The sequence below is a fragment of the Medicago sativa genome, chromosome 4 (genome assembly GCF_051527215.1).
Source record: "Medicago sativa cultivar Bolivia chromosome 4, Bolivia_mono, whole genome shotgun sequence".
In the NCBI taxonomy this organism is placed as follows: domain Eukaryota; kingdom Viridiplantae; phylum Streptophyta; class Magnoliopsida; order Fabales; family Fabaceae; genus Medicago; species Medicago sativa.
In genome coordinates this window covers 65,400,051-65,472,139 of record NC_140752.1, presented here as the reverse complement: position 1 = coordinate 65,472,139, position 72,089 = coordinate 65,400,051, and the positions used below count along the sequence as shown (strand labels likewise).

At 34.3% G+C, this 72,089-nt stretch overlaps 3 protein-coding genes and 6 long non-coding RNA genes across 9 annotated transcripts; 6 read left to right on the top strand and 3 right to left on the bottom strand.

The window, feature by feature from the left end:
- The first annotated feature begins 12,729 nt into the window (after window positions 1-12,729).
- LOC146930808 (uncharacterized) lies at window positions 12,730-17,619 on the top strand. The gene is made up of 4 exons (XM_085702261.1): window positions 12,730-13,261; window positions 15,832-16,115; window positions 16,250-16,477; window positions 16,672-17,619. The coding sequence occupies exons 1-4, from the start codon at window positions 12,829-12,831 to the stop codon at window positions 17,194-17,196; spliced, it is 1,470 nt and encodes a 489-aa protein (XP_085558387.1). The 5' UTR covers window positions 12,730-12,828; the 3' UTR covers window positions 17,197-17,619.
- A 4,965-nt stretch (window positions 17,620-22,584) lies between these two features.
- Window positions 22,585-24,594, top strand: LOC146930807 (uncharacterized). The gene is made up of 3 exons (XR_015006486.1): window positions 22,585-22,968; window positions 23,055-23,156; window positions 24,313-24,594. It is a non-coding gene; the product is annotated as an uncharacterized LOC146930807 (long non-coding RNA).
- Window positions 24,595-31,323: 6,729 nt separating this feature from the next.
- On the bottom strand, window positions 31,324-33,299 carry LOC146930806 (uncharacterized). The gene is made up of 3 exons (XR_015006485.1): window positions 32,924-33,299; window positions 32,736-32,837; window positions 31,324-31,608 (listed from the first exon to the last, which is right to left on the bottom strand). It is a non-coding gene; the product is annotated as an uncharacterized LOC146930806 (long non-coding RNA).
- A 3,253-nt stretch (window positions 33,300-36,552) lies between these two features.
- LOC146930805 (uncharacterized) lies at window positions 36,553-37,949 on the bottom strand. Its single transcript, XR_015006484.1, has 2 exons — window positions 37,316-37,949; window positions 36,553-36,787 (listed from the first exon to the last, which is right to left on the bottom strand). It is a non-coding gene; the product is annotated as an uncharacterized LOC146930805 (long non-coding RNA).
- Window positions 37,950-38,497: 548 nt separating this feature from the next.
- LOC146930804 (uncharacterized) lies at window positions 38,498-41,075 on the top strand. The gene is made up of 2 exons (XR_015006483.1): window positions 38,498-39,016; window positions 40,734-41,075. It is a non-coding gene; the product is annotated as an uncharacterized LOC146930804 (long non-coding RNA).
- Window positions 41,076-41,241: 166 nt separating this feature from the next.
- LOC146930803 (uncharacterized) lies at window positions 41,242-49,614 on the top strand. The gene is made up of 2 exons (XM_085702260.1): window positions 41,242-43,355; window positions 48,032-49,614. The coding sequence occupies exon 2, from the start codon at window positions 48,034-48,036 to the stop codon at window positions 49,462-49,464; it is 1,431 nt and encodes a 476-aa protein (XP_085558386.1). The 5' UTR covers window positions 41,242-43,355; window positions 48,032-48,033; the 3' UTR covers window positions 49,465-49,614.
- A 64-nt stretch (window positions 49,615-49,678) lies between these two features.
- On the top strand, window positions 49,679-53,157 carry LOC146930802 (uncharacterized). Its single transcript, XM_085702259.1, has 2 exons — window positions 49,679-52,597; window positions 52,673-53,157. The coding sequence occupies exons 1-2, from the start codon at window positions 49,804-49,806 to the stop codon at window positions 53,020-53,022; spliced, it is 3,144 nt and encodes a 1,047-aa protein (XP_085558385.1). The 5' UTR covers window positions 49,679-49,803; the 3' UTR covers window positions 53,023-53,157.
- Window positions 53,158-61,283: 8,126 nt separating this feature from the next.
- LOC146930801 (uncharacterized) lies at window positions 61,284-65,047 on the top strand. The gene is made up of 2 exons (XR_015006482.1): window positions 61,284-63,659; window positions 64,764-65,047. It is a non-coding gene; the product is annotated as an uncharacterized LOC146930801 (long non-coding RNA).
- A 1,161-nt stretch (window positions 65,048-66,208) lies between these two features.
- Window positions 66,209-67,678, bottom strand: LOC146930800 (uncharacterized). Its single transcript, XR_015008354.1, has 2 exons — window positions 67,646-67,678; window positions 66,209-66,519 (listed from the first exon to the last, which is right to left on the bottom strand). It is a non-coding gene; the product is annotated as an uncharacterized LOC146930800 (long non-coding RNA).
- Between the last annotated feature and the right edge of the window lie 4,411 nt (window positions 67,679-72,089).

The window sequence follows — 72,089 nt, the reverse complement described above, 5'->3', positions numbered from 1 at the left end:
CCTAACAGTGGTTGAGGCGTCAAGCTTAATGACGTAAAAGAAAGCGCTTGGTGGGAGGCAACCCATCCTCTTTTTTTTTTTTTAATGTTTTTTATTTTGCAGGTATTTTATCCAGTAAAAAAAACAAAAAAAAAAATGAAGGAAAAAAAAAGTGAAAAGATGGACAAAATAAAAAATCATAGTCCACATCAGTTCTTATTTTTTTTCAATAACTTGTCTTTGTCAGATGTCAGTTGTGTCAGTTCTCAGTTTGATTCTCTTTTATTGTAACTTTAATTGTTTTCTTGTTTATTATTAATGAATTTTCTTGTTTCTTGAAATTTTCCAGTTTGATAACAGTTTGTTTCACCAATGATAACATCAAAGTTCATATGGAGGTAGTGACTTGAATTTCAAAGGCGAAGTGTACGGCATATGTGATAGGAAGTCACAACTCCCAGAAATCTAACACTGTAAGGTTTATTGCCAAATTTTATTTTTCAATTTACTTATATAGAGTGTTCCATGCAACTACATTTCTAGAACTTGCATTGTTTCTTTACTGTTGATTGATTTTTGTCATATACACACTGAGGCGAAAGTGTTTGGTCCTGTGAGCCTTTGAAGCCTACCCTGATTTTTTTTATTGAATTTGTCCTTTTTGAAAGCCAATTTGAGCCGGTAGGTTTAGATCTTTTTGTTCGGTGACAAACTACATATTAAGCCTAGAGACTTTTAGGACGTGACCCAAAAATGTTATATTTGAGTTAGGCTATGTAAAGTGTTGCTAAACAATAAGTTTGGGGTTGCTATTGGAATTTGCAACCAACTAAGTTTGGGGTAGGGGTACTAGAGAACAAAGAACATTATCATGAAAAATACAACAAAAAAAAATACACTCAAAAATGGTGTATAAAAAAATAAATAGAATGAAAAAAGGGACAAACAATGAAAAATCTGAGTAACTTTAAACTCGATTGTCCCAACAAGTTACAAATTTTCTCTAGTACCTTTACAAATTGTTGTTTCAAAGGTTGAATGAGGGATTGAATCCATGCTTTAAATTTCGTAGGAGTGCCTAACTCAAATTTTGTGTAACCGACTTATCCAAATATTATCCCACCTTTACCTAAGCCCCGTTATAACCCTGAAAGACCTCAAAGTGTGTAATGACATTGATTTTGATTGACGTTTAGAAACTTTTCAAGCGTATGATAATATGTAGACTTGCATGTTGATTGAGTGTGAACCCTTATCATATTGTTGCGTGGAGTTGTGAATGATGGATGCAAGCAAGTCAAACTGGCTCATCATATGGCTAGTAGGGAGATGAACTTTGAGGTTATCATTGGTTGGTAAGTTGATATCTTACTATCATTTTTCATTTAACAAGTTTGTTCCTTGAGGACAAGTAACAGTTTAAGTTTGGGGTTGTGATGACAGTCAGTCATACGCTATTTCTAGAGTACTTTTGGTTAAGTTTTTAGTCTATTTTCATTAGTTTAATATTTAATTTATAGTCGTTTTAAATAAATTTTTGTTTTTAATTTATTGAGTCAACTAGTGTTATATTGGTCAATTAGTGTGACATATTTTTAAAGCTAAAGAAACTTAGAAGAAATTAAATGCGTGTGCCACTTGTTTAGCCAAGGAAGAAAAGCTAGCAAAATGTGAGATAGGAGAAGAAAAAGAATTGGGCTTTTGACCAAGATTTTGTGTTGACCCGAGATGAAAAAAAACAAGAAGCAAAGGCACTTGGAAACAAAAAGAAACGGCACAGGATGATATAAAAAGAGGAGGATTACACTTTGGCACATGGGATTCACGGTTTGGAAATAGGGGTGGAAATGGGCTAGGCCGGGCCGGGCTTTGTAAGGCCTAAGCCTGGCCTACTTCAAAAATGCTAGGCCTGAGCCTGACCTATTACCCGTCATAGGCTCATTTTTGAGGTTTGGCCTGGCCTTTTTAAAGGCCTGATGAAGCCTGAAAGCCTATTTAAAAGCCTATTTTATGCTAAGGTCTGGCAACACATGTAAGCCTACTCCTAAGTAGGCCAAAACTTATTAAGGCTTAAAGTGTAACACTCCGTTTTCCCAACATAAAAATTTCATTTAAAATCAGAGTATTTAATTCATAACGGAATGCTACACACTACTTTAACATCTCAAAACAGATAATAATAATTATCCTTCAAATTCAACATCATGAAAAATCTTAAACTGTTGCAGCGGAAAATAGTTCAACATTTTAAAGTCTTGGCACGCAGGCCTTATTGGAAAATCTCATAAATTAGTTCATAAAAGAGACACGTAAGGAATAGCAGTAAAAGCAAGCCCCCATCCCGTTACGTATCAGAGCACCTAGACACCAAGTGAGGAGTCCACTCACGAACGCCTCTAATATTTATTACCTGCACATTACCCACGGTCGAGGCAACATATACGCAGAAGGGGTGAGATTTCATAATCAATACATTAAGCATATAATCTAATAAAATGCATTTAACAACTTAAACATTAATAACGTATCAACAATTAACAATTAGCATATTTTTCATTTCATAACAAATACAATCATCAAATACCATTACAAATTTTCATCGCAAACCATAATCAACTTAACACTCAATTTGACGACACAACTCATCTTTGACCATGCAACTCTATCAACTCAACAACAACTTGACAACACAACTCATCTTTGACCATGCAACTTTATCAACTCAACAACAACTTGACAACTTAAACAACATGAAACTTCTTGATATGCAAATGCATGTGGTACCATTCAACAACAAAATGAGCATAATAGGCTCTTCAACGTGTGAGCACAAAGGCTGCCGGGCCTAAAGCCCCCAACTTTAATGAGCACAAGGCTGCCGGGCCTAAAGCCCCCAACTTTAATGAGTATGCAATGAACTCAACTTCCAACAACTTAGACAACAACATAAACAACTCATACGACTCATAATCATGGACCACTCCTTGAATTCTACAACATAGACCGACTCATGCAACTTCAAGACACTAACAGTCAAAAGCAGGGAACAGCAGCAAGATACAACATTTAATAACATTTGAATGCGTTAACATCATCTAAGGTATGAATTACATCAACATAATTACCATAAAGCATCATTATAACATTCATGCAACCACACTTCTAATCTCAGTCACCTGAACAGACTGCAGGGTCTATAAAAACATCCTAAACAGCTATCTTACTTAATTCTAAGGTCAACTCAAGACTACACGTGCGAAGGGATCGCATCGGTACAATTTTGGGCAACTAACAGCCTAACTCGCAGTGGCGAGTAACTTTACTCGCAATGGCGAGCAAAGCGTGCATTCTGGGTTCCTAAGTCTCTACTCGCAGTGGCGAGTTATTCTGCTCGCAGTTGCGAGCTTACAGGTCACTCGCAGTTGCGAGTTGCATTGCTCGCAGATGCGAGCTCTGGGTTCTAGCTCGCCGTTGCGAGTGTTCTTGCTCGCAGATGCGAGCGATGAATGTCAGTACGGCCAGAAACCTAAAAATCACAACTTTTCACCTATATTCATGATTCCTTCATCCAAATAGCATCTAATTATCATCTTAAGTCATATCTAAGGTCTGTACACTAATTTTGCATCAATCTAACATCTGTTCTTGATTCATTCATCAAAATTGATCCTAAACCTAATTCTCAATTCTCACCAAAACTTAACCGAATCATGCTAAATTCATCCTATAGAATTATACCCTTAATAATATTGAAAATTAGTCTCACCCTTACCTGATAATAGCAGAATCGCAGCCCTCCTTTGGTTCTTCTCTCTTTCTGACTTTTCTCCCTTTTTCTCCAAAAACGTACGTACTACTTTTCCTAACTTATGTCTGTCTATTTATCTCTCCTTTTTACTCTTCTCACTACTAATTGCTCATCTCACCACGCAGCCCAATCTTTAATATTTTTATTTTATTTCTCATATCTTATTTTATTTAATAATAAAATAAGTCACACCAACATAACAACTTCACAACATCAATATACTTCACGTCATTCTAGAAAATCACATAATTTATCTATAAATCATGCAAACTATTTAAATTCTTAAATCATATAAATATATATATAAATAAATATATAAATCCTCATTAAATTAAGTAAATAATTAAGACGGGCGTTACATAAAGCACACAAATATGTTTGCTAGTAAATAATGAATTCTTACGAAGGTCTAATCACACCAATATATCAGCTACTAAATAACCAATCATATGAAGGCTTGTGTTTATGGAAAAAAAAAATTCAAAAATATCAATAATGGAAGATATATTATACTCCCTCCATTCCTTTTCTTTTGATGTTTTAGAACTTCAACTATATTCCAAAACTTTTGATGTTTTAGTGAATTTATTATTGTTTTCTCTAGTTTACCCTTGTTGAAAAACACAATAAACTATTAAAGTAGCTGTGACCTTTGGTTTATCGCATGTGAATTTAATGATAAATAAGGACATTTAAGTAAAACAAACACAAATGTTTATATACTTTAATTACTCCTTAAAACTTGTGTCAAGAGCTAAAACATCAAAAGAAAAGGAATGGAGGGAGTATATGAAAAGCTTAATAGGCCGGCCCTATGGGCTTAATAGGCTTTTTTGCAAGCCTTAGCCTGACCTATTTAATTAAATAGGCCTTATAAAAAGCTTGAGCATGGCCTTGTTAATAAACGAGCTGGGCCGAGCTAGGCTTTAAATAGGCTAGGCCGTAGGCCCCTGTCGGACGGCCTGGCCTATTCCCACCCCTATTTGGAAAGAAAGAGCAGCACGTGGTACGAGACGGTTTTGGGGGGAGATAGCACGGAATGGAAAGAATGAAAGCCAGAAGCAAAACGCACGCACAGAGAGATAGAAGGCAGTAGGCACCAGGGATTAAAGAAATTCTTATGAGTAAAACATCTCTCTTTGTAATTTCTTTTAACCCTATTGCTTAAATTATTTTACTATGAGTGGCTAATTTCCATTGATTAGGTCATAGATGATTCTGTTCTAGCTCATGACTATGTAATCTGTAACCCTGAATTATCATGAATGTTATTCCAGTTTATTCAATATAATTCGTTCTTAATGCTTTTATGATTCTGACCCAATATAATCGATTCTAGAGCTTAGATGACTGCTGACACCAGCGTTTAACTCTGACATATTTATACTGTTCAATCTAACGGACAATCTAGGGATGGAGCGTTGTTAGGTTGTGATAATTGAATTAACGGACTTAAAACCTTTGATGATTATAGGTTCACCTAAGGGATTAGGGAATTATAATCAGAAAAGAGGGCTTAGGATCAAGGGATTGACCTAAGCTATTTTGTTAATTTGTCGTAAACTGTATAACATTCGTAGACTTAAGAAACAGGCTGCTAATGAGTGATGAACAGATGTATCAATTGACCTAGTCATCTCTCCATATTATTTCTCGAACCAATTTTACGTTAACCATTTTATTTACATTTGCAATTCAAACCAATTGCCTCAGTGCACCCCCATTTTACAAACATCCTTAATAATAACGTTAATACCGAGTATAAATTGAAACAGTCCCTGTGGATACGAATCTTATAAATTTTATTACTTCGATATAAGTTAGTACACTTGCTAATTTTGTATCAATGACATCTAATATATTGAAAATGAGAATTTGGTGTTAGGATATTTATCTAATATTCACTAACTTTGTGTGAAAAATGGGGTAAAAGCAAAGTCTAATGATGGCTATATTCGTATTGCAGTCATTGACAATACTTGGTTTAAGCACGAACAAAAAAAAATTGTCAATGTAAGGCATCAACCACACCAACAACCAACTATGCTTCAACCTTAATAGGCTCCACCACAACAATGTGTCCAACCTTTCACGACGGTGGATGAAAACACCTTAGAACATTTGTTTTGGATGCTACGATTGTGTGATATGCATATATGTCATGAATCATCAGGAGAACTCTCCAATTGGATTCATAACAATCATGAATTAATAGGAGATTTATATATGTCATGGATCATCGGAAGAACTCTCCAATTGGATCCATAACAATCAAGAATTAATAGGAGATTTATAGAATTTTGATAATAGACACATAAAAAGACTTTTAAAAAAGCAATATTTTTGGAGAAATTGTTGAATTCCTCCACCGAAGAAGCTACCATCGTTGCCTTATCTTCCTCCTCCTCACCCACAACCACCACAACGAGAACATAATTATCAATCTCCTGTGTTTAAACATGCTTCTATGAATGGAAAGTGTTTATGTTATAAGATGTTTTAAACATGGACTGAAGCTTTAAAACATCTACTAAATTTAAATCATATCTTATAGAACGCTCATATTTATTTTGTTGATTGTACCTCAAACATAATCAAATGCTAGAAAAAAAAACCTTATGAGTATGTTTGGATGATGTAATATAAAATTTCAGAGTAATAAAAAATTTAGGCAAATAAATTAAGGAAAAAAATATTACACATAAGATTAAAAGTTGAATAATCTTTTACAATAATGGTAAAATTTTAAAAAAATATTATGGGGTTTTAAATAAAAACTCATCTAAAAGACAAGAACGAAAAACATCTTTAGCCATTCAATTAAAGATGTTCATTAACATACATAATTAATATCATAAATAATAATTAAAATAACTTTGTTAATCATAATTTATTTACTAACAACAACATCATTTTACTTTCATTTCACATTTAATTGATTAACCATATCACTTAATCCATTTAAATTCTCTTAATCGATCAATTCATCTAATAATAGAAAAGCAATATGTTATAATATGTTTTAAACATGAATTGATGTTTTAAAACATCTAGTAAGCATAATAAATATCATGTAAGTTAATCAGTTAAGCTTTACGATTAATCAATTGTATTCGTCCCTTTAATATGTTAAGCTTAACAATTAATCAAAGAATTCTTATAATAGTTTAAAAAAGATATCAACATTACAAAAAATAGGATATCTAACACATACATCAAATATTACAAGCATAATAATGTTATTTAGCACATTAAGGAAAATATTAATTCCCGAACCATCACACATGATTCTACTATTACCATTTGAAAATAATCATCATCCCTCATATCTTAAATAATGAATTAACAACAATAAATGATGGATCGTGGTACCCATTGAGTCTTAGAGAATGATTGTTGTAAAAGGCTACATATTAATTAGAGACTATTCATTTCAAAAATATAAAATAATTGTGAAGAACGAACCCATACAATAAAAATAATTTAATTGATACTGTTAATAATATATTTAACAAAAATTGTACAATTGACTTATTGAAAATAAATTAACTAATAATTATTCATAGCATATAATTAAATAAAGTTAATGATAAATTTGCTAAATTTAGTTCACATCATAAGAAACTATGAATTCATTTAAGAATGTCTATTGAAATAATTAATTACATCACTAGTCACCACATGGTAGAACGACATGCATGATCATAACTTCTACTTTCACATTCATCAATGTTATTTTCATTTCCTCCAAAGACATAATCAAACAGTCCAAATTTTTGAGTTTGACATTAATGATTAATACACTCGTAATCTGTAAAATGGTATGTTTGAGTTTGACATTAATGGTTAATACACTCGTAACTTGTAAAAATGATATTTGTAATATGATGAAAAATCGCATTGTCTACCTTCAAATGGTGCAACAAAATTAAAATCGCAAAATTATTGGATCAGAGAGGAATCAAAGGCTTGAGGAATTTGTGGTCATCAATCATCAGATAACCGTTTACCTTTGTACCAATATATGAAGTTTTTATATTTAAGCTTTATTTTTTCCATCGCTGAAATTTTTTAGTTACTAACGAAACAAATTGTTATTATATCCAAGCTAAAAACAAAGTTATCTACAACTAAACCCTAACATTATAATCATCATAGATTGGCATGACTGCAAAGTACTAGATTTATGACTCTTATAGAATATCTCATTTGGTTGTTACATGACATTTTTATGATTTTTAATTGATAATGAACATGCAAAGAATTTCATGTACATGGTAGTATATGCATCTATCACAAGCAGAGAAAAATCATCAAGAACCACATGAAAGATTGATTCAGAATGTCTAATTCTAAGGAGTACAAGAATCTAATCAAGTAGTAGCTTTTCAGCTAGGACAAACATAGAATAGAGATAGAGAAGTTTGGTGCATGAGGGAGAGAAAGAAAACTCAGAGATTGATGCACAAACGAACAAAAACCACAATTGATGCTCATGATACAATCAAAACAGTGAGAACGGCGAAGCACCGCCAAATCCACCTTGACGAATGCGAAACTAACGCAACATAACTAGAAAGCAGAGAACCTCGTGACGAACACGTTCAAAGACGTGAATGGGTTGAGGTAGATTCGAACTCGAACACAACCCAAATCAGGGATGCAAAGTTGTTTATGTCTGCAAGCAGCTATGAAGACAAGAAGGAGAAGAACGAAGATAAAATGATTTCTAGAATTGGATTGGGGAAATTAGAGATTATGCAATGAATTGGGAAGATTAAATGATTTTCGAAATTGAATAAAGAAACATTTTTGATTTATTAACCTATTTTCTATTTATTTAAATCATATTAAATGCCATTTGTACAACTTATGTACAATCAACAAATGCCACCTAAGCAAAAAGGTGCCAAATATGCAAGAAAGTGGGGGGCAAAGATTTTTTCAAAAGACAAAAAGTTTGAAGGACATTTTTCAATTTTTTTTTTCGGGACAAAAACCAAAATTCGCCATATTTACAGGGATCAAAAGCACATTTTAGCATAATGTTTATGATCTCATATCATGTATGACTCCCCAACAATCATATATAATAGATGAAAAACTAGGGAGAATAGATTCAATAGTTATGCATGTAGTTGGTAGGTGGCGTTCTTGGTGATTGTTATGTATGTAGTTGGTTTTTGGTGTTATTTGATTACTGATAAGCATGATTCTAAGAGACATATTTGATAAATGAGAAGGAAGGGAGATAAATTGTGTATGATTTATATCTAACAATCAAACTTTGAATTTAATGATACATTATTTATGTTTCCATAGATTCTATAATTAAAATTTGTAACACTTACATTTATAAATTAAAAGAAAATTCTAAATTTTAGATTAAGCTTAAAATTAATTTCTCAATAAATTATCCTAGTTTGATATCCAATAGAAAGGTATTTGATATGTTTTACATTTTTTTTTTTTGTTTGTGGTGGCCAGGATTCGAACCTCGGACCTTACATATTTCTATGCATTGTCCATACCAATTGAGCTAAGCTCACGATGACATGTTTTACCTATCTCTGATTAAATTTCAGATTTTCAGAGTCTCTTTTCAAATTTTAAAACATCAGTACCATAATATGCAAAATAAAAATAAAAATATTGTTTAGGAAAATTATTAAAAAAATATAATATCAAAAAATAAAAAATTTCAAACAAAATAACAAAATTTAAATCGATCATATGAAATAGTATTAACAAAATTTCAACTTTCTAGTTTGTTGATCTTTTTATTTTATTTTATTATCTAGTTAAATAGTCTATTGACTAGAAATTCACCTCTTAAAGGTAAATAAGTGGGTGTTGGGAGTTCAAACCTTAATCCTACATAATTATGCAATTTCTCTCTCTATCAACTAAACTAAATTCATAGAGACAAATCTATTGATCTCTTTAACATTTCTTTTTGATTTTTACTCTCTCTAAGTTGTTTATGTTCGTCTTGTTGGATCATCAATCTAAAAAAGTGTCATTATTCGAGCATTTTCCAATTAAATCAATTTTTTCCATTCACCCGTAATCGCATTTTGTTTTATTTTTTTTGTTGAGGAAAATCAATTTATATTAAATATTGAGTATGTTGAGGAGTTTTTGACAAGGTTTACAAAAGATTGATAGATTATGTAACGTTTAACCCTGTATTTTTTATAAAGTATGATAGACTATTTCATGGGTTCAAATCATAGACCATTTTATTCAAAGATTGTTGCGGTAAATATGAACGCTTTTACATGTAGGAATCAAACTCATAATTTGTCAAATTACTGTGATTAACCCCTTGTGCGAGACCGGCAACCCATTGGTCATGGATTCACACTGCTTTCTTCAGCTAATTTCATTGACTTTTTGACCTGTTATGTTAAATAGTGAACACTAGCACATATTTAAATATTTTATTTGTATATTTTCTGCAATTTCTTATCGACAGCCCACAGACATATCCACCAGGCCTACCACAAATTTCTAATTCTAATAACTTTTTAAAGTTCATCATTAACATCATCATTAACAAAAAACAAAATGCTCATTCAACGCTTGTACTACCTCCGTCCCGGTATAATTGACCTACTTTGGTTTTTCACACAGATTAAGAAAAGTGTATAAATAAAGGGGAAAGTGGAATATATTGTATTGGGAATGATAAAAGTAGTATTATTTAGTGTTATATTGTATTGGAAATGATGAAAGTTGTATTGGAAATTGAAATGGGTCAGTTATTTTGGGATACTTTTTTTTAAAAAATGGGTCAGTTATTCCGGGATGGAGGGAGTACAATTTTCCAATATCTTTCTCTATATTAAAACACAAATAATCATGTAGGAGTACAAGAAAAGCACAAATACACATTAAAACATTCACTACTACTACCTCCGTCCCAATTTAATTGACACAATTTTGTTTTTCACACATATTAAGAAAAATGTATAAATAAAGGGGAAAGTGGAATATATTGTATTGGGAATGATAAAAGTAGTATTATTTAGTGTTATATTGTATTGGGAATGATGAAAGTTGTATTGAAAATTGAAATGAGTCAGTTATTTTGGGGCACTTTTTTTAAGAAAATGGGTCAGTTATTCCGGGACGGAGGGAGTATAATTTATGAATGTGTCAGAACTCCAAATACATCATGAGCGTTTATTATCGTATATTTGAACAACCATATTGTACAACCTATTTGACAACTTTTCTTTTCTCTTTATTCATCGGTCAAAAACAATGGAGAGAGAGAAAAAGGAAGAGAGAGAGAGTAAGAATATAATGTGAGTATAAAAGAGAAAGTTGTCTAAAAGTTATCACAAAATGGATGTACAAATATCATTTCTCTAATTTTATATGCACCAGATTGGTCAATAGAATACACATTTAAAATTAAATTATCTAACTTAAAATACATATGATGACCAAAATTACTAACTAAAGGCACATTTACCTGTATTTTTAAACTCTTGTGTGGATATGTATTTGGATACATCATTTAGATACACACTTAAAAAAAAAATAGACAAAATAATAATTACATAATATACATTTTTAAAATAAGTGAAGATTCTCTCTAAAAAAAGAAGAATAAAGCTATCCATTTTGATTTCTCACTATTTTCGTGCAATTCAATTTAGTCTTTGATAAAAGATAACACCAAATCAATCCCTCAAATTTTTATACAAAAGATGAATCATTTTTCGACTGATTATAACATAAAGACCAATTTATCTTCGATATAAAAATATTTTGAGACGAGTTTATGTATTATCTTTGTTGGTGATTAAATTGATTCGTAAAGAAATTGTGAAGGATTAAAATGAATTTTACTTTTTGAAATAACTAAAAATGAATATTTTTTTTTGGTCAAAATATGCATCCACACAAGAATTAATATTTGGGTCATGCTAACAAGGACACTTGTTAAAGATTCTATAAATAAAATATTGTTAATAATTTTTAACTTTTAAAAAAATAATTAAATTTACACAATTTCTAAAACAGAGTTTTAATATTAAATTCCCCTTAGGTACTCAGTTCGTGGTGTTTATGATATGCTCACTACTCAGGAGCATCCGCCTTTGTGTTCAAACTCATATTTAATTTGACACAAACAGGTTCCGTTGAAGGTCTCCATTTTTGCGTGGCGGTTGCTTCATGGCCGATTGCCAACTAAGGCGAATTTGGCGAGGTGTAGTATTATTACTCGATAAGATCAGTTTTGTGTGGCTGGGTGGGGTCATGAGGAGGAAGTTCAACATTTGTTCCTCTCGTGTAGCACGTTTGGTACTATGTGGTAGCTAGTGCAGTCATGGATCAGTTTTGATGGTGCGGATTCTCAAGTAATTACAGACCACTTTCAGCAGTTTATTTTTTACACAGGTCGTCTGAAATCGCGGTGGTCTTTTCTTCAACTGATTTGGTTACCGTGTGTCTGGATTGTGTGGAATAAGCGTAACAACAAGTTATTTAAGCAGAAAGAAAATACTATGCTTCAATTATTGGAAAATGTTAAGTCTTATTCTTTATGGTGGCTTCAAGCCAAGAAAGTCTGTTTTGTTTTTGATACTTATATGTGGTGGTCGTCGTCGAGCCCTCTTTTGTGCTTGAGCATCAGCTAATTTGTATCTGTATTCAAGGGTTGACATTGTAAATTTTTAGTGGTCTTTTTGGCACATCTTGTACTAAAGAGATTGTTTGTCGGGGTTAATAATACATCATTTTTGCTTGTTAAAAAAAATAAAATAAAATTCACCTTCTTTAAAAAAAATAAACATTAAATCCTTAACGTACTGTATATCCTAAAGTGACAGCATTTTCCTCTATATTTACCCCTTAAAATATCTTGAACAACCTCATAATCATACCATAATTAACATTAAATATACAACACCAACTAGGACCACACCATAAACAAAAAAACCACCCTCTCACTCTCACTTTCTCTTTCTCTTTCTCCCACATACAAAGTAAACTCACCTCAAACAAAATCCAAACCTTCCCAAACCATGACCATGGACCGATCATCATCACAAAGCAGCTCAAAATCCTCAGACTCACCCTCTCGTGACTTCAAAGTCCTATCCATAGAATGCTACAAAGGCAGCTCAAAATCCGACGAATGGACCGGAGACATGCTTCAAACCGGTGACATAGTTGAAGAGTTTCGAGTTGGCGGTTCAGCTAACTCATTGATAAGGTTCAAAGCACCTTTCAAAAATGGTAAGAGTGGTGTAAATAAGATTCTTCAAGAAGCATATAAGAAGAAAGATACTTCTATACTTGTAAGAGTACGTAGAGGAGTTGATGAGTTTGCTGAGTTGCAAGGTTGTATTGTTCCTAATGAGAATAAGAAGAGTTATGTTCTAAGAGATATTGTTGATCCTAATTATCTTGTTGGGTTTTTGGATCGAACTGAAGCTGAGTGCTTTCAACTCCAAGGTACTGTTACTTCTTAATTTTGCTTTTCTAAACATGTTTTATTTTTTTAGTAGTTTTTTAAACATGGTTAAAATTGAATAGTTGAGTTAGAATTCGTGTATATTTGGATTCACAGTGAATTTAATAAAATTATGGTTACATCGTGATTTTGGTGAAGCTTCAAATGATAGATTACGCTAAATTCACCATTAATCTAAGTTGAACCTAATTGTTATCTCCAAGTTGATTTGTTCTCCTAATTTTTTACTCCCTCCGTCCCTTAATTTAGTCGCCTATTGCCTTTTTCACATTTCTTAAGAAAAGTGGTCAGTGTAATTAATGTGTCTGTTTTGTGTGTTAATATTACGAAATTGTCCTTTGTATGTGTATTAAATTTAACTTTTCATAGTTCAAGACAAGATAGTAGTATTAATTAGGGGTATGTTTAGGAAAAAAATAATAAATGAATATAGTAATTTGAAAAGGGGTTTACATTTAAGGACAAAAATAAAATCAAATGTGTGCTTAGATATATGGACGGAGGGAGTACTTGTCTTTCTTGCAAAAGTACAATATTGCAAATTAATTAATTTTTTTTTTATGGATATCCACGAAGTCTTCGTGCAAAAAAATGCGTTTAATTCAGTTGCGTAGATAGTTAATTTAAATCACATTGAAAATGATGGTTAACATATTCATGTAGTTGAATTAACCACAACTTTAACCCTAAATTGAATTAATTATCTACTCAAAATTAATACTCTATATTAATACATCATTAGTGTAGATTAAATTTGGTCAAAAAAAATTAGTGTAGATTAAATAAATAATCTTATCTTACATGATTTTTTTATTTGATGTGTCGATATCCAGGTTAAATTAAACAAATGAATGTATTGGTAAATTACTTAGAAAATAGAAACCATAATATGTGACTTTGTTGCTATTGGTTGGTTGATTAGTCTGCAGATAGTAGTTACTTCTTAGTTACACGGTCGGTCTTTTCTGGTACAAAGTTTTTCGTGTTGTTGAAGATTAGTTATTATTTTCATATGTAAAAAACAAATTTTTATTAAATTTTTCTTGGTGAGTGATACCTTACAGCTACTAACAAGTACGGCTACAGCGACAGGTAATAAAAGCACACGGACAACGTAGTTACTGCTTTCTTATCTTGTTCTGATTAGTCTAGCATAGAACCCCATTTGCCAAAACAACACCATTACCTTAATTTTTGGTAGGTAGCTTGTTTGGCCACATAGTATGATAGTAGTACTACTTGTCTTAATCTCATACAAATGTGAGGGACACGTTTTCTCCTTTTATTATTAGGGACAAAATTAATCTGGAAGCATATGTTTGATATCACAATAGATTTGTTGAAATTACGGTGAACTAGTTTGATTTTACAAATATGTCTCATATCAAGGTGAATTTGTCGGAACTATGGTCACTTGTGATCTAGCAAAAGATACAAAGTGTAACTTTTGCAAAATCACGATAATTCTAACAAATGCACTCTGAGATCAATCATGCACATTGCACATAGAGAAGTTTTAGAAAGTCACGTTGCTACCAACAATAGATTGGTCAAAGTGGTAAATGACTTGAGACTCTTAAGCATGTGGTTGGATGTTCGATTTCCGGCTTATGTGTATGTAAAAAAATTCAGTTGAAAGGAGAGAATCCACTTTGTATGCCCCACATGTTCCCCGAAGAAGATTAGTCACAGTTAAGCAGCAATGGAAACTTCCTACCTATATCGTAGTAACCCGAAAACGGTGTGATTTTGGCCAACCTACCGTTATACAAAATAAGCACTAAGCCTTTTTGGAAAATCCAACACAAACACTTCAAATTAAAAGTATATTCAATTATTTTGATTTTTCAACTTTCAATATTGTGTCTGAGGATGTGTTGATGCTCTATAGCTTTTGAGTTACTTGATTTGTGACATTATTTGATTCTGATTGTACCTAACCCAAGTCTAGAATAATAAATATCCATTTAACCATATTTTTTTGAGACAATAACTTCTCATGTTAAAGCTGCAAACTTTTGCTAGATTAAGCCATCAAGTTACGTGTTACTCATGAATTTCCTGTGTCTGACATAGACATCTATAAACCAGCATTTTTCACATCTTTAGATAATTAATTAAAGAGAAAGAAAGTAAAGTGGTTGCACACTTGTGATTCTTAATACTTTATGGCATACAGTAATATTGCACCACAGCTATTGATACATACATTAGCCTTGATCTATACACGGACACCGGACACGAACACAAACCCTAACAAGTTGAAACTGATATTAATTTGAGAGAATGACATAATTCAATGTAATCATATGTGTCGGTGTCGACACTGGGTCATGTCTACTCCGAGAAGTATCTGTGCTTTAGCCCTTGATTGAATACGGTCTAGTGCCTATGCACTGGTATAATTTATTAGAAGGACTTTAGTTAATCAACCTTTGTTTGATACACACAAGTGATTGCTTTATTTGTTGAGCAATGCAGTTACAGATTCTGACTTTTAGTTTATAATATCTTCATCTAATGGTAAATGATATAAAACTGTACTTTTCAGCTTCAAGGAGCAGTAGGATGGTGAATGAGTTAACAAAAACCCGAATACAAGACGGATTTGTGTCGTATCCATGGGAGAGGAGGATGCAGGAGTTGTTATCAGTTCCAAATTCTAGCAACTTTCTTTCCATATTACTTCTTCCCAAAGCTTCAGATAGAGCCGCTTCTCGCTACAATGATGTGGAAGACACACTAGCCCGAGCAAACGCATGGCTTAATGCAGCTCAAGCTTCAGGGGTCCCTATTGTCTTTATGAACATTCAAACTGAGTCCTTACTTACAAAGGTATATCATCAACTCCCTGACCATTTTACAATTGTATCCGATTTTGAACTCTGTCCCTTGCGATTTTAAGGTCAAACTTTTGCTGTTAGGCGAACGCCTCATAAAATTTGTTGTTTGTCTTGTATCTGTGACAGATATCTGGAGAGACAGCTTCTTCCACGGTAAATGCAGGGTCATTATCCGACTTATGCAACATTGCAAATGCAAGTCTTTATGGTTTCGAAGATTATCACGGAGTAGACATTGGCGTTGTTAGAGCAATTCGACTATGGTATGCTCCAATGGGAGGAGAGTTCTCAATAGAGATAAAACTTAGAGAGGAAGATACAAAGCTCGGCTTTGCCATTAGTCGTACAGAAGAGGTTTTTCTCCCACTCTGAATTTTCCGTACATGCTATGAAACATTGATATAGTCATACACCTAACACAGCACTGACACCGATAATTTAAGAAAATAGAACCGATCGAGTTTGAAGTGTCGAATACTGACATGTGCGTATGTTACACAAACTCATTTATTGTTGAATGTTTCATCTAATAATTTTGTGATCAACAGGGTTTTATATTCATCTCATCATCAGTAATTGACGAAGGTAAAGAAAGTTTACCGGCCACACGTTCAGGACTAAGCAATCTATACAAACTAGCAACAGAAACTTCAAGGTTATTGGTAGTTTCAAGGCTTTCAAATCAAAGAGTCCTTCCATGGATGGTTTCATCAACCGGAGCAATTCGTTGTTACGACACTGTTTCATTGAGCCAGAAACTCTCCTTACATCGACACACTAAAGTTCCTATTCTCCTACATGTCTTCCTTTGGGACCGAACAATGGCTACTTCAAGTGCAGAAAGTACAAAATCCAAACCCTTGTCTCCCTCTGTGTTGCCATTACCACCTCAAGTTCAATTGGCACACCGTCCTAACGAGAACCAAATACAGCCATTATCATGTGAAGGATCTAATCCAACTGATATCAATATCAGTGATAGTTCTCAGCCGACGCATCTTGAGAGAGGTGCCGTTGGGGATGTCTCATTCAGATTCCAGGATTTCTCATTGTCCTCCACCAACTGGGTATGAATAAGTATGGTTTTAAACTGCAGTCCGGGATACGCTGCGAACCTTTATATTGTGGTAAAATAGGAAAATGCGGTCCAAATAAAATCTGATTAATAGTATATAACATTATTTAACAGGTCACTTCGTACAAGTGAGACAAATATTGCATCATGCACAAGCTATCACCTTGGATCAATAAACTCCATTGTTAAATTAAATGAAATATTATATTATATAACTTATTGATCCAATGATGAAAACGACAGTTGTGCATGATGCAAGACCATTTCACTTGTGCATATTAATATAGTCCATTTAACATGTAACATACCAATATCATCCATGTTCTTTTTGTTCACCTTGTTTGTACATACATGATATACTGTATTGCTTTGGTCTTGAGGCTTTTAATTTGTTAGGGTTAGAGTTTGTTTTGTTTCATAATTAATTAGCTTGTTCAGACATAGAAAAGGCAGAGAAAGCTTCTAGAATTGCTTTTTGTGCTTAGTAGGTAGTGGTTTGAAAGAAACAATAAGTTATTCAACTTTTGAAAATGGTTGGTCCATAGGACAATATATACTCATAATATATCATAGAATGGGTTTCTGCTTGATGAAAAAAAGGCATGTTGGTCTTCAACGCTAAGAATATTCAACAGCCAGGTTGCTTTTTGTCAATTGTTTTGACCTTAGTTTAAAATAGGCTTAATAGCAGTTTTAACCCCCTAACTTTCCCAAAGTTGCGATTTTGACCTTTAAGAAAAAAATTACAAAACCGCCCCCTAAGTTTTGTATCTGTGGCAGTTTTGGCCCCCAATGCCAATTTTGGCTAGGTCTATGCTGACGTGGCACTCTAAGTGAGGTGCCACATGTTATTTTTTTAATTTTTTTTAGCCTTGGGGGGCCAAAACTGCTACATTTGCAAAACTTACGGGGCAATTTTGTATTTTTTTTCTTAGGGGACAAAATCGCAACTTCGTGAAAGTTAGGGGGTGAAAACTGCTATTAAGCCTTTAAAATATACCATGTTGGATGAACATGTGGATTAACACTTAACTAAACTCCTTGAACTACTTTATTACATCAACATTTAACTAAGTTGTTTATTTTAGCACAATCATATCAAATATACGTTGGTTTAGTTGGTAAGGATTCAACTCAGATCTTACAATGATACGAGGTTTTAAATCTTAATATCGATGCAAAAATTCCGTTGGTAGTTTATACATAAATTTTATGAAATACACTTGACACATGACATTATTAGTGTCCTAGGCCCTCAATAATGCTAGTGGTCATTGTGCTAAAAAATAACCGCATGTTGATACACCTTCGCTTTTGATGATACTATCCCCGACAATAATGTCCCTTCTCATCAGTGCGGGATCTAGACATTCGGTATATGTGTGGCTAAAATTTCAAAGAAACAATAATGTAAACTATATAAAAATAAGATATAACATTGTTTGATGCAATATAATTACAATGAAAATTGTTTCCTATTCATTTGTTGAAAATGAGTTAAAATAACATTATTGCTAATTGTTAAAAGAACATATCTTTTTATATAAGTTACAAGACGATTATTTAACCACCGATCACTCATTTTGTCACATAGTTGATTCTTCACAACTTTTGTAATTGAAAAAACACGTTCAACACTTGCAGTTGCTACCCGAAAGAGCAAAGCCAACTTCAAAAACTTATAAACCATAACAAATGTGTTGCACTTGTTTGTTTCATGCGAGAGAAAAATGTTTTGATATAGTTGTGTGTTTCTTTCTTCTTCTTCTTCTTTTTTTAAAAACTTTGGGGTATGGATGTTGGGCTTTAGCCACACTTGACCCAACATTGAGTCCACCCCTGCTTCTCACATACTCCTTCCGTGCTTTATTATATGTAACTTTAGAAAAATATTTGTGTTTTATTCAATGTTATTTAACAATACCGATACATGATCAAATATTATATGTAACTTTAGAAAAATATTTGTGTTTTATTCAATGTTATTTAACAATACCGATACATGATCAATGTTATTTAACCCATATAATAGATCTTACATAAAAGTGTTGCTTGTAATTATTGTTAAAACCTATTTATGAATATTTAATAACTTTTATATTTCTTATCTAGCATTCCAGAACATATATAAATATATATATATAAATATAGAGGGCATATACTATGAGAATGACTATTTTATATGAGAATGATGAGAATAATTATCAAACATTAGATTAATAATAGATGGTCTAGATTAAAAAGCCCTATTTTAAAATACATGCACCTCTCCCTATTCTATCAATTTTCATAAACTCATTCTCTCATCTTCTCTGATCCTCCATCTCCTGATGTTGTTCATCTTCCTGATTCCGTCGCAACATCCGATTGAAAACAATAGCTTTTTGTTCCATCAAAATTCAAATGCAGATATCATTTAAATTAACAATGCATATTGTTTTTTCATTCTTCGTGTTTTTTCATTCCTCCATTAAAAATTTCTTTCATTGCATTTATGTTGCCCCTTGTTTTCATTTCTCAACAATGCATGTATCATGAGATTTGTGTTTCCTTTAATATTTAATTTTTTGATTGATTTACTTATTCAAATTAAGACCTATAGAACTATTAAAAATCCCCAATTCATGAAATTAGATTTAACCTAAAGACATTGAGACAATGGGAAACAAGAAATCAATTTCAATCCAATACACAAATAGAAGGAGAAACATAGACATACCCATTGGGTATTATTATTGCGTAATGAACACAAAGATAGATAAAGCTGTCGCGATGGGTATGGCAGAAGTTTTTTGAAGAGAAGGGTGAGAAAGAGTGTGTGGCGTGGTGTTTATTTGGTAATTAAATTGGAGCCCTTGATTGTTAATCTAATGGTTGATAATTATTCTCATCATTCTCATATAAAATAGTCATTCTCATAGTATATGTCCTCTTCATCTCATTAAGGTTATTATTCCTATAAAAAAAATTGCCACCATTCTCAACTTTCAATTCTCTTTTATGATTTCTCTTGCCTTTCTTCTTCTCCATGTTATAGGTACAAATTATCCATTGGCTATCAATGACTAATCTAAACCAGAGAAATTTGTTAGCCACCTTTAAATATAAGGTATCCCCTTATTAAACATTTTATTTAACCAAAAAATTAAAAACCAACATAACTTTATTGATACCAACGTAAAACCCCACCCCTTCAGTTGATACAGTGATATGATCGATGTTCAATTAATAAAATCAAGAGAAAACAAAGTTAGGTACTAATATTTATTTGAATTTATCTTACAATATGTAATTCTAAATATGATTAAAATACCTCATAAAGTTTATGTTTCATCCCAACCTCACCTTAAACTAATGAAAAAACAAGCTACGAAAAATGAATGGTTCATCAAGAAAATAAAAGCATAAACATCTTATTAAATTTATGAACTAAAAATCAATAAAATATATAAAATGATGTCCGCTCTCTCTCCCACTCTCTCTCTCTCTCCCCCTATCTCACTATTATGAACGGCTATATCAGAAATAAAATTATTGAAATAATGGTAACCATGTTTGAACTATACAAGCAACACTTTTAATTAAGATCTATTCGATGTTCTAAATGGACTAATGATACGTAAATATACTTTAGTATCATCTAATAATTATTTTTTTTTGGTGGTGACCGGAGTTCGAATCATGGCCCTTGCATATATTATGTATTGCCCATACCAACTAAGCTTAGCTCACGAGGACATCTAATAATTATTCTAATTTTAATCATGATTTTTTGGCAATGACAAAATTTAGAAAATAATTCAATTTATTACTAACTATTATTCAATATTGAAGTAATCCCGAAAGCAAATCGAAATTAATCAACTAATGAAAAAAACATCAACAAAATTGATCCCTTTGGTTTTAAAAAGTTAAATTTTTTTATTCTTTTACTATGTATGCCTCGTAGATGATAAAGGAAATGACCCTTGATCTTTTCTCAATCTCAATCCAATTCAGTTACCATAATTCATTATATAAATAATGACAAATTAAAATAATCATCTCCATTTTAATTGGTTTTTCTATCATGGAGAAATTATGGTTCCAATGAAAAAAGAAGGGTTAATAGGTCTTTATCCCCCTGTAATAAAAGTCATTTATGGTTTTACACCCTGTAAAAGAAAAATTATTCACCCCCTGTAAAATATATTTGTTTTGCTTTACCCCCCTAATAGGCTAAACAAAAACGAAAATTTCTTGAAAAAAAATATAAAATTGGTTTTTGTTTGGCCTATTAGGGGGTAAGTAAAATGAAAAATTATTTTAAAGGGGTTGAATCAAAAAAAATTTACAGGGGAGATAACCGAATATGACCTATATTACAGGGGGTAAAGACATATAGACCCAAAAAACAAATAGAGAAGAATAAAAAAGAAGTGGTGAAGAAAGAAAAAAGAAAGCAAAGGGAGAAGAATAAAAATATAATCAATTAAAAGCAATTAATTAGTTTTCCATTTTGAGGTGATGAGTGTTAACTCCGTGAGGGGTGCGTATAATTTGCTCACTATTCAGGACCCTCATGGTGTAGAAGCTATTTCAGACTTAATTTGGCAGAAACAGGTTCCCTTTAAGGTCTCTGTTTTCGCTTGGAGGCTTATTCGTAATAGTTTACCAATTAAGGACAATTTGGTGATATGCAACATCATTTCTCATGACTCTCAATTTTGTGTCACTGGCTGCGGTGGATTGGAAATAGCACATCACTTGTTTCATTCTTGCATTCCTTTCGCCCCTTTGTGGTGCATGGTTAGGTCGTGGATTGGTATATCTTCAGCTGATTTGGATTTGTTACAGGATCATCTTGTTCAGTTTATCCATTCTTCTGGAGGATTATGAGTTCGTCGTTCATTCTTGCAACTTATTTGGGTATGTTGTGTTTGGGTTATGTGGAATGAGCAGAACAATAGAGTTTTCAAGGCTAAGGAAAACACAATTCATCAGATGTTAGATAAAGTCAAATTACATTCGTTTTTGTGGTTGAAAGCTTATAATGTCAATCTTGGGTTAAAGTCTCATATGTGGTGGCTAAGCCCTTTTGTTTGTATGGGCATCAGCTAAGTTTTCTTGTGTTCTTTTGTTTTTGGTTTCGTGTTGACCGTAAAATTTTGAGGTTCTTTCTGTCACACCTTGTGCTAGCAAGGACTCTCAATTGGTGTTAAGATGATCCATTTTTGCTTGTTCAAAAGAAAACTAAAGTCAACTGTATCATTTAATATTAATTAATCTAAGTCATTAATTGATAAAAGAACTAAATGCCAAGATTTAGAGTAAGTAAATAAACTTACATTCGAGTCAAAATATCCCCCTTCAATATATATATATATATATATATATACACACACACACACACACGTTTTGGAATGCAAGATAAGAAATATAAAAGTTATTGAATATTCATAAATAGGTTTTAACAATAATTACAAGCAACATTTTTATGTAAGATCTATTATATGGGTTAAAGGGACAAACATGATACATAAATTTACTTTAGTGACATCTAATAATTATGCTAATATATTGAGGAATTTCGTGCAACAGAAGAATTGTTAAAAACTATTTATTTGATGTAAACATTGGATGTGGTTTTTACTATATAAAGTGATCAAGCAATTCACCATTTGTTATATACAAAGTTAAAACATAAATAAAAATATGGCTGGAATTCTCAAGCTTTTTTATATTGCAATCATTTATGTTTCTTTGTTTCTTGTTGTAATCGGGGGTCAAGGTAAGCTCTTTCTCAAAAAATTTATCGTAGACACAATATTTCAATCATATATAGTAATGTTTTGTTATCCTTATTTTACATTGCAGATGGCTGTAAATCTTACTTCGATTGCTTGAGAAAATATCCTGGTGAAAATGAAGATACTTTGCACTGCATTGGCGGTGGTTGTGTGTGCATTACCAATTAGGGTAGAAAAATTACTTTTTTTTTTCCATTCGGCTAAGCCTTTTTATTTTATTTTCTCATTTTAATATTGTTACTCTTATAATTTGTCCCAAACTTTCATGTAATTATCTAACCTTGCAATTTGTTTGATCGCATTATATATATATATATATATATATATATATATATATATGTATATATATATTCGAAAAATGAGTACAAGGGGTACTCTAACAACACAATAAAATTCGAAGCCTCATTAAAGAGAATCATTTTAAATAGGGACTAAGAGTCTAGAAACATCAGAATAATGGGATAGAAGTAAGTAAAACACACAAATAAACCACCGTTCATCCTTGACTCAATCATATCATACATCCTTCGTAAAGTTCCTTTCAAATCATTCCTAGCTATTTTATGCATGCTAAACTAAATCCTGACATTGAAACTGATAAATCTAACTGTTATAAGTCTATTAGAGTTCAGAATTTGGGCCAGAATTGACCACTATAGTGTCATCTAGCCATGTTCAAAATAATGACAATACCATTTCTAAAAGAGGGGACCAATAATCAACCTTGTTCATCCATAAACAAGATAGTGGCATAACATCAATGAATTCTTGTTGAATTCTCCACCAATAATCTCTACAAGGTTTGGTAACTTGATTTATAAAAATGACTAACTAATCATTTTTTTAAAGATATAGTCATGTTACCGTATTCATTCATATACATAACGTTAGTCAATTTTCATACCCGTAGTCCATGTTCAAGATATTCATATTTTTCCCTAATAATATTATTTATGATTCCTTGATGTTACGGCATATTTATAAAGTCGAGAAACTCTGACTAGTTGTCTAACATTCTAACACTGTGTGATGTTTTAAAGTTCACCCTGATGGATGATGTTCTTCTTTTACTTCCCTTTTCCCCCTATTATAATTTCTTAAGTATGAGTTATTGATACGACATACATGTTGTAGGCGTGTAGGAACTGCTCATTTGATATATGTTTCTCTTGTTCAATTTTTTGTACCCCTAAGATGGTTTCTAATAATAAATAGTTATTCGTGTATTTGTTTCTATGCATTGTTATTGTTGTACCACTTTAAGTGTCGTATAACATTTCTCACCCCTTATTTCTATGCATTTCTTTTCTATTCATTATAAGCAGGTTATCCACACGACAAGACTGAGAAGTAGAATCAAGGCGTTTGTGTACTAGAATAAAGCGGAAAATTATTCTCTCACCTATATTATGTTGTTCTTTAAAGTTTGTTGGATTATTTTGTATGTTTAAATTGAGTTCTAGGCTCTGATGTTGTGACATCAGGACTGAGTTTAATAATATGTACTTGACTTATTTTGTTGGATCTTGAGAAAATATTACATATTTTATTTTATTATGAGGATAATTGTAAGGCTCTAAGATGGAAAAATATTTTATTTTCAATTATGACATTGAGTTGGTACTTGTCATGATGATGTTATATCTTTTTTTTCTGACGAAAAATGACGATTTGGTATCTTAGACTACATAAAATTTATAATGGCTAAGTTAATATAAGACATTTTTTTTTGGTGGTGTTCGGAGTTCGAACCCCAGACCTTGCATATATTATGCATTATCCGTACTAGTTTAGCTAAGCTCACGGGATAGTTAATATAAGACATTAACAATAGAGTTTAAAACTTCAAAATATGGACCCTATAAAAATCTAGAAATCTATTTGTCTAACATTAACAATATTTTTTATAATTCGGAGCGTGTTTTTGAGTTTCGGTTTCTAGAATCTATAACTCTTGATATGATTAAAATACCATGTGAAGGCTATGTTTCTTTTTCAACATTCTAAGCCTCGCGTTAAACTAAAGAAAAAACATGCTATGAAAAATGTATGGTTCATCAAAGAAATGAATGCATAGACAGATTGTAAAATTTATTAGCTAAAAATCAATATAATATATCAAATAACTTCTATTTTTTTTTTGGTCAAGAATAATTGCTAATATTAAATAATGACTAAAAACAAAGGATAACTTGTCGGTTTCGCTAAAAATTAATATCTTTGCATGAAAGTTGTTTCTTAATCATGTTTCGACTAAGGATAACTTGGTAAGGAGGCATATTATTGCTCTAGCTGATCACAAAATTTCAGCAGGCTGTGGATTGTTAGAAAACATATACAATTTATTTATTAAATGTTACTTTTATGGTCGGCTTTGGTCTCTAGTTTCATGTTGGTTAGGTTTCTCAACAAAAACTCATGGTAACTTATTGGTTCAATACTATATCACTATCAGTGGTTTGGGTCATTTGGAAAGCGAGAAATAGGAGTATTATTGAACACAAGGATGAAAGATCTTTAAGTGAAAAGGTTAAGCTTAAGTCCTTTTGGTGGTTAAAATTAGGGGTGTTCAAGTCCAAACCGATCCAAAATAAAACCGCAAACCGATCCAAAAAAACCGAAAACCGCAAAAAACCGAATATATTTGGATGCGTTTGGATGTTGTTTTGTAAAAACCGCTAAGATCGGATCGGATTTCGGATCACTTTTTCAAAACCGAACCAAACCGAACCGAACCGCAAAAATAAATATTAATACTTATTTATTCTTTTATTAGTATTATAGATTGCATTATTATGTTGTTTGTTAAATTTTAATCTTATACATTGCACTAATTTAATCTATATTATTATTACTTCATATGTTTCAAAAATAATCGATAATTTTCATACTATAATTTTATTTTTTTAATATATTTTGCATCAAACCTATTATTTTACTGTGTTTGTGTAATATTAATATTAATAAAAAAATTATATTCTTCAAAAAAGAGTAAATAAAAAAATATATTTTGCATTTTGGACATCCAAAAACCGATCCAAATTAAACCGCATATATTTGGATCGGTTCGGTTCGGATTTTTTTAGAATACTCATCCAAACCGAACCGAACCGCATGTGATTTTTATTTTGGATCGGTTGACATTTTGCCTCAAAACCGATCCAAACCGCACCGCGAACACCCCTAGTTAAAATCGACATATGTTGCGTACGATTTTGATTATCATTTATGGAGGCCTAATCTTATTATTTGCTTAATTGTTGTTTCCTACCTCTTTTTTTCTTTCCAGTTGTTTGGAGTTTCTTGTAATGTAACTTTGTACTTTTGATAAGTCAATTTGATACATCTTGCGTCAGAGGGACTTTGTGTGTGTATGTGTGTTTCTTTTTGGTATATTAAAAAAGAACTAATGACCAAAGACAATAAAAAAAACTAAGATAAATAAGGAAATAAAACAGTAAAATATAGAGTTTCATCTCATTAAGGTTATTATTCCTATAAAAAAAAATTGCCACCATTCTCAACTTTCAATTCTCTTTTATGATTTCTCTTGCCTTTCTTCTTCTCCATGTTATAGGTACAAATTATCCATTGGCTATCAATGACTAATCTAAACCAGAGAAATTTGTTAGCCACCTTTAAATATAAGGTATCCCCTTATTAAACATTTTATTTAACCAAAAAATTAAAAACCAACATAACTTTATTGATACCAACGTAAAACCCCACCCCTTCAGTTGATACAGTGATATGATCGATGTTCAATTAATAAAATCAAGAGAAAACAAAGTTAGGTACTAATATTTATTTGAATTTATCTTACAATATGTAATTCTAAATATGATTAAAATACCTCATAAAGTTTATGTTTCATCCCAACCTCACCTTAAACTAATGAAAAAACAAGCTACGAAAAATGAATGGTTCATCAAGAAAATAAAAGCATAAACATCTTATTAAATTTATGAACTAAAAATCAATAAAATATATAAAATGATGTCCTCTCTCTCTCCCACTCTCTCTCTCCCCCTATCTCACTATTATGAACGGCTATATCAGAAATAAAATTATTGAAATAATGGTAACCATGTTTGAACTATACAAGCAACATTTTTAATTAAGATCTATTCGATGGGCTAAATGGACTAATGATACGTAAATATACTTTAGTATCATCTAATAATTTTTTTTTTTTTGGTGGTGACCGGAGTTCGAACCATGACCCTTGCATATATTATGTATTGTCCATACCAACTAAGCTTAGCTCACGAGGACATCTAATAATTATTCTTATTTTAATCATGATTTTTTGGCAATGACAAAATTTAGAAAATAATTCAATTTATTACTAACTATTATTCAATATTGAAGTAATCCCGAAAGCAAATCGAAATTAATCAACTAATGAAAAAAACATCAACAAAATTGATCCCTTTGGTTTTAAAAAGTTAAATTTTTTTATTCTTTTACTATGTATGCCTCGTAGATGATAAAGGAAATGACCCTTGATCTTTTCTCAATCTCAATCCAATTCATTTACCATAATTCATTATATAAATAATGACAAATTAAAATAATCATCTCCATTTTAATTGGTTTTTCTATCATGGAGAAATTATGGTTCCAATGAAAAAAGAATGGTTAATAGGTCTTTATCCCCCTGTAATATAAGTCATTTATGGTTTTACACCCTGTAAAAGAAAAATTATTCACCCCCTGTAAAATATATATTTTTTGCTTTACCCCCCTAATAGGCTAAACAAAAACGAAAATTTCTTGAAAAAAAATATAAAATTGGTTTTTGTTTGGCCTATTAGGAGGGTAAGTAAAATGAAAAATTATTTTACAGGGGTTGAATCAAAAAAAAAAAATTACAGGGGAGATAACCGAATATGACCTATATTACAGGGGGTAAAGACATATAGACCCAAAAAACAAATAGAGAAGAATAAAAAAGAAGTGGTGAAGAAAGAAAAAAGAAAGCAAAGGGAGAAGAATAAAAATATAATCAATTAAAAGCAATTAATTAGTTTTCATTTTGAGGTGATGAGTGTTAACTCCGTGAGGGGTGCGTATAATTTGCTCACTATTCAGGACCCTCATGGTGTAGAAGCTATTTCAGACTTAATTTAGCAGAAACAGGTTCCCTTTAAGGTCTCTGTTTTCGCTTGGAGGCTTATTCGTAATAGGTTACCAATTAAGGACAATTTGGTGATATGCAACATCATTTCTCATGACTCTCAATTTTGTGTCACTGGCTGCGGTGGATTGGAAATAGCACATCACTTGTTTCCAATCCACCGCAGCCATGAGACAAAATTGATGTGCTATTTCCAATCCACCGCAGCCTGTCACACAAAATTGAGAGTCATGAGAAATGATGTTGCACATCACCAAATTGTCCTTAATTGGTAACCTATTACGAATAAACCTCCAAGCCAAAACAGAGACCTTCATGGGAACCTGTTTCTGCCAAATTAAGTCTGAAATAGCTTCCACACCATGAGGGTCCTGAATAGTGAGCAAATTATACGCACCCCTCACGGAGTTAACACTCATCACCTCAAAATGGAAAACTAATTAATTGCTTTTAATTGATTATATTTTTATTCTTCTCCCTTTGCTTTCTTTTTTCTTTCTTCACCACTTCTTTTTTATTCTTCTCTATTTGTTTTTTGGGTCTATATGTCTTTACCCCCTGTAATATAGGTCATATTCGGTTATCTCCCCTGTAATTTTTTTTTGATTCACCCCCTGTAAAATAATTTTTTATTTTACTTACCCCCCCCTAATAGGCCAAACAAAAACCAATTTTATATTTTTTTTCAAGAAATTTTCGTTTTTGTTTAGCCTATTAGGAGGGTAAAGCAAAAAAAAATATGTTTTACAGGGGGTGAATAATTTTTCTTTTACAGGGTGTAAAACCAGAAATGACCTATATTACAGGGGGATAAAGACCTATTAACCCTTGTTTTTTTTATTGGAACCATAATTTCTCCATGATAGAAAAACCAATTAAAATGGAGATGATTATTTTAATTTGTCATTATTTATATAATGAATTATGGTAAAAGAATTGGATTGAGATTGAGAAAAGATCAAAGGGTCATTTCCTTTATCATCTACGAGGCATACATAGTAAAAGAATAAAATTTTTTAACTTTTTAAAACAAAAGGGATCAATTTTGTTGATGTTTTTTTCATTACTTGATCAATTTCGATTTGCTTTCGGGATTACTTCAATATTGAATAATAGTTAGTAATAAATTGAATTATTTTCTAAATTTTGTTATTGCCAAAAAATTATGATTAAAATTAGAATAATTATTAGATGTCCTCGTGAGCTAAACTTAGTTGGTATGGACAATACATAATATATGCAAGGGCCATGGTTCGAACTCCGGTCACCACCAAAAAAGAATAATTATTAGATGATACTAAAGTATATTTACGTATCATTAGTCCATTTAGCCCATCGAATAGATCTTAATTAAAAATGTTGCTTGTATAGTTCAAACATGGTTACCATTATTTCAATAATTTTATTTCTGATATAGCCGTTCATAATAGTGAGATAGGGAGAGAGAGAGAGAGAGTGGGAGAGAGAGGACATCATTTTATATATTTTATTGATTTTTAGTTCATAAATTTAATAAGATGTTTATGCTTTTATTTTCTTGATGAACCATTCATTTTTCGTAGCTTGTTTTTTCATTAGTTTAAGGCGAGGTTGGGATGAAACATAAACTTTATGAGGTATTTTAATCATATTTAGAATTACATATTGTAAGATAAATTCAAATAAATATTAGTACCTAGTTTTCTCTTGATTTTATTAATTGAACACCGATCATATCACTGTATCAACTGAAGGGGTGGGGGTTTATGTTGGTATCAATAAATTTATGTTCGTTTTTAATTTTTTGGTTAAATAAAATGTTTAATAAGGGGAGACCTTATATTTAAAGGTGGCTAACAAATTTCTCTGGTTTAGATTAGTCATTGATAGCCAATGGATAAAAGAGAATTGATAGTTGAGAATGGTGGCAATTTTTTTTTATAGGAATAATACCCTTAATGAGATGATACTCTATATTTTACTGTTTTATTTCCTTATTTATCTTAGTTGTCTTTGGTCATTAGTTTTTTTTTTTTATTGTCTTTGGTCATTAGTTCTTTTTTAATATACCAAAAAGAAGCGCGCACACACACACACACACAAAGTCCCTCTGACGCAAGATGTATCAAATTGACTTATCAAAAGTACAAAGTTACATTACAAGAAACTCCAAACAACTGGAAAGAAAAAAAAGAGGTAGGAAACAACAATTAAGCAAGTAATAAGATTAGGCCTCCATAAATGATAATCAAAATTGTACGCAACATATGTCGATTTTAACCACCAAAAGGACTGAAGCTTAACCTTTTCACTTAAAGATCTTTCATCCTTGTGTTCAATAATACTCCTATTTCTCGCTTTCCAAATGACCCAAACCACTGATAGTGATATAGTATTGAACCAATAAGTTACCATGAGTTTTCGTTGAGAAACCTAACCAACATGAAACTAGAGACCAAAGCCGACCATAAAAGTAACATTTAATAAATAAATTGTATATGTTTTCTAACAATCCACAGCCTGCTGAAATTTTGTGATCAGCTAGAGCAATAATATGCCTCCTTACCAAGTTATCCTTAGTCGGAACATGATTAAGAAACAACTTTCATGCAAAGATATTAATTTTTAGCGAAACCGACAAGTTATCCTTTGTTTTTAGTCATTATTTAATATTAGCAATTATTCTTGACCAAAAAAAAAGAGAAGTTATTTGATATATTATATTGATTTTTAGCTAATAAATTTTACAATCTGTCTATGCTTTCATTTCTTTGATGAACCATACATTTTTCATAGCATGTTTTTTCTTTAGTTTAACGCGAGGATTAGAATGTTGAAAAAGAAACATAGCCTTCACAGGGTATTTTAATCATATCAAGAGTTATAGATTCTAGAAACCGAAACTCAAAAACACGCTCCGAATTATAAAAAATATTGTTAATGTTAGACAAATAGATTTCTAGATTTTTATAGGATCCATATTTTGAAGTTTTAAACTCTATTGTTAATGTCTTATATTAACTGTCCCGTGAGCTTAGCTAAGCTAGTACGGACAATGCATAATATATGCAAGGTCTGGGGTTCGAACTCCGGACACCACAAAAAAAAAAATGTCTTATATTAACTTAGCCATTATAAATTTTATGTAGTCTAAGATACCAAATCGTCATTTTTCGTCAGAAAAAAAGATATCATCATGACACGTACCAACTCAATGTCATAACTCAAAATAAAATATTTTTCCATCTTAGAGCCTTACAATTATCCTCATAATAAAATAAAATATGTAATATTTTCTCAAGATCCAACAAAATAAGTCAAGTACATATTATTAAACTCAGTCCTGATGTCACAACATCAGAGCCTAGAACTCAATTTAAACATACACAATAATCCAACAAACTTTAAAGAACAACATAATATAGGTGAGAGAATAATTTTCCGCTTTATTCTAGTACACAAACGCCTTGATTCTACTTCTCAGTCTTGTCGTGTAGATAACCTGCTTATAATGAATAGAAAAGAAATGCATAGAAATAAGGGGTGAGAAATGTTATGCGACACTTAAAGTGGTACAACAATAACAATGCATAGAAACAAATACACGAATAACTATTTATTATTAGAAACCATCTGAGGGGTACAAAAAATTGAACAAGAGAAACATATATCAAATGAGCAGTTCCTACAAGCCTACAACATGTATGTCGTATCAATAACTCATACTTAAGAAATTATAATAGGGGGAAAAGGGAAGTAAAAGAAGAACATCATCCATCAGGGTGAACTTTAAAACATCACACTCTCACTAGTGTTAGAATGTTAGACAACTAGTCAGAGTTTCTCGGCTTTATAAATATGCCGTAACATCAAGGAATCATAAATAGTATTATTAGGGAAAAATATGAATATCTTGAACATGGACTACGGGTATGAAAATTGACTAACGTTATGTATATGAATGAATACGGTAACATGACTATATCTTTAAAAAAAATGATTAGTTAGTCATTTTTATAAATCAAGTTACCAAACCTTGTAGAGATTATTGGTGGAGAATTCAACAAGAATTCATTGATGTTATGCCACTATCTTGTTTATGGATGAACAAGGTTGATTATTGGTCCCCTCTTTTAGAAATGGTATTGTCATTATTTTGAACATGGCTAGATGACACTATAGTGGTCAATTCTGGCCCAAATTCTGAACTCTAATAGACTTATAACATTTAGATTTATCAGTTTCAATGTCAGGATTTAGTTTAGCATGCATAAAATAGCTAGGAATGATTTGAAAGGAACTTTACGAAGGATGTATGATATGATTGAGTCAAGGATGAACGGTGGTTTATTTGTGTGTTTTACGTACTTCTATCCCATTATTCTGATGTTTCTAGACTCTTAGTCCCTATTTAAAATGATTCTCTTTTATGAGGCTTCAAATTTTATTGTGTTGTTAGAGTACCCCTTGTACTCATTTTTCGAATATATATATATATAATGCGATCAAACAAATTGCAAGGTTAGATAATTACATGAAAGTTTGGGACAAATTATAAGAGTAACAATATTAAAATGAGAAAATAAAATAAAAAGGCTTAGCCGAATAAAAAAAAAGTAAATTTTTTACCCGAATGGGTAATGCACACACAATCACCGCCAATGCAGTGCAAAGTATCTTCATTTTGACCAGGATATTTTCTCAAGCAATCGAAGTAAGATTTACAGCCATCTGCAATGTAAAATAAGGATAAGAAAACATTACTATATATGATTGAAATATTGTGTCTACGATAATTTTTTTGAGAAAGAGCTTACCTTGACCCCCGATTACAACAAGAAACAAAGTAACATAAATGATTGCAATATAAAAAAGCTTGAGAATTCCAGCCATATTTTTATTTATGTTTTAACTTTGTATATAACAAATGGTGACTTGCTTGATCACTTTATATAGTAAAAACCACATCCAATGTTTACATCAAATAAATAGTTTTTAACAATTCTTCTGTTGCACGAAATTCCTCAATATATTAGCATAATTATTAGATGTCACTAAAGTAAATTTATGTATCATGTTTGTCCCTTTAACCCATATAATAGATCTTACATAAAAATGTTGCTTGTAATTATTGTTAAAACCTATTTATGAATATTCAATAACTTTTATATTTCTTATCTTGCATTCCAAAACGTGTGTGTGTGTGTATATATATATATATTGAAGGGGGATATTTTGACTCGAATGTAAGTTTATTTACTTACTCTAAATCTTGGCCTTTAGTTCTTTTATCTATTAATGACTTAGATTAATTAATATTAAATGATACAGTTGACTTTAGTTTTCTTTTGAACAAGCAAAAATGGATCATCTTAACACCAACTGAGAGTCCTTGCTAGCACAAGGTGTGGCAGAAAGAACCTCAAAATTTTACGGTCAACACGAAACCAAAAACAAAAGAACACAAGAAAACTTAGCCGATGCCCATACAAACAAAAGGGCTTAGCCACCACATATGAGACTTTAACCCAAGATTGACATTATAAGCTTTCAACCACAAAAACGAATGTAATTTGACTTTATCTAACATCTGATGAATTGTGTTTTCCTTAGCCTTGAAAACTCTATTGTTCTGCTCATTCCACATAACCCAAACACAACATACCCAAATAAGTTGCAAGAATGAACGACGAACTCATAATCCTCCAGAAGAATGGATAAACTGAACAAGATGATCCTGCAACAAATCCGAATCAGCTGAAGATATACCAATCCACGACCTAACCATGCACCACAAAGGGGCGAAAGGAATGCAAGAATGAAACAAGTGATGTGCTATTTCCAATCCACCGCAGCCAGTGACACAAAATTGAGAGTCATGAGAAATGATGTTGCATATCACCAAATTGTCCTTAATTGGTAACCTATTACGAATAAGCCTCTAAGCGAAAACAGAGACCTTAAAGGGAACCTGTTTCTGCCAAATTAAGTCTGAAATAGCTTCTACACCATGAGGGTCCTGAATAGTGAGCAAATTATACGCACCCCTCACGGAGTTAACACTCATCACCTCAAAATGGAAAACTAATTAATTGCTTTTAATTGATTATATTTTTATTCTTCTCCCTTTGCTTTCTTTTTTCTTTCTTCACCACTTCTTTTTTATTCTTCTCTATTTGTTTTTTGGGTCTATATGTCTTTACCCCCCCTGTAATATAGGTCATATTCGGTTATCTCCCCTGTAATTTTTTTTTTTGATTCAACCCCTGTAAAATAATTTTTCATTTTACTTACCCCCCTAATAGGCCAAACAAAAACCAATTTTATATTTTTTTTCAAGAAATTTTCGTTTTTGTTTAGCCTATTAGGGGGGTAAAGAAAAAAAAATATATTTTACAGGGGGTGAATAATTTTTCTTTTACAGGGTGTAAAACCATAAATGACCTATATTACAGGGGGATAAAGACCTATTAACCCTTCTTTTTTTATTGGAACCATAATTTCTCCATGATAGAAAAACCAATTAAAACGGAGATGATTATTTTAATTTGTCATTATTTATATAATGAATTATGGTAAATGAATTGGATTGAGATTGAGAAAAGATCAAGGGTCATTTCCTTTATCATCTACGAGGCATACATAGTAAAAGAATAAAAAAATTTAACTTTTTAAAACCAAAGGGATCAATTTCGTTGATGTTTTTTTCATTAGTTGATCAATTTCGATTTGCTTTCGGGATTACTTCAATATTGAATAATAGTTAGTAATAAATTGAATTATTTTCTAAATTTTGTCATTGCCAAAAAATGATGATTAAAATTAGAATAATTATTAGATGTCCTCGTGAGCTAAACTTAGTTGGTATGGACAATACATAATATATGCAAGGGCCATGGTTCGAACTCCGGTCACCACCAAAAAAAAAATAATTATTAGATGATACTAAAGTATATTTACGTATCATTAGTCCATTTAGCCCATCGAATAGATCTTAATTAAAAATGTTGCTTGTATAGTTCAAACATGGTTACCATTATTTCAATAATTTTATTTCTGATATAGCCGTTCATAATAGTGAGATAGGGAGAGAGAGAGAGAGTGGGAGAGAGAGAGGACATCATTTTATATATTTTATTGATTTTTAGTTCATAAATTTAATAAGATGTTTATTTCCTTATTTATCTTAGTTGTCTTTGGTCATTAGTTTTTTTTTATTGTCTTTGGTCATTAGTTCTTTTTTAATATACCAAAAAGAAACACACATACACAAACAAAGTCCCTCTGACGCAAGATGTATCAAATTGACTTATCAAAAGTACAAAGTTACATTACAAGAAACTCCAAACAACTGGAAAGAAAAAAAAGAGGTAGGAAACAACAATTAAGCAAATAATAAGATTAGGCCTCCATAAATGATAATCAAAATCGTACGCAACATATGTCGATTTTAACCACCAAAAGGACTGAAGCTTAACCTTTTCACTTAAAGATCTTTCATCCTTGTGTTCAATAATACTCCTATTTCTCGCTTTCCAAATGACCCAAACCACTGATAGTGATATAGTATTGAACCAATAAGTTACCATGAGTTTTCGTTGAGAAACCTAACCCACATGAAACTAGAGACCAAAGCCGACCATAAAAGTAACATTTAATAAATAAATTGTATATGTTTTCTAACAATCCACAGCCTGCTGAAATTTTGTGATCAGCTAGAGCAATAATATGCCTCCTTACCAAGTTATCCTTAGTCGAAACATGATTAAGAAACAACTTTCATGCAAAGATATTAATTTTTAGCGAAACCGACAAGTTATCCTTTGTTTTTAGTCATTATTTAATATTAGCAATTATTCTTGACCAAAAAAAAATAGAAGTTATTTGATATATTATATTGATTTTTAGCTAATAAATTTTACAATCTGTCTATGCATTCATTTCTTTGATGAACCATACATTTTTCATAGCATGTTTTTTCTTTAGTTTAACGCGAGGCTTAGAATGTTGAAAAAGAAACATAGCCTTCACATGGTATTTTAATCATATCAAGAGTTATAGATTCTAGAAACCGAAACTTAAAAACACGCTCCGAATTATAAAAAATATTGTTAATGTTAGACAAATAGATTTCTAGATTTTTATAGGGTCCATATTTTGAAGTTTTAAACTCTATTGTTAATGTCTTATATTAACTGTCCCGTGAGCTTAGCTAAGCTAGTATGGATAATGCATAATATATGCAAGGTCTGGGGTTCGATCTCCGGACACCACCAAAAAAAAATGTCTTATATTAACTTAGCCATTATAAATTTTATGTAGTCTAAGATACCAAATCGTCATTTTTCGTCAGAAAAAAAAGATATAACATCATCATGACAAGTACCAACTCAATGTCATAATTGAACATACAGTATTTTTCCATCTTAGAGCCTTACAATTATCCTCATAATAAAATAAAATATGTAATATTTTCTCAAGATCCAACAAAATAAGTCAAGTACATATTATTAAACTCAGTCCTGATGTCACAACATCAGAGCCTAGAACTCAATTTAAACATACACAATAATCCAACAAACTTTAAAGAACAACATAATATAGGTGAGAGAATAATTTTCCGCTTTATTCTAGTACACAAACGCCTTGATTCTACTTCTCAGTCTTGTCGTGTGGATAACCTGCTTATAATGAATAGAAAAGAAATGCATAGAAATAAGGGGTGAGAAATGTTATACGACACTTAAAGTGGTACAACAATAACAATGCATAGAAACAAATACACGAATAACTTTTTATTATTAGAAACCATCTTAGGGGTACAAAAAATTGAACAAGAGAAACATATATCAAATGAGCAGTTCCTACACGCCTACAACATGTATGTCGTATCAATAACTCATACTTAAGAAATTATAATAGGGGGAAAAGGGAAGTAAAAGAAGAACATCATCAGGGTGAACTTTAAAACATCACACTCTCACTAGTGTTAGAATGTTAGACAACTAGTCAGAGTTTCTCGACTTTATAAATATGCCGTAACATCAAGGAATCATAAATTGTATTATTAGGGAAAAATATGAATATCTTGAACATGGACTACGGGTATGAAAATTGACTAACGTTATGTATATGAATGAATACGGTAACATGACTATATCTTTAAAAAAATGATTAGTTAGTCATTTTTATAAATCAAGTTACCAAACCTTGTAGAGATTATTGGTGGAGAATTCAACAAGAATTCATTGATGTTATGCCACTATCTTGTTTATGGATGAACAAGGTTGATTATTGGTCTCCTCTTTTAGAAATGGTATTGTCATTATTTTGAACATGGCTAGATGACACTATAGTGGTTAATTCTGGCCCAAATTCTGAACTCTAATAGACTTATAACATTTAGATTTATCAGTTTCAATGTCAGGATTTAGTTTAGCATGCATAAAATAGCTAGGAATGATTTGAAAGGAACTTTACGAAGGATGTATGATATTGAGTCAAGGATGAACGGTGGTTTATTTGTGTGTTTTACTTACTTCTATCCCATTATTCTGATGTTTCTAGACTCTTAGTCCCTATTTAAAATGATTCTCTTTTATGAGGCTTCGAATTTTATTGTGTTGTTAGAGTACCCCCTGTACTCATTTTTCGAATATATATATATATATATATATATATATATATATATATATATATATATATATATATATATATAATGCGATCAAACAAATTGCAAAGTTAGATAATTACATGAAAGTTTGGGACAAATTATAAGAGTAACAATATTAAAATGAGAAAATAAAATAAAAAGGCTTAGCCGAATGGAAAAAAAAAGTAATTTTTTTTACCCTAATTGGTAATGCACACACAATCACCGCCAATGCAGTGCAAAGTATCTTCATTTTCACCAGGATATTTTCTCAAGCAATCGAAGTAAGATTTACAGCCATCTGCAATGTAAAATAAGGATAAGAAAACATTACTATATATGATTGAAATATTGTGTCTACGATAAATTTTTTGAGAAAGAGCTTACCTTGACCCCCGATTAGAACAAGAAACAAAGAAACATAAATGATTGCAATATAAAAAAGCTTGAGAATTCCAGCCATATTTTTATTTATGTTTTAACTTTGTATATAACAAATGGTGTGTAATATCCCGCCTGACAGCATCGAGATATTACCAGTCGACTGTGTCAGATGCATTTAATTCATGGAAAGTAAGTTAATGGAAATATTTTGTAAGATGTCAGCTTTATACGGGGAAAGTATCAGAGTCGTTTTAAACACGGTTGAGGCAAGGGCATTTTGGTAATTTCACGTGGAAAGGATATTTATTTGATTTTGGGGCAAAATATCTCATTTCCTCTTTGACTTTCTCTCTCTAGGTTTTGAATTGGATTTTGCTCTCCCTTCTCTCTTCCTTCTCACGCCTTCTCTTCTCTTCCTCCCCACCAAATCTTCTTCCTCTCCATGACAAGTGAACTAATATTTCTCCCACATGATCTCTTGTACAATTAGAAGCTTGGTTAAGGATTGATTCCTCTTTTTCCACCTCTCATGAAGTTCAACCCATCTCTCCTCTTTTGAAACAATTCTCCCAAGTTTGTTAGAAGTGAACTAAGCATGGATTTTTAGCAACTTAATAAGCAAGAAGCAACTAGGGTTTGGATTGAACTCTTCCTTCTCTTTGGTTCTCAAGGGTATGTGATTGTGGAAGCTAGGGTTTGGTTATTGATCAAGAGGCTAGGGTTTTGGGAAGGTGAGGATTGGAACATGAATTTGAGCATGGTATGGTTTCTTGAAGGTTAAGAATTAAAGAAGAAAAGATTCAAAGTAGGAAGCAAAAACTAGGGTTTGATGGCTTGAGCTTGGAGCTTGAAGAATTAGCAAGGTTATGTTTAGGTGAGTTCCATAGATAGCTTTCCCACCCTTTGGGATTATGTTTATGCCATTCATGATTAATGTGAAAACTATGAAAAGTCTAGGAATATGTATTGTGTTAGTTGCCCTTTTACTTGCCATGTTTACAAAACATGTTTATACTTGCCAAATGAATGTTTTACAAGTTTCCTATGATCAAATATGTTTCAAAACACTTAGGGACACTTGATTTGAGGTTTTTGGGTCAAAAATACCATTTTTAGGGGTTCTGGACGGTTATAACTCGCCACGGCGAGCTATTACTCACCACAGCGAGTTAGAAGGTCGAACAGGGGGTTCTGCTCGCCTTCTACTCGCCATGGCGAGCAGCTGCTCGCCTCCCCCATAAACTTACTCGCCTAGGCGAGCAAATGGTGCATTCTGCACTGTTTGCTCGTTCATGCAGTTTTTGGCAGTTTTCGCGAGGATTTTTCTTAAGCAGTCTTTTATGAAAGTAAACCCCTCAAACCAAGGTCCTAAATGATGATCAAAGAAAGCATGATTTTTATGATATAAGGCAAGTAATAAGCATGTTAGTAAGGCATGGCATACGAGAGAATAAGTCATGAATCGGGTAGCAAATTATTCTTTAAGCAAGGGAAAAATTAGAGCCTCGACATAGTCGTTGAGAACTAGCTAGTTAGCAAGATCCCTAGGATGATAAGACGCGAAGTATACTATATTCGCACATGATTAAGGATAAGATAGCATGTATGTAAGTGTGGGTTGATTAGTCAATCACTCCACCATGATTAGGTATGTATATGAACAAGTAAGAGTTTACCACTAATCGGTTCGATTAAGGTTCCGAGGTAAACGATCAAGTATGTACATGTTTAATTTATGTATACGACAAGACCATGACTAATAAGTAGGTGGCATGTCTCTTGCTATCCACATCAGGGGGATACAAGAGGTTCTCGATCTAAGGGGAACGATTCAAGCCGTAAGGGACCCGCATGTCACTGAAATAAGCAAGACGTAGGTGCTCGTGTCTCTTGTTATCCACGCTAGGGGGATACGGGAGGTTCTCGACCTAAGGGGAACAGTTTAAGCCGCAAGGGACCCACACGACACCGAGGGAGTCCGATGTACGTACATCGGTCATGTATGGGATTGATCTCGGGGTTACTCCACCCGGGACCATCCGTAAAATGAATCAAGATAATAATTGTTTGTTCAACGCTAACCTAATGAATGAACTTAGCTACGATTATGTTTCTCATGATTATGATTATGTTATGAAATGCAAGATTTATTTCCATGCATGAATAAGTTCAAGAACAAGAGCATTAGATGCTATAGGACAAGTATAAGGCATGAAATAAAGCAAGTACAGAACATGTTACCGATGACGATCTTAGGTTTCCCCTAATCGTCCGGTTTAGATTTATGTCATGATTATGTTAGGTTAGGCCTTGATACGTAGATCGTATACTTGGCAATGCGGTCCTAGATTTCCCCCTTGACCGCCATGACATGTATAGGAAGTGAAGCCTATAACAAGTAAGATAAGATTATGACGGTCCTAGTATGCACCACCGTCTAAGCATGCAAGTCCCCACACACGTATAATCAACCGTCAGGTTGTAAAGTAGACACGTGGTGACCGTAGGTTTCCCTTGAGGTTGCCTATAGCCTAGGATTAGGCGGAGCTCACTGAGACATTATGTCTCATCCCAATCCTTACTTGTTTCAGATATCAGGTTGGACGTCAAGGTAGTAGCCGGATGGATTTTTCAGCAAGAGCTCGTTCGTACCCGAAGCATGAAGAATATGGATCTCAAGGATGTAATTTATTTATTAGACATGATATGATGTATTGTTTTTGTACGAACGTGTTATGTTGTATATAAATTCATTCGGAGTTTTTTTTTTATTGTTGTATATTTTAATGTATCCAGTACTAAATAAAACGCACGTGCCAGACTTTCTAGATACGTCTGGTATGAGTGTTACATGGTGAATTGCTTGATCACTTCATATAGTAAAAACCACATCCAATGTTTACATCAAATAAATAGTTTTTAACAATTCTTCTGTTGCACGAAATTCCTCAATATATTAGCATAATTATTAGATGTCACTAAAGTAAATTTATGTATCATGTTTGTCCCTTTAACCCATATAATAGATCTTACATAAAAATGTTGCTTGTAATTATTGTTAAAACCTATTTATGAATATTCAATAACTTTTATATTTCTTATGTTGCATTCCAAAACGTGTATACACACACACACACACACACACACACACACACACACACACACATATATATATATTGAAGGGGGATATTTTGACTTGAATGTAAGTTTATTTACTTACTCTAAATCTTGGCCTTTAGTTCTTTTATCAATTAATGACTTAGATTAATTAATATTAAATGATACAGTTGACTTTAGTTTTCTTTTGAACAAGCAAAAATGGATCATGTTAACACCAAGTGAGAGTCCTTGCTAGCACAAGGTGTGGCAGAAAGAACCTCAAAATTTTACGGTCAACACGAAACCAAAAACAAAAGAACACAAGAAAACTTAGCCGATGCCCATACAAACAAAAGGGCTTAACAACCACATATGAGAGTTTAACCCAAAATGACATTATAAGCTTTCAACCACAAAAACGAATGTAATTTGACTTTATCTAACATCTGATGAATTGTGTTTTCCTTAGCCTTGAAAACTCTATTGTTCTGCTCATTCCACATAACCCAAACACAACATACCCAAATAAGTTGCAAGAATGAACGACGAACTCATAATCCTCCAGAAGAATGAATAAACTGAACAAGATGATCCTGCAACAAATCCGAATCAGCTGAAGATATACCAATCCACGACCTAACCATGCACCACAAAGGGGCGAAAATAGGGCAAGAATGAAACAAGTGATGTGCTATTTCCAATCCACCGCAGCCAGTCACACAAAATTGAGAGTCATGAGAAATGATGTTGCACATCACCAAATTGTCCTTAATTGGTAACCTATTACGAATAAACCTCCAAGCCAAAACAGAGACCTTCAAGGGAACCTGTTTCTGCCAAATTAAGTCTGAAATAGCTTCCACACCATGAGGGTCCTGAATAGTGAGCAAATTATACGCACCCCTCACAGAGTTAACACTCATCACCTCAAAATGGAAAACTAATTAATTGCTTTTAATTGATTATATTTTTATTCTTCTCCCTTTGCTTTCTTTTTTCTTTCTTCACCACTTCTTTTTTATTCTTCTCTATTTGTTTTTTGGGTCTATATGTCTTTACCCCCTGTAATATAGGTCATATTCGGTTATCTCCCCTGTAATTTTTTTTTGATTCACCCCCTGTAAAATAATTTTTTATTTTACTTACCCCCCTAATAGGCCAAACAAAAACCAATTTTATATTTTTTTTCAAGAAATTTTCGTTTTTGTTTAGCCTATTAGGAGGGTAAAGCAAAAAAAATATGTTTTACAGGGGGTGAATAATTTTTCTTTTACAGGGTGTAAAACCAGAAATGACTTATATTACAGGGGGATAAAGACCTATTAACCCTTGTTTTTTTATTGGAACCATAATTTCTCCATGATAGAAAAACCAATTAAAATGGAGATGATTATTTTAATTTGTCATTATTTATATAATGAATTATGGTAAACGAATTGGATTGAGATTGAGAAAAGATCAAAGGGTCATTTCCTTTATCATCTATGAAGCATACATAGTAAAAGAATAAAAAAATTTAACTTTTTAAAACCAAAGGGATCAATTTTGTTGATGTTTTTTTCATTACTTGATCAATTTCGGTTTGCTTTCGGGATTACTTCAATATTGAATAATAGTTAGTAATAAATTGAATTATTTTCTAAATTTTGTTATTGCCAAAAAATTATGATTAAAATTAGAATAATTATTAGATGTCCTCGTGAGCTAAGCTTAGTTGGTATGGACAATACATAATATATGCAAGGGCCATGGTTCGAACTCCGGTCACCACCAAAAAAGAAAAATTATTAGATGATACTAAATTATATTTACGTATCATTAGTCCATTTAGCCCATCGAATAGATCTTAATTAAAAATGTTGCTTGTATAGTTCAAACATGGTTACCATTATTTCAATAATTTTATTTCTGATATAGCCGTTCATAATAGTGAGATAGGGAGAGAGAGAGAGAGTGGGAGAGAGAGGACATCATTTTATATATTTTATTGATTTTTAGTTCATAAATTTAATAAGATGTTTATGCTTTTATTTTCTTGATGAACCATTCATTTTTCGCAGCTTGTTTTTTCATTAGTTTAAGGCGAGGTTGGGATGAAACATAAACTTTATGAGGTATTTTAATCATATTTAGAATTACATATTGTAAGATAAATTCAAATAAATATTAGTACCTAACTTTGTTTTCTCTTGATTTTATTAATTGAACACCGATCATATCACTGTATCAACTGAAGGGGTGGGGGTTTATGTTGGTATCAATAAAGTTATGTTCGTTTTTAATTTTTTGGTTAAATAAAATGTTTAATAAGGGGAGACCTTATATTTAAAGGTGGCTAACAAATTTCTCTGGTTTAGATTAGTCATCGATAGCCAATGGATAAAAGAGAATTGATAGTTGAGAATGGTGGCAATTTTTTTTATAGGAATAATACCCTTAATGAGATGATACTCTATATTTTACTGTTTTATTTCCTTATTTATCTTAGTTGTGTAACATCCCGCTTGTCAGTATCGGTATAATACCCGTTGATCGTGTCAGAGGAATTAAATTCATGGAAGATTGTTATACCCTAATTTTGGACCTAAAAATACTAATCAATTCTTCTTTTCTTGCATTATAAGTCATTTGATATGTCTCTGATCAATTGCATCTTTCTCTGCATTTTATTTCAATGTTATTTGCAAAATTCACATAGAAGGGCATTTTAGTCATTTCCTGCATTCAATTCATTTTAATCTTTGAAAATTGTTTGAGTCTTTTAAATTGGTTTGTATAAGCCCTTGTTTCAATCTCATGTCAAAATTCATTTCAAAAATATCAGTTAAGTCATTTTTTTAGTCAGTATAGCCCCTAGGGGCATTTTAGTCATTTCAAGTGTCAAGTCACTGCTTTAATTCTAAAAATTGTCTCTGAGTCTTTTAATTCGCTTGTATAAACTCTTGCTTTAATTCCTTGTTAAAAATCCATTTTAAAATTCGTATCTGAGTCATTTACAGTTGTTTTAGCCCCAGGGGCATTTTGGTCATTTCACACGAAATTTCGGCAGAGAGGTACTTTAAAGTACCTCATTTAGGCCATCGGTTCATTTTAGTCCGTTTTGTCAATTTTAATCGTTTCACTTTACGTTATTTTCCAATTACCAATCTTAATTCATTTTATTTTTTATTTTTAAGTCCTAAATTCCTAAAAATTGCATTTTAGTCCTTTTGTCCAAGTCATCAGGTCTGTACACATGTCAGTTTCTCATTTGTCCACTTGTCCAAGAGTTTGTTACAAGGTCCAGCGCCACGTGGCAGTATTCTATTGGTCCAGAAGCTACACTTGGCAGCCTATAAAAGGCTCCAATCATTGCAGTGCCATTCAGATGCTAACAACTCAGCAAAAATCAACACAAACAGATTCAACTTTCTCTCTCTCTGCATTTTCGGATCAAACAATCAAAATTCACATGAACTTGATGAATTTCATCAAGAACACGTGAACACAAACCCTAACAGAATTTTTTCAGAACCACCACAAAGTCTCAAAAACCACTGTAACTAACTGTTACGGCCACCACTAACCACCACAAACTCATCACAAACCTCCATATTCATCACAAACCAATACACAGAAACAACAAACATTGCAAGCTGAAACAGATCGGAAATCGAAAGAGAAGATTCGAATCGATCTAGTGTACAAGAGAAGCAGATTTCGAATCCAGTATCACTAACAAATCAAACAACAACTCATCAACTGCGGTCAACACAGTGGATCGAAGAGCATGAATTCGTGAAAAACATCAAGAAGGACGGAATCTCAACAAACAAGTCTGAATCAGCTCCAAACGCGAAAAGATTCGCCGATTCGAAGCTTGAATCGCAAGAGGTACACCACGTTTTCACGTTCTTCACCTTGTTCCTTTGTTGCTTCGTCCTTTCCTTTTTTTTCCCGAATTCCGTACGTATAGATCTAGAGAGTTCCGGGACTGATTTGTGAAAACGAGTTGTGGATCTGGATTAGGGAGAGGATGACGAATCGTTCGATGTAAATTGTTTTGAAAAAAATAAAAAAAATGCTCCGGCACGGTGGCGCCGCCGGCGAACCACCGCGCCGGAGCATACTCCGGTCATCTTCCCCAATCCGTCACCGGCGTGCTGTAAGTAGAGAGAAGGGAGAGAACAAGGACTTAGAGAGAGAAAGATTGTTGGGAATGAAGGTTTGAACCGGTTCAGGTTGTTATATACTTCCTTGAACCGGTTCGACCCGATCCAAGCCCGATCCATTGCCTGCAAGGCCCGTTTCCCCTTTCTGCCTGGCCTGTGTACATGTTGCTGCTTGCACCCCCCCTGTTCCTGCGTTCTTGCTGTAAAAAACTGCTACGTACACCCCTGCATGTTTATTTTTGTGCCATAAAACTCCATAATTTTTTTCATGAGTCCTTGATGTTTTCTTAAACCTTTGTGTGATATTTCTACATGTTAAATTTTGATAAAAAGATGTGTGGTATTTTCTTGATAATTCTTTACTATTTTGGTTAAAATTTGTGAAGTTTTGCATGTTCTTGAGTCTAAAAATCTTTAAAAAATTCTAAACATTTTCATAAGCATTTCTTGATATTTTTGTAGCATTTTGTGATAATTTTCACATGTTAAAATTGGTTAAAAAATGAGGTGTTAATTTTCTTGCTAGTTTTGTCATATTTTGTGCTAAAAATAAGTGGAACTTTGCTTGATTTCAATCCAAATTACTTGATGAATTTTGGTGACTTATACCATTTGATTTCATAGGGTTTAGCTACTGTTTGTGTTTAATTTTGGTGCATAATTGTGAACTTTGGTAGGTTACTTAGCTTACAAGTCATTAAGTAGTTAAATAATGTGAATATGCTCCAAATTTGTTTTAAAATGTCAAGAAAATCTTGTAGCCTTAATTCCCATTCCAAGACTTGTTTCTAAACCTTTAAAATGTAATTGGAATGTGAGAATTATAGGTCACTTGGTTCTTGCATTTTATGAACAAATTTTAGCCATGTTTGCACTTATTTTCTATCTTTTATATTCTAGTATTTCTCTTATTTCACCTCTTTGATATTGCCTTATGCTACTAACCTTTTCATTTCATGTTTCATATTCATCATAAGCATCTCTATTTCATCCCATTCTCATCTCCATTTTTCTTGCAATGTGATTTGTACCAAAGTTAGGATGTAAACACTTAGGAGTTCTTGTAATATTTTACTTTCATGCTTTTAATTTCTTGGCAAAGAGGCCATAGAATGTATCTAGGGTATGGTGTAAAGGACAATGGACTCTAATAATGTACACCGACACAAGCACCGACACACGCACACACATCACTATATAGCTAGAATATGCATGTTTAGATGTATGTTTAGGATTGTATGTCTAGATGAATGCCTAGGACTTATACTTAGAAAAAACCAATTCTCCAAACAAATGTGAACAACTTCACTCAAATCTTTTCCAAATAAACCTTGGGATCCAATATCCCATTGTATTTTCTTTTCCATTTTTTTAATCAAATTTCAATGAAAATAATCAAACTTTGACTTCTTTTGCAATTCACTAATTCAACCTCACTATTTCCTAATCTCATGCCCTTGAGGCCCCTTTCTATTCTTCAAAATCCATTTTCAAACTTAAAATCAACCAACAAAAACAAAAACATTTTTGAGAGAGAACTACGGTGGATTTGATCCCTTAATCGGGTACGTAGGCAAGGAACAAAATTCCTTCAATTCAACTAAAATAAAAATCCAAAAACATCCTTCTCCCTCCAATTCTTCACTTAGAAAACTCTTAGGTTTAATAAACTCTTTCAAAATAGCATTTAAAAATAAAGCGCGCGCGTAGAAATTAAAGACGGTTCCTATAGGTTACTATAGTCGTTATGGGTGCCTAACACCTTCCCATAGCGAAAACAACTCCCGGACCTCGATTCTCAAGGGTTTTGCTTACTTTTTCCCTTCCCAAGAAAAAATAAGATATCACCGGTTTAAAAGGTTCAAACGTAATCAATGTTTGACACCCGAAAAACCAAGATAAAACAGCTGGCGACTCTGCTGGGGGATTCGAGAGTTACGCCTAGTCTTTATTTCCACGCTTGCGCTTGTATTTTTACTTGCTTCTTTTACTTGCTTTCTTATGTGAATAAATGTTTAATTTCTTGCAAACGTGTGGGGTGAGAATATCAAAAGTCCTGCACCCGGGCTGAGTGAACTTAGGATTTAGGAGGGATATAATCGACAATTCTTTCCGGGGGTTGCCTCGTGTTTTGGATTACGCGATCAATCCCACATAGCTGAGGCATTTTGGGGGTGATGTTGTCGGCGCGAGTTGTCGCGTTTAGGCACTTTGCCTCTAATTGTTCTATGACGCTATGAACCGTAGATAACCAAACCCATCCATGGCCATTTTCTAGGATGTAGTGCGGAGGCTAAACCGGGTGTTGTCTCGAGTTTTAGTCGTCACGCGATACTACACTCAAGTTAGACCTTCCACGTATAATCATGGAGCGAGTGTTGCCTCGTGACACCATGAGATACGTCGGAGAGGTTGCAACTTGGGAACCTTTTTAGAACCCGGTTACTATTATCCTAAAACCCTAGTTTCACCGGACACCGTGTCCACCCATGACTCCTCGCCTTTGAACTTCAAACCCACCATGTTTTCTCCGAACTTAAACATAATCATGCATTCATGCATACATGCATACATGCATAAACTTTTTCCATGCATTGTTATCGAAGGGCTTAGACAAGTTGAAATTGTAAACATTGTAGGGATGAAGATGACTAAATCCTACAAGTTCAAGGAAGTGGATTTGGCTAGTTTAAGGGATTTGGCACTCAAGATTGAGGATCCGACTGGTTTCCGACGCCGTTACGGGGCTTTACTTCCTATTCTCCATACTAATGTGGATGAGAAGCTTGTGCACACTCTAGTGCAATTCTATGATCCGGGGTATCGGTGCTTCACTTTTCCAGACTTTCAGTTGGTGCCTACTCTAGAGGCTTATTCTTCCTTGATGGGTTTATCTATTGCTAAGGGGATACCTTTCTCAGGACCTGAAAATCCTCCTCCTCCATTGGTTATTGCTAAAGATCTCTATCTCAAGACCACCGATGTCTCCAAGAATCTTGTTACTAAGGCACATATCCGAGGGTTCACTTCAGAGTATCTTCTTGGGAAAGCCAACCTCAATACCACTTGTCAGGACACTCTTGAGGCTATTCTTGCACTTCTCATCTATGGGCTTATTCTCTTTCCGAATCTTGATGGCTTCGTGGACATGAATGCTATTATGATCTTCCACTCCAAGAATCCGGTTCCTACCTTGCTAGCTGACACATACCATGCTATTCACGATCGTTCCAGCAAAGGTCGTGGATACATTCTTTGTTGTGTGCCTCTCCTCTATAGGTGGTTTATTTCGCACCTTCCGCAGTCTTTCCACGACAATCCGAGGAATTGGTCTATTTCACAGAGGATTATGGCTCTCACTCCTAATGAAGTGGTTTGGCTCACTCCCGCTTCTAGGGTCAAGGAAATCATCTTTGGTGGTGGAAAGTTTCTTAATGTACCTCTTCTTGGTACCCGGGGTGGAATCAACTACAACCCGGAGCTTGCTTTGCGACAATTTGGTTTTCCGATGAAAGATAAGCCCATCAATCTTGCTACAGCTCCTTACTTCTTTCACTACTCCAATGCTCCCACAGGCATTAGAGAAGATTTCATGCAAGCTTGGACCAAACTTCGGAAGAAAGAGGTAAAGCATATGGGTGTGAGGTCCGGTATCGCTCATGAGGCCTATACACAGTGGGTGATAAACCGAGCTGAGGAGGCTGGTACGCCTTACCCCTCTATGAGATATGTGTCTGCATCTGTCCCTACCATGCCTTTGCCTCTACTCCCACCTACCCAGGAGATGTATCAGGAGCACCTAGCTATGGAGAGTCGGGAGAAGCATCAGTGGAGGGCTAGATACTATGAGGCTGAGAACTTGATCATGACTTTGGATGGAAAAGGTGAGCAGCAGACTCATGAAGTCTTGACACTGAAGAAAGAGTTAGCCAAGGCTAAGAGAGAGATTGAGGAGAAAGACAGGTTGCTTATGAGGGACTCTAAGAGAGCTAGAGGTGCCCGTGACTTCTACGCACGATACTGCAGCTATGAGTCCGACTCTGAGGACGACGCTTCCACTCCCTATGCTTGAGGATTTCCATTTCCTGTTGTTATTTCCATTTGTTCATGTTGGATTTGTCTTGTAAAACTATATGTTAGTTGTTTGATTCCCGTTTATGTTAATTGTTGTTTAGTGATGTTTACGAGTTTATAATTTGTCTAAAACCCTTCGATAACCTAAAAAGAGTCCTTTTTTGCATATACATCAGCACATTTCATGCATCATATGCATTCATTGACCACAAAAAAAAACTTCTCTCGTGCTCATTGCCTCCTGGTTTTGTCCGCCGCAGTCTGAAAAGTGGCTCGTGTTCGCAAAGTCTACCAACCAGATAGAATTCATCAGACAAGATTTCACAAGAGAAGGATAATGGCTAACTTTGAAGAAGAAAATGCTCAGCTCCGTGCCGAATTGGCTGCTATGAAAGAAGATTTGGCTAAGCCTCATGACGCTATGTCCGCTATGATGGCTGCACAGGAACAACCAGCCACTTCTGTTCCAGTTACTGCTGAGGTGATTCCCTCTATCCCACTGTCTACTGTGGCTACTGATGCTCGTTTTGTTATGCCCAATGGCCGTCCTTATGGCCTCTCAGCTTACTACTCTCCTAATACTGCCGCTGGTGTCTCTGGTTTTGCTGGTCAGGGACAGATCCCTGTGTCTACTGCTATGCCTCAGGTAACTGCTGTTGTTACCGACCCTATTGTACACACTGTGCAACAGGTAATTGATGTTGATACTCCGCGTGGACAAGATCCCGCAATAGAAGCTATGAAGAGACAGTTGAGGGAGTTGGCTGGAGAACTCCGTGAGGTCAAGGCTAGCCGGGGAAACAATGGTGCTCCTGCTAAAGCTCGTGATCTATGCTTGGTGTCCCGATTTGAGGTTCCTAAGAAATTCAAAGAGCCAGAATTCGACAAGTACAATGGGACTTCTTGCCCACATAACCATGTTATCCGGTATGTCCGAAAGATGGCTAACTATGCCGACAATGACGCACTGATGATCCACTGCTTCCAGAGTAGCTTGACAGATGATGCAGCAGATTGGTACACTAGTCTGAGCAAAGATAACATTCATACCTTTGAGGAACTCGCTGCTGCTTTTGAAGGTCAATATGAGTTCAACACCCGTCTGAGGCCAAACAGGGACTCTCTCAAAGCCCTATCTCAGAAATCAGATGAAACATTCCGTGAATATGCTCAAAGGTGGAGAGGGGCAGCTGCCCGTGTTTCTCCTCGACTTGATGAAGAAGAGTTGACACAGACATTCCTAAAGACTCTGAAGAAGGAATATAAGGAGAGAATGATAGTCTCTGCTCCGAACAACTTCTCTGATATGGTTACAATGGGAACCCGTCTAGAAGAGGCTGTCCGAGATGGTATTATTGTCCTCGAGAAAGGTGAATCTTCAAACAGTGCGCCAAAGAAGTATGGTAATGGTCACCACAAGAGGAAAGAATCTGACGTAGGGATGGTGTCTGGTAACCCATCTGCAGCTGCTACACAATTACCCCTGCCTTATCACTACATGCAATACTCTCAGCATCCTTTTTTCCCACCATTCTACCAGCAATATCCTCTGCCACCGGGTCAACCACCAATGCCCGTCAATGCTATCCCCCAGCAAGCACAACAACAGCCTCCCGCTCAACAGCAACGGCAGCAACAACAGGGTCCCCGACCCAAACCTTCTTTTCCAACGATACCAATGCTTTATGGTGAGCTGCTCCCAACTCTACTTGCTAAGGGACACTGCGTCACCAGACCAGGCAAGCCTCCACCTAATCCATTGCCTCCCAGGTTCCGTCAGGACTTAACATGTGAATTTCATCAGGGTGCTCAAGGCCATGATGTTGAAGGTTGTTTTGCTCTGAAATATATTGTGAAGGATCTGATAGAAAAGGGACGGTTGACTTTTGAGAACAGTGTTCCTCATGTCCTTGATAACCCGCTTCCAAACCATGCTGCTGTCAATATGATTGAGGCCTTTGAAGGGGTTCCCGTTCCTCAAGAGGATCCCATGTTGGATGTCCGCAATGTCGTTACTCCCTTGGTGCCATTACATGTCAAGCTTTGCCAGGCTTCTCTGTTCAAACATGACCATGATTCTTGTTCAGAATGTCTGCAGAATCCTATGGGCTGTTGTGTTGTGCAAAATGATATCCAGAGCCTGATGGATGACAAGTACTTGATTGCCAGTGATGTATGTGTGATTGTGCCAGTGTTTCATGACTCTCCTGTTGAAAGTGCAAAGAATGTCGAGCCTTTGGTGATCAGGTTACCTGGTCCGGTATCTTATACCTCTACCAAAGCAATTCCCTACAAGTACAATGCAACCATGATTGAGAATGGAGTAGAGGTGCCTCTCGTATCCCCAGCTACAGTTGATAATGTTGCTAGTGAAGTTACAACTCTGAGAAGTGGAAAAGTCCGTCCACCGTTGTTTCAAAAGAAGGTAGTGACACCCATTGCTACGGTAACTCCACCAGTTGTCCCTCCTGTTGACAAGAACACCGGCCCAGCAGGCCAATCTATTGAAGAGTCCAATCTGGACGAAATCCTGAGACTTATCAAGAAAAGTGACTATAAGATTGTTGACCAGCTGCTACAGACTCCTTCAAAGATATCCATCCTGTCTCTGCTCATGAGCTCTGAGGCTCATAGGAAAGTGTTAATGAAGATACTCGAGCAAGCTTATGTTGACCACGAGGTCTCTGTGGATCAGTTTGATGGGATAGTGAGTAATATTACTGCCTGCAACAACTTGGGGTTCGGTGACGATGAGCTCCCCGAAGCAGGGAAACGCCACAACTTGGCTCTACACATCTCAGTACATTGTGGGTCTGACCTGATATCCAACGTATTGGTAGACACTGGATCATCTCTGAATGTAATGCCCGAATCCACGCTAAGGCAATTGAGCCATCATGGAATTTCTCTGAGGGGTAGCAGTTATCTGGTTAAAGCTTTTGATGGATCCCGCAAGGATGTTCTCGGGGAAGTGGACTTGCCAATTACCGTTGGACCCGAGACATTCCAAATAACCTTCCAAGTCATGGATATCAATGCCTCTTACAGCTGTCTCCTCGGAAGACCATGGATCCACGACGCTGGAGCAGTCACATCCACTTTGCATCAGAAGCTCAAGTTCATGAGAAACGGTAAGGTTGTCACCGTATATGGTGAGGAGGCATTTCTGGTTAGCCAAATATCATCGTTCTCTTGTGTTGAAGCAGGGTCCGCAGAAGGGACGTCATTCCAAGGCTTGACTGTTGAGGGTGCAGAGCCCCGGAGGGCTGGTGCTAGCATGGCTTCACTGAAGGACGCCCAGAAGGCTGTTCAAGCAGGGCAAGCTGCTGGCTGGGGCAAAGTGATTCAGATCTTGGAAAACAAGCGTAAAGAGGGCCTTGGATTCTCCCCGACATCTGCTGTTTCAAAGGGAACTTTCTACAGTGCTGGGTTCATCAATGCTATTGCTGAAGATGCTGCTGAAAGGAGCCATGTGCCTACATTTGTTATACCAGGAGGCACCGTGAGAAATTGGGAAGCCATTGATGTTCCTTTAGTCATGCATGCTTCCATGTAATGTGTCTTGTTGCTCATGTTTTCTTCGTTTTCAAAATAACAATCCTTTCGCTCTGCCCAAGGCGAAAGTGATACCATTGTAAGGGCATGTTTGTTTCGGCATTGCCGTTATCAATAAAAGTTGTCGTTTTTCTCACGACTCTTTGTTTTTTTTACTTTTTAGTGCATTTTTCTTGGAAATAATGGTAATGCCAGAAAAAACCAAAACATCTGTATTTTCTTATTAATTTCAAAAATCTGCATAGAAAAACTTTTTTCTAAAATCATCCCAATCATATTATGCAGATTAGACCACAATAAACCCGTTGAACACAGTGACCCTATGGTTCCTCCAAATTTTGAATTCCCTGTATATGAAGCTGAAGATGAGGATGATGATGAAGAGATACCGTATGAGATCACTCGACTGCTTGAGCAAGAAAGAAGAGCCATTCAGCCTCACCAGGAAGAGATTGAACTCATCAACCTGGGTACCGAAGAAAACAAGCGAGAGATCAAGATTGGTGCTGCACTTGAGCCAGAAGTGAAAAAGAAGATCATTCAGCTTCTCCATGATTATCCAGATGTCTTTGCATGGTCCTATGAAGATATGCCGGGTCTAGATCCCAAGATTGTGGAACATCGGATACCGACAAGACCTGAATGTCCTCCTGTCAAACAGAAATTGAGAAGGTCTCGTCCAGACATGGCTCTTAAGATCAAGGCTGAAGTACAGAAGCAAATTGACGCGGGTTTCCTCATGACAGCTGAATACCCTGAGTGGATTGCCAACATCGTACCAGTACCAAAGAAAGATGGGAAAGTTCGAATGTGTGTTGATTACAGAGATCTGAACAAAGCCAGTCCAAAAGATAACGTCCCATTACCTCATATTGATGTGCTTGTTGACAGTACTGCTCAATCCAAAGTGTTCTCCTTTATGGATGGTTTCTCTGGTTATAATCAGATACGAATGTCTCCTGAAGATAGAGAAAAGACGTCCTTCATCACTCCGTGGGGAACGTTCTGCTATAAAGTGATGCCGTTTGGCTTAATAAACGCTGGTGCTACCTATCAAAGGGGTATGACCACTCTGTTTCATGATATGATTCACAAAGAGATTGAAGTATATGTTGATGATATGATTGTGAAGTCAAGTGATGAAGAGCAGCATGTTGTGTATTTGAAAAAGATGTTTGAAAGACTGAGAAAGTACAAGCTGCGGTTGAATCCTAACAAGTGCACATTCGGTGTACGATCCGGAAAGTTGCTAGGCTTCATTGTCAGCCAGAGAGGCATTGAAGTTGATCCTGACAAAGTCCGAGCCATCAGAGAAATGCCGGCCCCTCAAACTGAAAAGCAAGTCAGAGGTTTCCTCGGACGTCTGAACTATATTTCAAGATTCATATCCCACATGACTACTACTTGTGGTCCAATTTTCAAATTGCTCAGAAAGAATCAGCCTGTTGTATGGAATGATGAATGTCAGGAAGCTTTTGATAGCATTAAAGAATACCTGTTGGAACCACCTATCCTTGTCCCGCCAGTGGAAGGAAGGCCTTTGATTATGTATCTGTCAGTGTTAGACGATTCAGTGGGCTGTGTTCTCGGTCAACAAGATGAGACTGGTAAGAAAGAGCATGCTATCTACTATCTGAGCAAGAAGTTCACCGACTGCGAGACTCGGTATACGATGCTTGAAAAGACTTGTTGTGCTTTAGCTTGGGCTGCCAAACGCCTGCGTCATTATATGGTGAATCATACAACTTGGTTGATATCCCGAATGGATCCAATCAAGTACATCTTTGAAAAGCCTGTTGTTACCGGAAAGATCGCACGTTGGCAAATGTTGTTTTCTGAATATGACATTGTGTACAAAGCTCAGAAAGCAATCAAAGGAAGTGTCCTTGCTGAGCACCTTGCTTGTCAACCTCTTGACGATTACCAGCCAATTAAGTTTGATTTCCCTGATGAAGAGATTATGTATCTGAAAGCAAAAGACTGTGAAGAGCCACTGATCAATGAAGGGCCGGACCCCAATAGCAAGTGGGGATTGGTGTTTGATGGTGCTGTTAATGCTTATGGTAAAGGGATTGGGGCCATCATTGTAACTCCACAAGGGCACCACATTCCTTTCACTGCTCGAATAACCTTTGAATGCACGAATAACATAGCTGAATATGAAGCATGCATCTTGGGCATTGAAGAAGCCCTTGACCTGAGAATCAAACACCTTGACATCTATGGAGATTCTGCACTTGTTATTAATCAGATAAAGGGTGAATGGGAGACTCATCATGAGAAGCTGATCCCTTACCGTGACTATGCAAGACGTCTGTTGACATACTTTACAAAGGTTGAGCTGCACCACATCCCTCGGGATGAAAACCAGATGGCTGACGCTCTTGCTACTCTGTCTTCCATGTTTCGGGTGAACCATTGGAATGATGTGCCTGTAATCAAAGTGCAGCGTCTTGATAGACCCGCTCATGTGTTTACTATTGAAAATATGCCAGATCAAGCTAATGAAGATGTGAATGATAAAAAGCCTTGGTATTACAACATCAAACAATTCTTGCAGAATCGTGAATATCCACCTGGTGCTTCCAACAGGGATAAAAAGACTTTGAGACGATGGGCTAGCAGATTCCTTCTGGACGGAGAAGTCCTATACAAGAGGAACTATGACATGGTCTTGTTGAGATGTGTTGATAAACAAGAAGCTGAGAAGTTGATGCATGATGTACATGACGGTACCTTTGGGACCCACGCTTCGGGTCACACCATGTCAAGGAAACTGTTAAGAGCCGGCTATTACTGGATAACTATGGAGCGTGATTGCCACAAACATGCTAAAAGATGCCACAAATGTCAAGTTTATGCTGACAAGATTCATGTGCCTCCACATGCTCTCAATGTTATATCTTCCCCATGGCCTTTCTCTATGTGGGGCATTGACATGATCGGAAGAATTGAACCGAAAGCTTCCAATGGACATCGTTTCATTCTAGTGGCGATTGACTATTTCACCAAGTGGGTTGAGGCTGCTTCCTATGCAAATGTGACCAAGCAAGTGGTTGTCAAGTTTATCAAGAATAACATCATCTGTCGATATGGTGTTCCCAACAAGATCATCACTGACAATGGTTCCAATCTGAACAATAGCATGATGCAAGATTTATGTGAAGAATTCAAGATTGAACATCACAACTCTTCTCCTTATAGACCTCAGATGAATGGTGCAGTTGAGGCCGCTAACAAGAACATCAAGAAGATTGTTCAGAAGATGGTCACTACTTACAAAGACTGGCATGAAATGTTACCTTTCGCCCTGCATGGTTACCGTACTACGGTACGCAGCTCAACCGGGGCAACTCCTTTCTCTCTTGTATATGGTATGGAAGCAGTTCTCCCTCTGGAAGTGGAGATTCCATCTCTTCGAGTGATCATGGAAGCAAAATTGACTGAGGCTGAATGGTGTCAAAGTCGGTACGATCAATTGAATCTAATTGAAGAGAAACGTATGAATGCTATGACTCATGGACAGTTGTATCAAGTACGAATGAAGAATGCTTTTGACAAGAAAGTCCGACCTCGAGAGTTCAAGGAAGGCGAACTTGTATTGAAAAGAAGGATAAGTCAGCAACCCGACCCAAGGGGCAAGTGGACACCTAACTATGAAGGTCCTTACGTTGTCAAGAAGGCTTTCTCTGGTGGTGCTTTGATTCTTACACACATGGATGGTGTTGAGCTTCCAAATCCTGTTAATGCCGATATAGTCAAGAAATACTTTGTCTAAAAAGAAAAGAACAGCGTGGTAGGTCGAAAACCCGAAAGGGCGGCCTAGGCAAAAATGCGCTTCCCGGTGGATCGAAAACCCGAAAGGGCGATCCAGGCAAAAGTTAGGGACAAAAAAAATGAATATGAAAAAGCTCGCTGAGATTGTACGCAACTCAGGCAAGAATGAGCGCCTCGATGAGCCGAAAACCCGAAAGGGCGGTTCATGCAAAAATGAGGTTGACAATAAAAGACGAGTAACTATATCTGGCAAATCACCATCACCCCTTGGGGCATCTGCAACTGTCAATGGTCGTCTTCATCAGAGACTTCTGTACTTGTGAATTCAAAATTTCTATGAAATATAGCGGTCATCGTGTTCAATGTATCACCAACCAATAAAATTACCATTTTCCAAGCTTTGTAAATCCGTGGAGTCGTGCCCTTGGCTGACTTTCACTCTTCTACATCAATTTGAGCCTTTCTATTGTTTGAAACTCTATTTTTTCTTTCTACTTTCAAATGCTATGTACAAAATATTTTCTTTCTATTTGATAATATCAATGTCTGAAACAAACATTTTTGAAAATTGAAAAATCTTTTCCCGTCTATTTTGAAAGCAAACCTGAGCAACAGGGTACATTTCAATGAAACATGCATGAATAAACGAGTGTCAATGTCTATTTCAATACATGTTGCAAGCAGGTTACTCCCCGGGATGATCTGTGGTCAATGGCAAGAATGAAAAAACACAATGAAAATAAAAAAAAATGAAAAATACAAATGAAAAGCTCGCTAAGTTGAAAACCCGAAAGGGCGGCTTAGGCAAAAATGAGCACCCCGCTGATTGACAACCTATGAAGGCAATTCAGGCAAAAATGGGGCAATGAAAAAATCTTTACTCCCCGGTGAATCGAAAACCCGAAAGGGCGGTTCAGGCAAAAATGGGGTTTGAAAATGAAAAATGAAAGAATGAAAATTGAAAAGCATTGACCACAGATGCGAACATCCAATATTTACCCAGCACTGACACGCCTAGCAACGGCGACCTGTATCCAAGGACTTTCCAAGGGCCCCTCCTTTACAAGTTTTATTGCCCTCAGCCATGGTTTCGATACGTCTCCCAACGACGGTCTCTCCAAAAGAGGTTTTTCCCCTGTGAATATGTTGCAGCACGAGCCACTACGTGCCCAATCTTCCAATGTCTCATCCGCCTTTGTGAAACTTCTCTGTCAAACTGCCAACCAATCATGCATTCCAAGCATTCATACATGCATAATCATGCATTTTATGTGCTCATACATCCAATAATCTTGCTATACCATACATGCATGTTGCATATCCAACTTTCAACTGCCAAACTCAATGCAAGTTTCAACTCTCCAACTTCAATTCCAATCATGTCAACTGTCAAATTCGAAGCAATTTCCAATCTCCAATGTCAATTCCAATCTCAATTTCAATGTCAAACTGTCAAATTCAACTCAATTTCAATTGTCAAATTCGATGCAATCTCAACTTCCCAATCTCAATTTCAAACCATGTCAAATGTCAAATTCGAAGCAATCTCAACTTCAATAACAATGTCAATGTCAACATTCAATGACAATGTCAATGTTGACATCCAATGACAATGCCAATGCCAATCTCCAATTCCAATTCCAATGCCAATTTCCAATTCCAATGTCAATTCCAATGTCAAATTCCAATTTCAATCCAATTCCAATGTCAATTTCCAATTTCAATTCCAATTTCAATGTCAATGTCAAATATCCAATGCCAATGTCAATGTCAATTTCAATTGCCAAGCCAATGTCAATGTCGATGTCAATCTCAACTTTCAATGTCAATTTTCAACTCAAATCAATGTCAATTTACTCTCAATTTACTCTTGGGCCAACAAAAATGGTCATGTCTATTTCCAAATCAGGTCAATGACAATTTACCCTCAATTGGTATCTTGTTAAACCAGACTTTCAATTGGTACCTTGTTACTGGTCAAGTGCCAGGTTCGAGTCAAAAAGAACCACTTGTACCTGCTTATATACCTATGCTTCCGGACAAACGGCAAGTTCGATATGAAGAACAGTTTGTACCCAGCTTATGCTTTGTTATCGGTCAAACGGCAAGTTCGATATGAAGAACAGTTTGTACCCAGCTCATGCTTCGTTATCAGTCAGACGGCAAGTTCAATCTGAAGAACAGTTTGTACCCAGCTTATGCGTTGTTGTCGGTCAAACGACGAGTTCGTTCTAAGAGAACAGTCTGTACTCTCCCACATGATGTGGTGATAATCCAACAAGCAAGTTCGATCCAAAGAAACAGCTTGTATCAACCCTTTTGTCTATGTCTCCAGCCAAACAGTCAGTTCAATCCAAAAGAACAGTTTGTGTCTGCCTATCTGTTTGTATTTTCAACCAAGTGTCAAGTTCGATCCAAAGAACAACTCGTATCTGCCTATGTGTCTATGTTTCAGGTCAAGTGTCAAGTTCAATCCCAAGAACAGCTTGCACCTATCTCTTATTTTGTATTCCTTGGTCAAGTGACTAGTTCGACCCAAAGAACAGCTTGTACCTTATTCTCTATCTCTGGTTTGTCTACCCTGCCAATGTCTATCTGAATCCCCAGTGACATGATAGGTTCCATAGACTCCAGTTGTTTGTCTTGCATTCATAAATGAAATGTTGCATGGCATTCATGTCTTTGAAAATCTGAAAACGTATTTTTATGTCCAAAAGCAGTGCAAATGTTAATATTTAAGTATCTTCGTCCCGTCAATTCTAAGACTTCGTCTCTTGACTCCCCGGACAAAGAAACTTAAATAGGGGCAGCTGTTATACCCTAATTTTGGACCTAAAAATACTAATCAATTCTTCTTTTCTTGCATTATAAGTCATTTGATATGTCTCTGATCAATTGCATCTTTCTCTGCATTTTATTTCAATGTTATTTGCAAAATTCACATAGAAGGGCATTTTAGTCATTTCCTGCATTCAATTCATTTTAATCTTTGAAAATTGTTTGAGTCTTTTAAATTGGTTTGTATAAGCCCTTGTTTCAATCTCATGTCAAAATTCATTTCAAAAATATCAGTTAAGTCATTTTTTTAGTCAGTATAGCCCCTAGGGGCATTTTAGTCATTTCAAGTGTCAAGTCACTGCTTTAATTCTAAAAATTGTCTCTGAGTCTTTTAATTCGCTTGTATAAACTCTTGCTTTAATTCCTTGTTAAAAATCCATTTTAAAATTCGTATCTGAGTCATTTACAGTTGTTTTAGCCCCAGGGGCATTTTGGTCATTTCACACGAAATTTCGGCAGAGAGGTACTTTAAAGTACCTCATTTAGGCCATCGGTTCATTTTAGTCCGTTTTGTCAATTTTAATCGTTTCACTTTACGTTATTTTCCAATTACCAATCTTAATTCATTTTATTTTTTATTTTTAAGTCCTAAATTCCTAAAAATTGCATTTTAGTCCTTTTGTCCAAGTCATCAGGTCTGTACACATGTCAGTTTCTCATTTGTCCACTTGTCCAAGAGTTTGTTACAAGGTCCAGCGCCACGTGGCAGTATTCTATTGGTCCAGAAGCTACACTTGGCAGCCTATAAAAGGCTCCAATCATTGCAGTGCCATTCAGATGCTAACAACTCAGCAAAAATCAACACAAACAGATTCAACTTTCTCTCTCTCTGCATTTTCGGATCAAACAATCAAAATTCACATGAACTTGATGAATTTCATCAAGAACACGTGAACACAAACCCTAACAGAATTTTTTCAGAACCACCACAAAGTCTCAAAAACCACTGTAACTAACTGTTACGGCCACCACTAACCACCGCAAACTCATCACAAACCTCCATATTCATCACAAACCAATACACAGAAACAACAAACATTGCAAGCTGAAACAGATCGGAAATCGAAAGAGAAGATTCGAATCGATCTAGTGTACAAGAGAAGCAGATTTCGAATCCAGTATCACTAACAAATCAAACAACAACTCATCAACTGCGGTCAACACAGTGGATCGAAGAGCATGAATTCGTGAAAAACATCAAGAAGGACGGAATCTCAACAAACAAGTCTGAATCAGCTCCAAACGCGAAAAGATTCGCCGATTCGAAGCTTGAATCGCAAGAGGTACACCACGTTTTCACGTTCTTCACCTTGTTCCTTTGTTGCTTCGTCCTTTCCTTTTTTTTCCCGAATTCCGTACGTATAGATCTAGAGAGTTCCGGGACTGATTTGTGAAAACGAGTTGTGGATCTGGATTAGGGAGAGGATGACGAATCGTTCGATGTAAATTGTTTTGAAAAAAATAAAAAAAATGCTCCGGCACGGTGGCGCCGCCGGCGAACCACCGCGCCGGAGCATACTCCGGTCATCTTCCCCAATCCGTCACCGGCGTGCTGTAAGTAGAGAGAAGGGAGAGAACAAGGACTTAGAGAGAGAAAGATTGTTGGGAATGAAGGTTTGAACCGGTTCAGGTTGTTATATACTTCCTTGAACCGGTTCGACCCGATTCAAGCCCGATCCATTGCCTGCAAGGCCCGTTTCCCCTTTCTGCCTGGCCTGTGTACATGTTGCTGCTTGCACCCCCCTGTTCCTGCGTTCTTGCTGTAAAAAACTGCTACGTACACCCCTGCATGTTTATTTTTGTGCCATAAAACTCCATAATTTTTTTCATGAGTCCTTGATGTTTTCTTAAACCTTTGTGTGATATTTCTACATGTTAAATTTTGATAAAAAGATGTGTGGTATTTTCTTGATAATTCTTTACTATTTTGGTTAAAATTTGTGAAGTTTTGCATGTTCTTGAGTCTAAAAATCTTTAAAAAATTCTAAACATTTTCATAAGCATTTCTTGATATTTTTGTAGCATTTTGTGATAATTTTCACATGTTAAAATTGGTTAAAAAATGAGGTGTTAATTTTCTTGCTAGTTTTGTCATATTTTGTGCTAAAAATAAGTGGAACTTTGCTTGATTTCAATCCAAATTACTTGATGAATTTTGGTGACTTATACCATTTGATTTCATAGGGTTTAGCTACTGTTTGTGTTTAATTTTGGTGCATAATTGTGAACTTTGGTAGGTTACTTAGCTTACAAGTCATTAAGTAGTTAAATAATGTGAATATGCTCCAAATTTGTTTTAAAATGTCAAGAAAATCTTGTAGCCTTAATTCCCATTCCAAGACTTGTTTCTAAACCTTTAAAATGTAATTGGAATGTGAGAATTATAGGTCACTTGGTTCTTGCATTTTATGAACAAATTTTAGCCATGTTTGCACTTATTTTCTATCTTTTATATTCTAGTATTTCTCTTATTTCACCTCTTTGATATTGCCTTATGCTACTAACCTTTTCATTTCATGTTTCATATTCATCATAAGCATCTCTATTTCATCCCATTCTCATCTCCATTTTTCTTGCAATGTGATTTGTACCAAAGTTAGGATGTAAACACTTAGGAGTTCTTGTAATATTTTACTTTCATGCTTTTAATTTCTTGGCAAAGAGGCCATAGAATGTATCTAGGGTATGGTGTAAAGGACAATGGACTCTAATAATGTACACCGACACAAGCACCGACACACGCACACACATCACTATATAGCTAGAATATGCATGTTTAGATGTATGTTTAGGATTGTATGTCTAGATGAATGCCTAGGACTTATACTTAGAAAAAACCAATTCTCCAAACAAATGTGAACAACTTCACTCAAATCTTTTCCAAATAAACCTTGGGATCCAATATCCCATTGTATTTTCTTTTCCATTTTTTTTAATCAAATTTCAATGAAAATAATCAAACTTTGACTTCTTTTGCAATTCACTAATTCAACCTCACTATTTCCTAATCTCATGCCCTTGAGGCCCCTTTCTATTCTTCAAAATCCATTTTCAAACTTAAAATCAACCAACAAAAACAAAAACATTTTTGAGAGAGAACTACGGTGGATTTGATCCCTTAATCGGGTACGTAGGCAAGGAACAAAATTCCTTCAATTCAACTAAAATAAAAATCCAAAAACATCCTTCTCCCTCCAATTCTTCACTTAGAAAACTCTTGGGTTTAATAAACTCTTTCAAAATAGCATTTAAAAATAAAGCGCGCGCGTAGAAATTAAAGACGGTTCCTATAGGTTACTATAGTCGTTATGGGTGCCTAACACCTTCCCATAGCGAAAACAACTCCCGGACCTCGATTCTCAAGGGTTTTGCTTACTTTTTCCCTTCCCAAGAAAAAATAAGATATCACCGGTTTAAAAGGTTCAAACGTAATCAATGTTTGACACCCGAAAAACCAAGATAAAACAAAGATAAGGGTGATGTAAATATTTTATGACATGTCAGCATATTACGGATAAAGTATCAGTGTCAGATTAAACACGTTTGAGGCAAGGGTAAAAGGGTAATTGCACGCCATAAGATATTTATTTGATTTTGGGCAAGAATTATCTCATAATTCTTATTCTTTTCTCTCTCTTAGCTTGAGAAATATCTTCTCCTCCTCCTCTCTTCCCTTCTCTCACGCCATTCCTCTCTTTCTCCCACTCCATCACTACTTCTCAAACTTCTCCCATGAATGAATAATCAAAGGTTATGGATCCCACAAGATATTGGGAGCTTAAAATGACTTGGATTAAGCTTGCTTTCCACTTTGCTTCTTAAGGTATGTGCTCTACAAGTTAGGGTTTGGGTTGGAATGGAGGTTGAGCTATGTTGAGCCATGATTCTTCATGATCAAGAAACAAAGAGAAAGATGATTTGAAGATGGGATGATGAGTTAAGGCTTGGATGTTTGTTGAATCAAAGCTAGGGTTTTGTTTGCTTTGGCTTGGAGGCTTTGGGAATCAAGTGCAAACATTAGAGGTGAGTTCCATAGATAGATTACCCACCTTTGGGGTTGTTTAATCTTGTGAAGGATAATGATTTATGTTAAGTTTAGTTTTTATGAAACTTTAGTACCCCAAGCCAATTCTAGTTGATTATATGTTAAAAATTGCCATGAGTTATGTTTAAATGATGCTATACATGTTGTTGTATGAGTTTGATGCATTACAGGGTCGAATTGGACGAGTTTTGGGTCGAAAATGGCGAAAACCAGTAGCCGAAAACACCGAAAACGCAACAATCGCAGCGCTGCGCCTGTACAAGGGCGCTAGGCGCCCACACACAGGGAGCCAGCGCCAGGCGCCCCACTCCTGGCGCCAGGCGCCCCAGACAGGACAACCTCCGCGTTGTTCTGCGTTCGGGTGCTTGGGGGCAGTCGTGTGGGGGTCCGTAGCGATCGTTTCGAAGTGTTCTTTCACTGTTTTCACTTATTTTTCTAATGGAACAAGTTTGGCTTTATCAAACCATAGAATTTATAAACGGCTTGAAACTTGGGTTTATGGCATTTTCGGTCTCTAGTAATTAATGAAACTTTGCACGCATCGTCAATTGATCCTTGCATCATTAATCGTGGCAATCTTAGCATGTACAACAATAATGGCACAAGAGAGTTTACGTATGATGGGGTAGTAATGAACTAAGGAAAGGCATGAATGTAGAGCCTCGGCTTAGCTAGTCGAGAACTAGAAGATAGCAAGAATTTCTAGAATAATAAGACGCGAAGTATATTCTCTTCGCATATGAACAAGTATAAGTCGTGGATTGATAAGTTATTTCTCTCCACCATGATTAAGTTTGTGCAAGCATGACCTAGAATGATAAGTTACCGTTAATCGGATTGATTAAGGTTCCGAGGTAATAAGCAAGTATGTATATGTTTAACTTATATGCACGATAAGACTATGACGGCTCTAGTATGCACTACCGTCTAAGTATGCAAGTCCCCACACACGTATAATCAACCGTCAGGTTGTAATATAGACACGTGGTGACCGTAGGTTTCCCCTTGAGGTTGCCTATAGCCTAGGATTTAGGGGAACTCACTGAGACATTATGTCTCATCCCAATCCTTATTTGTTTCAGATAAGCAGGACGTTTATGCATGTTCGGAGCCGAATGGATATTACTTCAAGGGTTCGTTCGTAAAGCTGCAGGACGTTATGGACATCAAGGATGTATTTTTATGTATGGATGAGTTGTGTCGTATTATTATTTATACGAACGTAACTTGATGTAAATATTATTCATTCGAAGTTTTTAATTGTTGTATATTTTAATGTATCCAGTACTAATATTAACGCACGTGCCAGACTTTCTAGATACGTCTGGTATGGGTGTTACATCTTTGGTCATTAGTTTTTTTTTTATTGTCTTTGGTCATTAGTTCTTTTTTAATATACCAAAAAGAAGCGCACACACACACACACACACAAAGTCCCTCTGACGCAAGATGTATCAAATTGACTTATCAAAAGTACAAAGTTACATTACAAGAAACTCCAAACAACTGGAAAGAAAAAAAAAGAGGTAGGAAACAACAATCAAGCAAGTAATAAGATTAGGCCTCCATAAATGATAATCAAAATCGTACGCAACATATGTCGATTTTAACCACTAAAAGGACTGAAGCTTAACCTTTTCACTTAAAGATCTTTCATCCTTGTGTTCAATAATACTCCTATTTCTCGCCTTCCAAATGACCCAAACCACTGATAGTGATATAGTATTGAACCAATAAGTTACCATGAGTTTTCGTTGAGAAACCTAACCAACATGAAACTAGAGACCAAAGCCGACCATAAAAGTAACATTTAATAAATAAATTGTATATGTTTTCTAACAATCCACAGCCTGCTGAAATTTTGTGATCAGCTAGAGCAATAACATGCCTCCTTACCAAGTTATCCTTAGTCGGAACATGATTAAGAAACAACTTTCATGCAAAGATATTAATTTTTAGCGAAACCGACAAGTTATCCTTTGTTTTTAGTCATTATTTAATATTAGCAATTATTCTTGACCAAAAAAAAAAAGAAGTTATTTGATATATTATATTGATTTTTAGCTAATAAATTTTACAATCTGTCTATGCTTTCATTTCTTTGATGAACCATACATTTTTCATAGCATGTTTTTTCTTTAGTTTAACGCGAGGCTTAGAATGTTGAAAAAGAAACATAGACTTCACAGGGTATTTTAATCATATCAAGAGTTATAGATTCTAGCAACCGAAACTCAAAAACACGCTCCGAATTATAAAAAATATTGTTAATGTTAGACAAATAGATTTCTAGATTTTTATAGGATCCATATTTTGAAGTTTTAAACTCTATTGTTAATGTCTTATATTAACTGTCCCGTGAGCTTAGCTAAGCTAGTACGGACAATGCATAATATATGCAAGGTCTGGGGTTCGAACTCCGGACACCACCAAAAAAAAAAAAGTCTTATATTAACTTAGCCATTATAAATTTTATGTAGTCTAAGATACCAAATCGTCATTTTTCGTCAGAAAAAAAGATATAACATCATCATGACAAGTACCAACTCAATGTCATAACTCAAAATAAAATATTTTTCCATCTTAGAGCCTTACAATTATCCTCATAATAAAATAAAATATGTAATATTTTCTCAAGATCCAACAAAATAAGTCAAGTACATATTATTAAAGTCAGTCCTGATGTCACAACATCAGAGCCTAGAACTCAATTTAAACATACACAATAATCCAACAAACTTTAAAGAACAACATAATATAGGTGAGAGAATAATTTTCCGCATTATTCTAGTACACAAACGCCTTGATTCTACTTCTCAGTCTTGTCGTGTGGATAACCTGCTTATAATGAATAGAAAAGAAATGCATAGAAATAAGGGGTGAGAAATGTTATACGACACTTAAAGTGGTACAACAATAACAATGCATAGAAACAAATACACGAATAACTATTTATTATTAGAAACCATCTGAGGGGTACAAAAAATTGAACAAGAGAAACATATATCAAATGAGCAATTCCTACACGCCTACAACATGTATGTCGTATCAATAACTCATACTTAAGAAATTATAATAGGGGGAAAAGGGAAGTAAAAGAATTACATCATCCATCAGGGTGAACTTTAAAACATCACACTCTCACTAGTGTTAGGTTAGATAACTAGTCAGATTTTCTCGGCTTTATAAATATGCCGTAACATCAAGGAATCATAAATAGTATTATTAGGGAAAAATATGAATATCTTGAACATGGACTACGGGTATGAAAATTGACTAACGTTATGTATATGAATGAATACGGTAACATGACTATATCTTTAAAAAATGATTAGTTAGTCATTTTTATAAATCAAGTTACCAAACCTTGTAGAGATTATTGGTGGCGAATTCAACAAGAATTCATTGATGTTATGCCACTATCTTGTGTATGGATGAACAAGGTTGATTATTGGTCCCCTCTTTTAGAAATGGTATTGTCATTATTTTGAACATGGCTAGATGACACTATAGTGGTCTATTTTGGCCCAAATTCTGGACTCTAATAGACTTATAGCATTTAGATTTATCAGTTTCAATGTCAGGATTTAGTTTAACATGCATAAAATAGCTAGGAATGATTTGAAAGGAACTTTACGAAGGATGTATGATATGATTGAGTCAAGGATGAACGGTGGTTTATTTGTGTGTTTTACTTACTTCTATCTCATTATTATGATGTTTCTAGACTCTTAGTCCCTATTTAAAATGATTCTCTTTTATGAGGCTTTGAATTTTATTGTATTGTTAGAGTACCCCTTGTACTCATTTTCGATTATATATATATATATAATGCGATCAAACAAATTGCAAGGTTACATAATAACATGAAAGTTTGGGACAAATTATAAGAATAACAATACTACAATGAGAAAATAAAATAAAAAGGCTTAGCTGAATGGAAAAAAAAAGTATTTTTTTTTACCCTAATTGGTAATGCACACACAATGACCATCAACATAAAAATATATATTCTATATTATCATTATGATGAATTTCAATTTACCTATAATTTTTGAGATATAAGAATAATTTGGTTCTTTAAAAAAAAAAAAAGAATAATTTGGTATCTTATGTTGATTTAAATTATAATAATTTTTTACAGTTAAATATTCGTAATGGAAGCCAGCAGAGGCATTGAGCTCGGTTGGTATGGACGACTATCTAAGGAAACATTTATAAATGAAACCAATTTTTTTTTATTAATACATAGATAAAAAATATCATTTTTTAAAATAACCATTTTTAAGTGTTGCATTTGTTTGTTACAACTTTTTAAAAAAATAAGCATCTAAGAAAAATCTAAAAACAGTTTCAAATAATAAGATGTTAATTGCAACTTCTCAAAAAATAGATTTTTTGAAGAGATAAAAATATGGTTTAAAAGATTGAATTAATTTTGTAACCAAAAATATTTTTTTAACAAACAAAAAATCTCTTTTATATAGTTGTATCCAAACAAATTAAATTGCTTGTTTAAAGAAAGAGATTTTTTTTTTTTGAGGGGAAAGAAAGAGATTTTTATTACGGTAAGCAAACGTAAAATAAATTCTGATTTTTTTTTTATAAAATCTTTAAAATATAATCTCTAAATTTGTTTATGTAAAAATCATTTTTATTTTAATCCGTAACAAACAGACCCATAATATAAATATTTAGATTCACACTAATTGTTTTTAGGTTTAAATGCACTTTTGATCCCCCTATTTTAATGTAATGGGAATTTTGATCCCCTATTTTTATAACCACTATTTTAGTCCCCCTATTTGATATTTTTTTGTTTTTTTTAATCCCTCAACAATTTTGATGATTTGTCACTGTCATTAATGATGTGGCGGTGACACGACAATATATGTTGGCTAATTCAGTTTCCATGTCATTACTAGGCATTTCCGTGCCATTTATTATTAACTGAATTACATAATAAAAATCTAATTAAATTTTAAAAAATAAAATAAAGATTCGATGAGATAGATAGTTGGATTGAAAATCTGAAACAAAACCCTCACAAAGATGTCGCTTTATTCCCACCCTTTATATTTAATTATTCGTTTAGATATTTTTAAATTAAAATTTATTTGATTGATTCAATATCAATTTTGAACTTCTATTATTTTTGTCTGAAAATTCATAATTATTGACAGGAGGGGCATTCCAAAGACTTGAAGCCACAAACACCTCAAAATCGCAAATCTCTCTAGAGACCATTTTCAGATAACCTTGAACTTTCACCCATCAAACCACACATCCCCCATCCTACTTCCAACCTCCTCCACATTATTCACCTCCTTAAACTTCTAAAACCCATATATCCCTTTTTTAAGAAACATAAACTTCCCCCACCCTCCCATATTTAGCAATAATTTGCCTAACTCTACAGTTTTGACCTCAGTCAGACGGAATGTTAGCAAAGATGAAGGGTTGTCTTTGCAAATAAGAAAAATATATATGACACTGGGGATTTGGTAAATAGCTTGAAATCGAAATGCTTCCCTAAAACATATTGAGGATTCATAGCAAGCAACATAGATTGAAATTAGGCTGACACAAAGTTGTCTTTGCAAATAAGAAAAATATTGGGTCGCACATATTCTATACCAAAATGTTTTATTTGATTTTTATCAACAAAAAAGAAAAGAAAACGGTGCTTTAGGATTTGGGTCTTATTCAAAACAAAATATATATTACTTGGAGTGTCTTTTTCACAACAAAATAATTTTTTTGGGAGTGGCTTATTCAAAACGCGCAACTGTGGAGACTAATTTTTCAAGTCGAAAAAACAAGGGAGATTAGTCACTTTAGTCCCTGAATAGAAAAGGAGTCGTCACACCATTTTGATGTGCTCATTTTTTAGGTCATTGGTTTGACACGGTTTCGTAAGATCTAGAGGCTCTGATTAGGTTAGATTTACTCGAAAGGGCACTAACTTTACGATATTGTTGTTTTTCTATTTTCAAGTTGTTTGAGGGTCGTTGATTCTTGTTGTTCATCATTGTGAGTAGTTGGTGCATGGATCAGCTTTCGTGTTGGAGGACTGGTTAATTCGCTAGAACAACTTGGTTTGATTATACATCACATTTTTTGCAATATGGTTTTGCGTTAGTGCGCTGGCTCACTGGGTTGTGCATGTGATATGTGTTCATTTTACATACCACATACACAACCCAGTGAGCCCACGTACCGACGCAAGACCAGATTGCAAAAATGTGATGTATAATCAAACCAAGTTGTTGAAGAATGGCCAATGAACCAGTCCTCCAACACGAAAGCAAATCCACGCACCAGCAACTCATTGTGATGAACAAGAAGAATCAACGACCATCAAACAACATGAAAACAAAAAAACAACAATATTGTAAAGCCAGTGCCCTTTCGAGTAAATCTAACCTAATCAGAACCTCTAGATCTTACAAAACCATGTCAAACCAATGACCTAAAAAATGAGCACATCAGAATGGTGTAACATGACCATGGTTGTGAAAGAGTGGGAAAATGGCCACGACAATGAACAACCACCGATCTGAAGAATGGACAGTCAAAACTTCAAGAAAAGCTTTGATAACAATGAACACACAACCTTAGGGTGAGATACCCATCCAGCTTTGATACAAGGAAGGGGACAAAGTTGAAGTGTCCATCAATGAAAAAGGGTTTAGAGGATCGTACTTTCAAGGCACGATTTTAATCTTGTAAGAAAAAAGATATACAAATTTATAATTAGAGTTGATTGTATCATTGATATATTTTGATCAATGATGAGGCATTGTAAATGAGCCATGCAAACATGGGTTCATTTGATGATATATTGTACTATTATTGTCATTTTGTAATTTGGTTAACTCCATCTGTTTTTTGGGTACAATGTAACTACATCTTTTTTTTCATTAATGATAAAATAATGTAATCTTGTCCAAAAGCTACAATCTTGACTTGTTTTGATTAATTAGGTCAAAACAATATATAACTGTAATTGCTTCAAAGATTTTTTTTAAGAGAATGTTTAAAAGATTATAACAGTTAAAATGCATTATCTGATACCAGTGAATCTTATTTTTTCCATTGATGAAGCTATATGTATTACTTGTGCACTATATATATTCTATAAATTTTATGGACTTAGAACCGATAATCTAATTTCTCGAATCTAAATTTGTTTCCAAGTACTCAATTTATTTAAATTTTAACACTAACCAATTATCTTATTTTCAACATTCTAAATCCTCCAATCTATAATGTTGTGTGATGTACAATATATTTTATTTTTTAAGAGAATGCTTATGGCATTTCACTAAGTAGCTATTAGAATTCCAGTTTCTAATTTTTTGGAGAATAATTAGGATTTAAAACCTTCGAATTCGACTTTTTTTCATAAGATTTTGTGCAGTTGGGTGTCTTGTGATGTAATTTTGTTTAAGATTGATAAACTGATAGTAGAAGTAAGTCTGCTAAATGCTTTAATATTGGATTAATATGTTATTTGTAGTTCAATTAATTTGCATTTCATCCATCTGGTTTTATGATATAGACTTTTCACTTTAGAAACATGTTAATATGCAATTCTTTTTTCGTTTATGAAAAAGCATGTTCTTTTTTTTTTTTGCTAAGTTAAGAGCAAAATGACATGTAAGAAATAGATCACGTCCCAACAAAGTTAACACTCCACTCTAAACCTACATTTGTTAAGTGTTCACATATATTATTAAACAAAAGAAAAAGATACATAAAATTTGAGGGGACAGATATAAAACCTAACCCAGCTAATCCAAGTGGATCAACCCTAACGGAAAATACAACCAATAAAAACAACAAACTCTATTCAACCCTAGTCCAGACTAACAAACGATGTTTGCGAGCTCTAACCGGGTTTATGAAAATGCATGTTCTTTATTGAGCGTTAATATGCACAAAAGTTAGTTATGTTTATCTTCTTGATTAAGTCTTAATCTATCTGCATATTGCGTCTCGTCTTTCTTTTTTTGCTAAACATAAAACAGGATTTGCTAAGAATGGCAATCATCATTGTCGATCTGTCGGCAAGGCAATCATCATTTTATACAACGCTGCTAAGACTGTGGTTATTGGTTGTGCATGTTTTGATATGTCTACAATAGCTCACATGTCATCGATTCTAAATGAGTTAGTTTAATAATGTAAATTTTTAAAAATGAGTCTCTTTTTAAATCTTTTTGGTGGAAATGAAGATGCTCGCATAAATGCATTGTGTTCAATGGGACAAAGTGCCTTTATCTAAAGAAAATATAATACTTTAGCACTCTTAGGGAATTGGTGTTGGAAGGAGAATGAAGGGCTTTGGTGCCAAGTGTTGTCTCAAAATATGGGATTCTTAATGGGGTTGTGGTAGGAGGGGG

Excerpts from the sequence above, each read along its gene's own strand:
- LOC146930808 (XM_085702261.1), top strand. The coding sequence starts at position 12,829 with ATGACCATGGACCGATCATCATCACAAAGCAGCTCAAAATCCTCAGAC. Across the intron at positions 13,262-15,831 it reads TGAGTGCTTTCAACTCCAAG|CTTCAAGGAGCAGTAGGATG; the intron begins GTACTGTTACTT and ends TGTACTTTTCAG. Across the intron at positions 16,116-16,249 it reads CTGAGTCCTTACTTACAAAG|ATATCTGGAGAGACAGCTTC; the intron begins GTATATCATCAA and ends TATCTGTGACAG.
- LOC146930803 (XM_085702260.1), top strand. The coding sequence starts at position 48,034 with ATGAAGATGACTAAATCCTACAAGTTCAAGGAAGTGGATTTGGCTAGT.
- LOC146930802 (XM_085702259.1), top strand. The coding sequence starts at position 49,804 with ATGGCTAACTTTGAAGAAGAAAATGCTCAGCTCCGTGCCGAATTGGCT. Across the intron at positions 52,598-52,672 it reads GCTCAAGTTCATGAGAAACG|GGTCCGCAGAAGGGACGTCA; the intron begins GTAAGGTTGTCA and ends GTGTTGAAGCAG.